This window comes from Leptosomus discolor, chromosome 23, assembly GCF_034619465.1.
Source record: "Leptosomus discolor isolate bLepDis1 chromosome 23, bLepDis1.hap2, whole genome shotgun sequence".
In the NCBI taxonomy this organism is placed as follows: domain Eukaryota; kingdom Metazoa; phylum Chordata; class Aves; order Leptosomiformes; family Leptosomidae; genus Leptosomus; species Leptosomus discolor.
In genome coordinates this window covers 6,889,248-6,953,378 of record NC_141413.1, presented here as the reverse complement: position 1 = coordinate 6,953,378, position 64,131 = coordinate 6,889,248, and the positions used below count along the sequence as shown (strand labels likewise).

At 65.8% G+C, this 64,131-nt stretch overlaps 5 protein-coding genes across 7 annotated transcripts; 4 read left to right on the top strand and 1 right to left on the bottom strand.

Moving 5' to 3' along the window:
* Positions 1 to 6,400: 6,400 nt before the first annotated feature.
* BMP1 (bone morphogenetic protein 1) lies at positions 6,401 to 27,450 on the top strand. Of its 2 annotated transcripts, none has more exons than XM_086477012.1 (20): positions 6,401 to 6,542; positions 15,528 to 15,641; positions 15,734 to 15,886; positions 15,985 to 16,102; positions 16,971 to 17,149; positions 17,267 to 17,372; positions 17,748 to 17,872; positions 19,428 to 19,543; positions 19,871 to 19,973; positions 20,463 to 20,579; positions 20,666 to 20,811; positions 21,132 to 21,327; positions 21,457 to 21,582; positions 21,717 to 21,877; positions 22,003 to 22,183; positions 26,017 to 26,142; positions 26,242 to 26,369; positions 26,472 to 26,685; positions 26,789 to 27,039; positions 27,316 to 27,450. In XM_086477012.1, the coding sequence occupies exons 1-20, from the start codon at positions 6,401 to 6,403 to the stop codon at positions 27,448 to 27,450; spliced, it is 2,937 nt and encodes a 978-aa protein (XP_086333138.1). The 2 variants fall into 2 exon arrangements, with proteins under 2 accessions (XP_086333138.1, XP_086333136.1); XM_086477010.1 differs by having other exon boundaries at positions 15,528 to 15,686.
* Positions 27,451 to 29,930: 2,480 nt separating this feature from the next.
* On the bottom strand, positions 29,931 to 32,089 carry PHYHIP (phytanoyl-CoA 2-hydroxylase interacting protein). Its single transcript, XM_086477183.1, has 4 exons — positions 31,925 to 32,089; positions 30,954 to 31,128; positions 30,613 to 30,730; positions 29,931 to 30,465 (listed from the first exon to the last, which is right to left on the bottom strand). The coding sequence occupies exons 1-4, from the start codon at positions 32,087 to 32,089 to the stop codon at positions 29,931 to 29,933; spliced, it is 993 nt and encodes a 330-aa protein (XP_086333309.1).
* A 2,427-nt stretch (positions 32,090 to 34,516) lies between these two features.
* On the top strand, positions 34,517 to 37,885 carry POLR3D (RNA polymerase III subunit D). Of its 2 annotated transcripts, XM_086477142.1 has the most exons (9): positions 34,517 to 34,536; positions 35,276 to 35,441; positions 35,731 to 35,774; positions 35,925 to 36,076; positions 36,182 to 36,309; positions 36,389 to 36,560; positions 36,748 to 37,001; positions 37,092 to 37,244; positions 37,515 to 37,885. In XM_086477142.1, exons 2-9 carry the CDS (start codon positions 35,277 to 35,279, stop codon positions 37,635 to 37,637), a joined length of 1,191 nt encoding a protein of 396 aa, XP_086333268.1. In that variant the 5' UTR covers positions 34,517 to 34,536; position 35,276; the 3' UTR covers positions 37,638 to 37,885. The 2 variants fall into 2 exon arrangements, with proteins under 2 accessions (XP_086333268.1, XP_086333267.1); XM_086477141.1 differs by lacking the exon at positions 34,517 to 34,536 and having other exon boundaries at positions 35,277 to 35,441.
* A 983-nt stretch (positions 37,886 to 38,868) lies between these two features.
* Positions 38,869 to 48,871, top strand: PIWIL2 (piwi like RNA-mediated gene silencing 2). Its single transcript, XM_086477066.1, has 21 exons — positions 38,869 to 39,094; positions 39,179 to 39,272; positions 39,647 to 39,823; positions 39,918 to 40,028; positions 40,320 to 40,437; positions 40,588 to 40,712; positions 40,821 to 40,901; positions 41,198 to 41,311; positions 42,732 to 42,920; positions 43,059 to 43,143; positions 43,307 to 43,393; positions 43,525 to 43,665; positions 43,762 to 43,875; positions 44,220 to 44,408; positions 45,951 to 46,052; positions 46,156 to 46,275; positions 46,515 to 46,603; positions 46,911 to 47,016; positions 47,713 to 47,966; positions 48,131 to 48,238; positions 48,715 to 48,871. The coding sequence occupies exons 1-21, from the start codon at positions 38,869 to 38,871 to the stop codon at positions 48,869 to 48,871; spliced, it is 2,787 nt and encodes a 928-aa protein (XP_086333192.1).
* Positions 48,872 to 55,502: 6,631 nt separating this feature from the next.
* Positions 55,503 to 61,370, top strand: SLC39A14 (solute carrier family 39 member 14). The gene is made up of 8 exons (XM_086477158.1): positions 55,503 to 55,763; positions 55,866 to 56,052; positions 58,431 to 58,600; positions 59,157 to 59,279; positions 59,406 to 59,591; positions 59,839 to 60,046; positions 60,507 to 60,691; positions 61,224 to 61,370. Exons 1-8 carry the CDS (start codon positions 55,503 to 55,505, stop codon positions 61,368 to 61,370), a joined length of 1,467 nt encoding a protein of 488 aa, XP_086333284.1.
* Positions 61,371 to 64,131: the final 2,761 nt, after the last annotated feature.

Here is a 64,131-nt window from a genome sequence, read left to right as displayed (position 1 = left end):
GGGGTGGGGACAATGCCCCCCTGCACAGCTCACCTGCTCCCCGTCCACACCGTCGTAGCCAGCTTCTCCAGGAGGTCCCTGCAAGGAGGTGACACGGGCTGATGCCAGGTTATATGCCATGGGGTGGAATAGCCAGGTCCTGGCTTTGCCTCGCTTCCCCCCAGGCACCCTGGGCCACCCCACCCCTCCTCCATCCGTCGTGACCGTCTCCCATTCCCCTCCCCAGACCCCTCTCTTCCCTGCCCATCCTCAAGGTCTCCCTGCCGTGGCCAGCTGCCCACGGCCTTGGCCACCATCGGTGCCTGCAGGAGCCACGGGATAAACCACAAGGCAGGACACGTACTTGCTCGCCGGGGTGACCTGTGGAGCCCTGCAAAGAGACAGAGGAGAGCAGCCGGGGAGCGGTGGGCACCCACGCTGCGGGACGGAGCCACGCCAGGCTGCCATGGCCCCTCACCTTCGGTCCACGCTGTCCCGGGCATCCCTGCACCCCTCGACTGCCGTGGAGACCTTGTGGTCCCTGCTCCCCCTGCGCTCGGGAGGGGAGAGGGGACCATCAGAGGCAACACGGTGACGGGGGTCCCCTCGCCCCCGGGGGTCACCGTCTCCCACCCCCAGGGGGTCCCAACGGCCAACTCACGCTGTGTCCATGCTCGCCCTCGTCTCCAGCGCGCCCCTTGCTGCCTGTCACCCCCTAGGACAGAGAGACCCTGGGAGCGGCCACTGCGACCCCCCAGCCCGATGACAGACCCCGAGCTGGGAGCCAGCGCCACTGGGGGGGGGGGGTCCCTTCCCAGCTGGGGGAGGAAGGGCTTGAGTGGGGCAAGGCTTTGAGCCGAGCTGAGCTCCCAGGGCTGAGAGAAGTCCTGGGAAAGGGATCCGGGGAGGGGGGGGTGCAGTGCCCCTGGGGAAGCGTGGGGACCTCCTTGGGCCTCAGTTTCCCCCCAGCTTTGCTCGGCACTCTGGCACCTTGGCAGCAGCATCGAGGCAGGCACGGCCCAGCCTCGAGGTTTGCTCTGGGAACCCGGCTGGGAGAGGGTTGGGAAGGATGGCACCGCTCTGCTGTGGGCATGGTGGGGGGCTCTGGGGGAAACAACCCCTCTGATGGGGAAGGGAAAGGTCTAAGCCCTGCTCCGGGCTGTTTGCAGAGCTGGGCATCCCTCCCGCATCCCCCTGCTCGCCCAGCCCCTTACCTTGCCCCCCCGGGGGCCACCAGGACCTTGTGGACCAGGCAGACCCACGCAGGTGCAGGGACACATCCTGCAGCACCTCCGCTCTGCCAGGGCCAGCTGCGGGGAGAGGGGGGCATCCCCGTTCGGAGCCCGCAGGACCCTCCACCGCCCGTGTCCCCCCCCCCCGCATGGCCCATCCTCACCAGCTCCTGCACCACGTGCCCACCGGCCTCCAGCATGTCCACGGCGAGCTGCTGCCCCCTCCCCAGCCACCGCCCGAACTCCATCTGCTGCAGGTCCCCCAGCCCCGTGGCGTTGTTCACCGCCACCGTCACCAGCAGGTCAGCCTGGTCTGGAGGGGATGGGGTGCCGTGGGGTGTCACGCTGTGCCGGGTGGCCCCCCCCTCCCCCTCCGGTGCCTGCCAGCTTCCCCCACTCACAGGGGCTCCCCCATGTGAGCCCAGCGTGGCCATCGCCGCCCCACCTTGCAGCCACGCCGACGTTGCCGCCTCCTTCATCTTCCCTGCGTCATCATCCAGCCCATCCGTGAACACCAGCAGAGCCTGGGTGATGAAGAGGGGGCGTCCAGTGCTCTGCAGCAGCCCCCCCCCCCCCAGCAGCAGGAGCACCCTGTCCCCCCCAGCCTTGGTGCTGGGCACGGCTGCCCTACCTTGGCATCGGCCGCCTGCCGCGCCAGGGTGCCGAGGAAGCTCTGCAGGGCGGGCTGGTGGAGGTAGGAGCGCTGGAAGGCGTGCGCCCGCGCCAAGCGGGGCAGCACCTCCACCCAGGGCTCCCGCAGCCCCTCCTGGAAGAGGCTCTCCCCGTCCCGCCGCGCGCTCTGCAGGCTGAGGCTCAGGTTCAGGGGGCTGCAGGTGAGGTGGTCCAGCGCGGCCAGGTCCCGCAGGACCCGCTCCAGGCAGGGCTGCAGGTTGGACTGCTGGTAGGCGGTGACATCCAGGGCCACCACCACATGGAGGGCGCACGGTCCTGCGGGGCAGAGCACGGGGAGACCCAGCCGGGCTACGTGGGGTCCCAGCCGCGTGGGGTTTGAGCGTGGCATCGCCCGCGGGGCCACGTGTCCCCCACGGTGGGACGCTCCCCGCGGCGTGGCCGTGCACGGGGATGTCCCCACTCACCCGCCTGCCGGCTCCGGACCCCCGCGGCTGCAAGGATGAGCAGAGCCGCGGAGAAGCAGACCCCACACGGCCCCATGGCTCCGGCGTGGCACGGCTTGGTGGGACACCACGGTCTCCGGCGGGGAATCGGTTCCTCCCGTGTGCCGGGCGGCTGCGAAGGCGTGAAGGCAGGGGCTGCGGCCAGGCAGCCACCGGCGAGAGCCGAGCACCCGCCTCGGCAAGGCGGCGGGCCCGGAGCTGCCTCCAGCTCTCCATCCATCACTGCTGACAGGTCGGCCCGTGGAGCACAGCCCAGCCCAGGGCCACTGTGGCTGTCCGAGCCGAGCCAGCGCTGGCCTCATCCTGCCCGCTCGCAGACAGCACCAGGGGTTTTTTCCTTCGCTCTCCTCCGCTGGGGAGAGCACGGGGGGCGACACTGGGCAGGACACGGGGGTGCTGAGCTCCTGATGGAGCTCAACCGCTCCCGGCAGGGCTTTGGGATGGGTTTGGCTCCCGGTGCTGCTGGGATGCCCGTGCAGAACCACTGCGCTCCCAGCTCAGCCTTTGGGGCTGCGCCTCAGGCAGCACGTGGCGGAGACGCAGCTTTTCCGAGGGCTTTGGGGATGCCCTTCGGAGCTGGCGTGGCAGCCATCCCCCCTGCCATTCACCCAGGAGCCCTGCCGGCCCGTCCTGCCCGCTTTACCGGCGAGCAGGACACAACCCGCCCCACGGCCCGGCCGCGCGGGCGAAGCAAGAGGGGGGAAGGCGGCCGGAGACCCCAGACCCCTTTGGGAACCACCAAACTGAAGGCCCAAAGACCACGACAGGAGCCGAACCTGCGGCATCGCCACAACCCCGCGGTGACTCCTTGGGGACGGGGGAAACCCCCCCTTACCTCTCCCGTGCCTTCGCTGGTGCGGGGGATCCACGGCACGCCGGGACGGGCAGTGCCGGACGGTGCAGCTGACCGCGGGCTGCAGGAGCTGGCCGCCTGCGTGGGAGGATGTGCGTTCGGGGGGTTATTTATCCCAGGGCTCGAGAAAACATCAGATGTCCGACACGTCAGGGGGAGCTGCCTTGCAGCCAGGGAAGAGGCTCCCGGGCTCCGTGGGGCTGGCCCTGCCGGAGCAGGCGGCTGCCCACCGTGGGGCACGGGCCACGGCACGCCACGGCCACCCAACACCTCCTGGGGAGGTGCGAGGATCTCACGGGGCAGGAGACCGTCGTGGGAGGTTGTGGTGCTTGGAAAACCACGGCTGTGAGGGCGCTGGGTCTCAGGGTCGTGAACACCAGCGTGAGAAACCCAGGCTGGTGCGGGGAGGGAGGTGGGGGGAAACCTCCACTGAGAGCGCCGGCTCTGTGAGAAAGGGGCGATAAGAGGGTGGAAACCAGCGGCCAGATCCTGACCTAATGGATTTACATCACCCGGGGACTCGGCCCTCAAACATCCTTCCCAGCAGAGGGATGGAAACAGCGAGTTTGTTTTGCACAGGGGGGGAATCTGTTTGTTTTCTCGGGAGACTGGCTAGAGGTTGGAGACGAATTAAGCAGTTGCTCCCCGCGTTCCCATCCCCATGCAATGGTGTGGGCTGGGGATGGTGTGGGGAAGCAGAACGAGACCGATTTTCAGGGGTTTATTTACTTGCTTGCAGGGGAAAGGTTGATGGGATGTAGGTTTTGCAATGCCGGGCTGACAAGAAAAACACATCCCGAGATGATTTGCTGCTGGGGGAGGAAAAGAACGGCCCGAGATAAGGCGCGAAGGCGATTTCCACCACGATCGGCCGCGCCTGGTGGGAACGAGTCAGGCCCTGAATGCGGGAGGTCCCTGAAAGCAAAAGGGAAAGAGGATTTTTGGGGGCGGGGGGGGGGGGGGGGGGGGTGTTAGTGGGCAGGGGAAGGAGCCGAAGCCGGATGCCTGTGTGCATCCAGCGTGTCCCCGGGGCGGGAGTGGTGTGCGGTAACACCGGACACGTCCAAACTTAAAAAATAATGTTCAGGCAAGTGATGAGGAGGTCGTTAAGTCAGACGATGGGGCTGGGTTTGTCCGGGAGCAGCAAGAGGAGGCTGCGCTGCCCGGGAGGGTGAGGCAGGAGCTGGGGGCTGCTCAGCCCCTCGTCCCTACTGTGGCGCTTCCCAGGAGGGACACTGCAAGGGGACAAAGGGGGCAAGGCAGGAGGACCCCCCCCCCTGCACGGGCAAAGCAAGGCTGAACTCGGAGCTCTATCTAGTGGCGAGCGAGAGGCTGGACCCCATTTCCCTCCCCGGGCTGGGGGCACCCACACCTCAATCAAGGGGAGGGGGGGGGGATGCAGCCACCCCGAGCCCCCACACCAGTTCCCCCAGGGTGGGCAACTGGGAGGGCAGCAAGCGGGGCGGCATCCCTGGGAGCACCGCGGGCACGTCCTGCCCTGTGCCCGTCGCCGCCCCGGCGTGGCCCCCACCCACCCCTGGGTGCCCAGGGTTCCCCGGGCACGGCCCGCTGTGGAGCTTGGGTGGCCCGTGGGGACCTCACGGGTGACGTGCTCTGCTGAAGTGGCAGAGCTTTGACGGCAGGTGTCACTCACAGACCTCGGCGCACACGCGTGCACACGTGTGCACACACGCTTGCACACGCGGCCGCGGGGCCCCGACGGGGCTGCCAGATGCTTCTCCCCTGCCTTCCCCTCTGGGCACCCTCCAGCCACCCTAGGGGTGCTCACTCCGTTCCTGGGGTGCTCACCTTATTCCTGGGGTGCTCACCTCACTCCTGGGGTGCTCACCTCACTCCTGGGGTGCTCGCCCACCCTCCCCAGGGTGCTCGCCCAGCTCCTGGCAGGCCTGTGACCCTGAACCCCTGGGTGCAGGGTTGCCTTGGGGGGGGGGGGGGGGGGGCAGACAGAGCACCCCTCCCCACATTCCCAAGGCGTTCCAGGGTGAGGGGCTCCTGGCTGCACCCCGCTGGGCTGAGCCCCCCCCCCCCTGGGAGGAGGCAGGCTCTCCTGATGCTTCCCTGGGGTCTGGGAAACTCACTGGTGTTTGGGAAGGGTGCGTGGGCTGGGGATGGTGCCTCCTCCTCCTCCAGGAAGGCTTGTGGGGTGCAGGATATGGGGTGCAGGACCAGGGGAGTGGGACCGGGGGCGTCCAGGATCAGGAGGTAGGGGGTGCAGGGCTGGAGAATGCTGTGGGATGCAGGATGGGGGATGCGGGGTGCACGATCAGGACATGGGGGTGTGGGAAGGGGTGCAGGACTGGGGCCATTGGGTACCAGAGCAGAGGTTGCAGGGTGCGGGACTGGGGGCTGTGGATTGGGAGGGGGGTCAAGAGGGGGTGCAGGACTGAGGTTGGGGGATACGGGACAGGACCGGGGGGGCAGGATCGGTGCTGGGGGACACGGGATGGGACGGGAAGGGGGAGGATCGGTGCTGGGGGACACGGGATGGGACCGGGAGGGGGAGGATCGGTACTGGGGGACACGGAATGGGACCAGGGAGGGGACGATCGGTACTGGGGGACACGGGATGGGACCGGGGAGGGGGAGGATCGGTGCTGGGGGACACCGGATGGGACAGGGAGGGGGAGGATCGTTACTGGGGGACACGGGTTGGGACCGGGAGGGGGAGGATCGGTGCTGGGAGATACGGGATGGGACCGAGGGGAGCCGGATTAGTACCGGGCGACATGGGACGGGACCGGGAGGGTGCGGGAAGGGACGGAACGGAGCATGACGAGGTCCAGGGGGTGCGGGGGGGGGGGGGGGGGGGGGCAGGAGCGGGGGCTGCGGGCCGGATCCCCGGCAGCGGCGCAGCCCCGCCGCCCCCCCGGCGCTGGCCCCGCTCCCAGCCCTGCGCCCGGGGCTGCAGGGGCCGAGCTCCGCGCTTGAACCCGCCCCCGCCAGATCTCATTTCCCTAAAAAAAAAAATAAAAAAATAAAAAATAAAAAAAATAAAAACCACACACACAAACCAAAAAAAAAAAAAAAAAAAAAAAAAAGACACAGAGAGAGAGGGAAGGGAAAGGAAAAAAAAAAAAAAAAAGCGAAGAAGGGAAGGAAAGAGGGGAAGAGAGGGAGAAAAAAAAAAAAAAAAAAAAAAAGCCGCCCGCCTCCCCTGCCCGCCCGCTGCCCGCGGAGCCATGGCCGGGCTGCGGACCTGCGGGCTGCTCCTCTGCCTGCTCCTGGCCCGGGCCATGCACTTCCCCGACTACTCCTACGTGCTGGAGGAAGAGGAGGAGGAGGACGCGGAGCCCCTGGACTACAAGGACCCCTGCAAAGCCGGTAGGACCTGGGGGGGGATGCGCGCCGGGGGGCGGCCGGGCAGACAAAGGGGAGCGTAGAAGTGGGGGGGGGGGTGGTGGGGTGTGCGTGTGTTTTGGTGTAAGTGAGGATGAGGAGTGGGAGTGTGCCCAGCACGGCTCCGCACTTCGGGGCTTTGCACGGGGAGGGGGGGAACTTGGCTCCTCTGCCCCGGGCTGGCCCCGGGGGGCTCCCCCGCTGCCCGGGGGTGGGGGGGGGAGCAGCCGCCGGTCCCGCTCGGGGATGCAGCTGGTTGTGCTTAGGGTGGGGAGCGGGCGTTGGGGAGGGGTGTGGGGGGGTGTGTGTGTGTGGGGGGTGCTGGCCCGGAGCCCCGCTTTCTTTCGAGCCAACCTTGGCCGCCCCGGCAGCTGTCAAAAGGCGGTGGGGCAGCCCCCAACCCACCCTACCCCCCCCCACCCCAGCGCCGGGCTGTGCCCCGTGGCTTTCTCCTTCTCTCCCAAACCGCAGCCGGGGAAAACTCGTCCCCCCGGGACCAGCCGGGCTGCAGCCGTCCCGGGACACCCGGGCTAGTCTTAGCCCAAGAGGCGTTGCCCCCCCCCCGGGGTCGGGGTCCCTCTCTGCTGGGTCAAGGGGTTGCTGAGTTGTTCTTCAGCTTTTTGGAAGGGCTGGGAGCAAACTGGGCACAGCGCGGGGGGGAGAGTCTCCATCTTCCAGAGCGGGATAAAGGAGGACGGAAGGTTTGGGGGGGGGGGGGAATGATGGTGGTGGGGGTGGGGAAACTGAGGCACGGGAGGGAGACGCGGGGCTGAAGCACAGAGGCGAGGGTTTGGGTCTGGCGGGGTCCTGGCTGGAGGATCACGTTTCTCTTTAATGGCATTGTCTGCGCTGGAAGGCGGCTGTTGATATAACTCTGTCTACATGAGGGCTTTTTTTCTGGCCAAAAATCCTTCCCTTCCTGCCCTCCCGGGCTGAAACAGCTAGGCTTGCAAAACTGTCCGGGCAGAGCCGGCTGGAGCCTCCGCTCCCGCTTCACCCAGCCGCACACGACAGCTTCGCTCGCTGACGAGCCCAACTCACGAAGGGTGGCTTTGCCAGCAGCCCAGGGACCCCTCCTCACCCTCCTCCCGAGACCCCCATCGCCTCCCCGGGGCCGGCGTGGCGGCTGCTCCCCGCCACCCCCTTCCCCGCCTGCCTTTACGAGCTCCTGATGTGACTAATTTAATTACGGCAGCTCTTCCCCCGGGGTGGCGGGAGGGAGGCGGGGGGGGGGACGGATCAGGCCCTGCCACGCACTGCACGAGCCATGGATTTACCCCCAGTTGGGCTCCACAGGACTGGGATGGCGAGGTCCAGCAGCGGGGGCTGCCCAGCAGCCAGAGCTCCCCCCTCCCCAGCATCCCCCTGACCCATGTGGGGGCTTGTTTTTGTTTTGGGGTGGTGAGTGCCCCCCTCCCGAGCTTCGGGCAGCTCCGGAAACAGCTGAGCACCGAGGCCTCGCTCCCAACGAGGCTACGGGGAGGGGAAGAGGCGGGAGAGGAATTTGGGTTCCTTGGCACAACTCGTGCCAGAGGTACATTGAGGCCACCCGCCCAGGCAGGACGGCTGCCCGCAGCTCGGTGATGCCACCCATCTGCACCGGTGCCAAGGGGCCATCCCCACCGTGGCAGAGGGAAAAAGCCGCCTGTGCCGCTGCAGTCGCTTCCAAGGATGCCAAAACGGGACCGCTGGGAGATCCGGCCCTTGGACCAGCCTCCCAGGGCGGGAGGAATTAGGCCGTGGCCCCAGTTTCCCTTCACCCGGTCAGCAGGATATCCAGGTCTCGGTGCCCAGCGGTGAGGAGAGCAGCCTCCAGGTCGGATCCTGCTTGCATCTCCGGCCGGGAAAAGCAGCCGGCATCGCTCCCACCGCCCCCCCGCTGCGCTGGGGGGAGCAGCTCGGCCGGGGCTGGCTGTGTTTGCAGAGCCTGAGCGAGTTCTAACCAAACATGTCGGGCTTGAGGCTTTGCTTTCAGCTCATCCCAGGGGATGCCGGGGGCCGGGGGGGTTGCTGAGCAATTCGGCCACGGGAGCCGGGACCCCTCGGGTGCCCCCCCGCAGCACCCAGCGAGGGATGCAGCCTGCCTCGCTCCCCACATGCAGCTCCACGGCTACGTTTGGGGGTGCCTGGCTAAACAAGGGGGCTGGCGTGCTTCTGCCACCCACGGCCATGCTGTCACCCTGCTCTCCTCTCGTGGGGAGGGGGACACAGGGGTGCGCAGCTCTGCGGGGCTCATGCAGCCCCGCCGGGGGGAAATCTGCCCTCCTGTGCTATCCGGGGGGGGGGGGGGGGGGGATGTCTCAGCATCTCCTGCCCCCGGGGTGATGGCAGAGCCCTGGGCAGGGGGAACATGGGGTGCATGGATGGGGCTGGGGGCCTGAGCCCCCCTTCCCCGGGCGTACGAGCTTCCCAGCCGTGCCTGGAGCTCTCTGGCTCCGGCTGCCTGGGTTTCACCTAGATTACACTTTCCAGGCGTAGCCAGCGGAGGCTACTGGTTGCAGTCACACTTGTCAAGCTGCCCGAAAATATTTTCCAGCCGTTATATGTCACTTATTCATGCAGGGTAAAAATCCACCCGCGGAGCCGGGGCCGGCGGGAGGCCTGCGGTTCGGGGCTCGGGACAGCACAGAGACCTTGGAAATCTCAGACCGATCCTGGGATCTGCTTTATCTTTGTGTAATCACCCGTTCGGCGAGGCGGCGTGCTCCGGCGGGGGCCGGGTGTGCGACGGCGAGGCCGGGGGGCTTCTCTCGCTCGCCCGCCCCCGTTGCCCTCCCCTTCCCGGTCCCTGGGAAACGCTCCGGCTGCTGATTCACGCCGGCGGGTCGTGGCAAGGGGGGAGATGGCGTTTCCTGAGGCTTTATCCGCCTTCGTGCCGGGGCTGGGAAACACATGGCCGGTGGGACGGGGCAGCCCCGGGGAGCCGTGGCTGGACCCGGGGAGAACAAAGCAACCGGGAGGGATACGGGGGAAGGAGGGAGTATGGCTCACGGGTGGTTTCCCCCCAATTTTTCGTCTTGGCTGCGCCGCAGGGCGTGATTTTGGGGCGAGAACGTGCCCTCCTGGTTGCCTGAGGTCTCCGGCACCACGGTGGGGAGAGAAAACAGCGTCCCACTGCATCCCGCCGAGCTGCGGGGAGCGGGTGTCCCCGTTTTAACCTGGCCAAGGGCTGCAGGAGGGCTGTCGGTCACCGCTGGCCTGTCTACGTGGAGGGGGGCTTTGCATGGCAACTCCCCCTCCGTAGACGTGCAAAAGGCAATGAGAAACCCCCCCACTCATCTCCAGCTGCAGGAGGGTTTAAGCAGCCCGGCCAGGGAGCTGCGAGCAAACTTTGGAAGGAGTTAATCGGTTCCTGGGGAGGGCTGGTGGGGACAGGATTGAGCAATAAAAGCAGGAGGGGGGGGGCATATGTTTGCAGCCAGAGCCCTTGGGCAGATGCACAGAGGTCCGAGAGCCCTTGGGAGCCGGTGCCCCTTGGCAGAGCCGGTGCCGAGCGGCAGGGACGGGCACAGCACCGCTGCCGAGAGCCAGACCTGCCGGGGTGGCCACCCCGTGAGAGCCTGGGTTGCCCCCACGTGTGCTGAGCTGGGTGTCGGGGCGCGTTCCCATCCCCGATGGGCTCCGGTCCCTGTTGGCCTCTGGTCCCCACTCTCGCTCCGCTGCCCCCGGGCTCCCCTCCTCGCAGGGGAACGCGCCGACAACCCCCCTCCCCGCTGCCTCTCTCCCCTTGGCAGAGCAATTTGCAAATATTTTCCTTTCCAGCAGCTCTCCCTTTCACAAAGTGACCGATCATGCTGGCCCGGGCCGTGTTTTCCTCGGCGACCTGGCTTTGGAGAGGGGAGGCAGGGAGAGCCCGCTCTGCACACACAGCTCTGCAGCGCTCCCCCCCCCTCCCTGCTCCTTCCTGGGGGGCTCTGACATGCCTTAGGTTTGGCATCCTCCACGCTTTCTCCTCTGTTTACTGTCACGGAAGAGGAGCAGAAGGAAAATCCTCCCTTGGAGCGATCCAACCATCCCTCCTCCTCCTCCCGACCTGCCCCTGGACATTCATTTGCTGCCCTGTTTATTAGAGCCCAGGCTCCACCGTTGCTTATTTCACGCCGCAACATCGCCCGGCACGGAGCGAGCAAAAGGCTCGGAGCCCCTACCCCAGTGCCCAGGGCTGGGGAGGGAATTTGGCCATGGATACCCAGGGAAGCGGCGGTGGAGATGGGTGCTGGCGGTGGAGACGGGGGCTGCCTCCGCGTGGGATGCGCCTTGCGATGCAGAGGGATGCACAGAGGAGACGGGAGGGGAATTGGGGAGAGGGGTCCTCCCTCTGCCTTCGTGCTGTATTTGAGCGTCTCTGCCTTCCCCTGGGTGCTGCCTTCTGCCCTCACCCTAGGGAGCTGAGGGCAGGGCTGCCGGCGGGAGGGTGCCGGGTGCTGGTACAGCCCTGGCTCTCGCAACGGCACAAGGATGCACCAGCCAGAAAACACCAGGCAGGGGGTCCCGGCTGCCTGCGGGGACAGTGACGGGTAGCAGAGCGGCTGTGTGCCAGGACTGGCTCTTCGCAGTGGGGGGGGGGATCACCTCTTGGTACTGACCGGCTCCGTCCCCCCGTGCCTCAGTTTCCCCACTGGTCACAGAGGGGCCAGGATCTGGCCTGGCTCCCAGCTTGGCCGCCGAAGCTTGAATTCCTGCTTTGTGCCTGCTGCGCTCGTCGGAAGGTGCTTTGGGAAAGCAAATACTCCTCGCTCCGGCGTTTCCAGGCTGGCTGCTCCCTCGCTCCCCGGCTGCCGGCGAGGGGCACCGGCAGAGGGGCTGCACCGCCGCCGGGGGGGGGGGGGGGGGGGGGAGAGGAGGGGGTCCAGCTCTCCGTGTCCCCATCCTGTCCCCGCTGTCCTCGGGCTCTCTGGCAGGCTGTGGGGAGCAGCGGGAGGCCTGGCACCCGGTGGGGACCTCGCAGGAGGCAGCGGGGGGGCTGCTCCCCTTGCCCCGACGGCCCCTGGGATGCTCAGCATCCCTCCGCCTTCGCACCCACGCCTCTGCCCCAGGGGCAGGGCAGACCCTCGAGGTTGGGGGGTTGAGGGGGACACCTCCCCCCCCCCCCCCCCAAGCTCCAGCCGAGCGGGGTGCCCGCTCCTTTCGCCGTGGCCCTGGCGTGTTTTGCCGGGGAGCGGAGCTCGCAGCGGGCGCAGCTGGGCTGGCGTGCGGGGGCGAGGGGGCGGCGCAGGGAGCATTCCTCACATATTTAACGGCTCTGCCGAGCCTGTGCGATGCTGCCCCGGTGACTCCACGGCTTTATGACCCGGCAGCTCGGCTGGAAGCTGGGATGCCCCTATTAAACAGCTCTCCTCCATCCCGCCCCGGCAGATGCCTCCATCCTCGGCCAGGGCAGAGCGGCTCGCTCCCTGCCTCCCTGCACCCTCCAAACCCTCCCCTCGGGTCCCTGCCTCGCACCGGGAGCGATGCTCGTGGCTCGGCATCACACGAGGACTCGCAGCCGCTGGGCTGGAGCTGCTAAGGCGGTGAGGGAAGCCTGGGCTGAGCCTTTGCTCCCGGGCAGGGGATGCTGCCTGCTCTGCCGGAGCCACGGGAGCCCACGGTGCTGCTTCGAGGGTCGGTGGGCGCCGTTCACGGAGGCTCATTTGCCCCAGACTGACCTGGAACATGATCCTGTCCTGTTTATCTGCCGCCCTCCCCTGCCAAGGCTTCCCCGCCGCTCTGTTTGCTTTCCCCTGCTCACCAGAACACCGCGTTCGTGCCCCGGCCTCTTCCCTCGGGTTATTTTTTATTTTTTTAAAATTTTTTTTTTCCTGCCACATGATTCCCAACCTTGGTGGAGTCCGAGGTCAGGCTCATCCCAAAATCCCGGTGATGCTGGAGAGGTCAGGCCCGCAGGTACCCCTCTCCGCTGCTCGCCTCTCCCCGGGGGGTATAAAGGATGCTGAGCAGCTCCTGCATCCCTGGCGTGCCGTGGCAGTGGGGACAGAGGGACCCCGCGGGGACAGCCCCCGAGCCGAGATGCCTGTAGCATCAGGACGGGGTGCTGCAGGGATTGGCCTGGGTCCGCCTAAAAAAACCTTGTTTGTCTAAAGCTTCGGCCCCGGGGGTTACGTCACCGTTCCGAGAACCCGAAAGAAAACACATCGCACAAAAAGTCAAACAACAGCGGAGGGCTGAGCTATCTCCTGGCTTCGGTGTGAGGAAGAGCTCGGTGGGAGCCTCGCCGGCAGGTCCCGAGCCGCTGGTTTGTTTGCTGGGTGGCGGGAGGGACGTGCGTGGCCGGAGACGTGATGCTCCCCTTTTCCCGTTGCTCTCTGGCCGATGGGGAGGATGACGGGGCCATCGTGCCCCTGTGGCCGGTGCCTGCCCTTGGTGCCAGTGCCCCGCTGGCACCGCATCCTCCCCGCTGGCACCGCCGCCGCTCGGACCTTGCCCTCGGTGCCTCAGCGGCCAGCATCGCGCTGAGCAGAGGGCAACCCCTCCCGGGCTGGGGACGGCTTGGGGACACTGGGTCCCCTCTGGGGATGGCTCGGAAGCTGTGCCCCACGGTCTGGGCTTTCTTGGGCACCCAAGTGGCACCATGCCCCGGTGGGGCGAAGGTGCAGGGTGTGGGTGCTGAGAGACGCGACGCCTCGGTGGGCGCTGTCGGCACCCCGGTGAGCACGAAGCCAGGCTGGCATCTCCCTGCTGCAGCCCACCCCGACCTGTGCTCTGCCGAGCCTTGGCAGCCCCTCGCCACCCGCGGCAGGGGGCTGCGACCTCTCCTGCCCCTCGCACGGCACCTCTGCCCCGTGAGGTGTGTGTGTGTCCCCCCCCCCGGCTAGCAGGGGGTCCCCTCCACCTCGGAGGGAGGAGGCTCGCTTGGGCAAGCCGCTGCGGCACGAACTGGGAAGGGACAAGTGGCAGCAGCGTGGCATCGGCACTGACAGAGCCCCCCGCGGGGGTTAACAGAGTCTGGGGGATTTTGGTGAGCAGAGACACACACCCCACCCCACCCCCAAACCACCCCACGTGTCACCGGGGCCGGGGCGCACGGGGAGCCAGCGGGAGGAGGACGGGACCTGAGCCCAAACCAACGTGGAAGTTTCTCAATCCAACGCTTTGGGCTTGTCCCCAGCGTGTCCTTACGGGGATCGCTGGCGGGACACCCCCTCGCCACCACCCCACGGCTCCGATATCCCCTCTGGGAGCAGCCAGTTGCCTTCCCTCCCGGGCTGGGGGTTTTTAGGGGAGCCAAACTGCCTTGCACCGCCTGGGAAACCACCCCCACGTCCCCACGCTCGCCTGCCCGGCTCTCTCACGTATCCCAAATCCCTCACATATGGTTTCTATATCACTTGGCTCTGCCGGCGCTTGCTGGGCTGTAAGCGAGCTTACTTTCCCTTGTCTTTCCATGCAGCTCTTGGCACGGGATGCTCGTCCTTCTCCCTGGTCCTCCCCCGCGCTGCCCGTTCGGACACGTCTCTCCCAGCCCCGGGGAGGGTGCGGGGAGGCCGGGACCGGCTCCTGCCTCTTCTCTGCCCTCAAATTGCAGCCTGGCCGTGCCAGCGGCAGGTCGGTGCCAGGGGAGGTGCCGGCACCAGCTTGTTTGTGCTTCCCTTGGCTTTGCCGCAGGTCTGCTCGCCTCCCCGGGGCTTCCTCTGCTGGGATGTGCCCACCGGCCGGCCGGTGGCGGGGAAAGACCCAAAACGTGGCGTTCTCACCCCAAAACGCTCCACCCCACCGCCGGTGCAGGGTTTGGGCTCAGTGCCATGCAAAGGCACAGGGTCCAGTCAACCTGGGGTGCCCGGGCTGGTCCTCTCGCCCCGTGCCGGTTGTTTTGGACTTGTCGGGGTTATCCTAATTGTCCCGCCTTGCTTCTGTAATTAGTGGCTCTTTGGGGATCCACTTGCTAATTGCTTGGAGCGTGGACTTGGCGCCGCTCTCCATCAACCCCAGGGCTGGTCCAGCCACCCCACTCCCCACCGCTGCCACTTCCCTGCCCTTCCCCAGGGGCTGGCGAGGGTGGAGGGGGGATGCCCAGGACCACCCGTTTGGCTCCAGGTACCCACCAACCCGGCGCGAAACCCAGCTCCACCCCGCGCCGGCCGCATCCAGAGCCTCTGTGCCGGCGCTGGCGTGGCGGCGCGGCATGACCTCAGCCAGCCCTCGTGCTCGGGCCGCGGCGTTTCCGCCAAAGCCGGGTCCCCGGGGGCTCGGCGTCAGCCAAGTGCCGAAGCCGGGAGCCGCGTCCCGCGGCGTTGACTCACGGCGAGGCCGGGAAAGCAGAGAGCATGGCAGGAGGAAGAGGAGGAGGAAGGGTTGCGCGGGGTGACGTCCTCCAGCCCTGTGTCCTCCAGCCCTGTGATTCTGAAGCATCTCTGCACACACACACACACACACCCCCCCCCGGCAGCCATGGCAGAGCGGTGCTGGAGCGGGTCCTGGCCCCGGCAGACGGACGGACAGACGGACGCCCCTCGGCTGGCTCCGTTGCTGCGGGCGCTGGGCGCAGCAGGACCTTCCCGGGCCATATGGCTTCGCTCCGCGGTGGCAGATGACTCAAGAGGTCGTTGGAGCATCCCCGGGGCTGTCGGCGCTTGGGGGGGGGGGCAGGCCGAGGGGGTCCCGAACCCAGCGTTGGGTTTTGCAGAGTGAAAAAAGAAAGCGGTTTTTGCGACACAAATAACCACAGAAACCCTTAAAAAAGTGATGGACCGGGGCTTTATGCGAACCAGATGTCAGCGCGGGGCCGGCTCCAGCTGCGTGGAGAGCCGACACGGTGGCGGGCTGGGGAGCGGGGGGAGCCCGGCCGGCACCACGCTCGCTTTCCCTCCCACCCTCCAGTTGAAGGAAAGAGGGAGGAGGAGGAGGAGGAGGGAGGGCTTGCCTTCCTCTTCAGGCATGGAGGGGCTGGGGTGCAGGGAGCCCAGCCTCAATGGGGTTGGGGGGGTCCCCTGGCAGAGGCGTGAGGGGGCTCACACCTCCTCTTCGCCCCCCCAGCTGCCTTCCTGGGAGACATCGCCCTGGATGAGGAGGACCTGAAGCTCTTCCAGGTGGACCGAGTGGTGGACCTGGCCCGTCACACCGTCACACGCCTGCCCACCAACTCCTCAGGTACCGCCATGGCCCCAACCCTCCCCGTCACCTCCATCCCCGGGGGCTGCCCACACTCATACACACCCCCCCCTCTCCCCACCTCTCCGCAGGCAGCAACGCCACCAGTGCCAACCCACGGCCGGGCCACCAACCGCAGGGCCGGGGCCGGCAACGGGCACGAAGCCGCCGCGCTGCCACGTCCCGGCCGGAGAGAGTGTGGCCGGACGGGGTCATCCCCTACGTGATCAGTGGCAACTTCAGCGGTGAGTGCCGGCGAGCCAGGGGGGGGAAATACTCCACTCCTGGCGTGCCTCGGTTTCCCCACGCCGGGCTGATGGCCCCCTGACACCCCCTCCCGCAGGCAGCCAGCGAGCCATCTTCCGGCAGGCGATGCGGCACTGGGAGAAGCACACTTGTGTCACCTTCCTGGAGCGCAACGACGAGGACAGCTACATCGTTTTCACCTACCGCCCCTGTGGGTAGGTGGGGGGGGGGGGAGGTCCAGGGACCACCCTGCCCCTCGGCTGTGCAAGGAGGGAGCGCGGCGGCTCGTGGCGGGTGCAAATTTGGATGCCTGGCTGTTGTGCCTCGGCGCTGAAATGCCCGCATCGGCGTGCGCGTGGCGCTCACCGCCTGGCCCAGACCCTCTCGGCTTCGTGGAGGGCTGGGGAGCAAAGGGGACCTGGGGTCTGGTCCCTGCAGGTGGTTGTTGGGGGGGGGGGGTGGGTGTCTCGGAGCCACCGAGCTGTGGCGCTTGCCACCACGGGCTGGGGGGGGGGGGGGGGCTGAGGTTGGTGGCGCGGCACCAGCCCGGGCTCGCAGCAGGGCTGAAGCCAAAGGAAACAGGGGTTTGGAAGAGCTCAGCGTCTTCACGCGTCAGGGCACGGCCCCAGCCAAGCAGATGGTGGTTAGGAGGAGGCTTTCCCCTGGAACGGGCTGGGGAAGGCGGGGGTGCTGGTCCGCACCCCCAGGCGGGTGCAAAACCTGAGCACAGGCCGGAGTCCACCCGTGGCGCAGGATGGGCACCCGTGGGAGCAGCAATCCTGGGATGCCGGGGCTGCCTGCGGCCGCGCGGTGCCGTGCCGTGCCAGGCAGCCCAGGGGCAGGAGCCAAGCGCTCCCAGTTTCCCGGCAGAGCTGAGGTGGGAGGCACAGCTCGAGCTCCCCGCGCGGGCAGGGCGGCTGAAGCTCCCAGCCAGCCGAGGCAGCGGGGATGCTTCCCAGATGCTCCACGCCACGCGGGACCGACGCTCCCGGCCTGACTCGGGAAGCACCGGGATGCCCACACCGCGGCGGCATCTCCCCGGAGAGCTGGGGCTCACCCAGGGCCACCCACCTCCCCGCCCAGGTGCTGTTCCTACGTGGGCCGCCGAGGGGGGGGACCCCAGGCCATCTCCATCGGGAAAAACTGTGACAAATTCGGCATCGTGGTGCACGAGCTGGGCCACGTCATTGGGTTTTGGCACGAGCACACGCGCCCCGACCGGGATGACCACGTCTCCATCATCCGGGAGAACATTCAGCCAGGTAGGGAGTAACCTCCTTCCTCCTCTTCCTTCTCTTCCTCCTCTTCCTCCATCCCATGGGATGCTGCCAAAGCCGGGGTCCCCCCTGACGGCGTCCCCGTCCCGCCTGCCTCCACAGGGCAGGAGTACAACTTCTTGAAGATGGAGCCGGAGGAGGTGGAGTCGCTGGGCGAGACGTACGACTTTGACAGCATCATGCACTACGCCAGGAACACCTTCTCCAGGTACGCGGCCGCGGTGGCTCACCCCTGCGTGTCCCCAACCTCCCCCACACCGCCGGGGACAGTGCCGTGGCGTTCCCCAGTGCCGGGGGGGGGACGGGGACGGTGGCATGTTCACAGCTTGGCTCTCACCTCCAGCGGAGCCGCGTCACACGACGTGCCGGGCAGGATGAAGCCCCACAGCGTCCCTTTGCAGGGCAGGGACGGTGCTGTCCCCGCGGTCACCTCCGGCGGGGACACGTCCCCGCTGACTCACCGTCCCGCAGGCTTTAATTAGCCAGGCTGTTTTTAGCATCCTTCCCCTGGCAGCGGGGAGCAGAGCCGGTGCTTTTCCAGCCGCTGCTCAGCCTCATCCCGCTCTCCCCCCCCCCCCCCCAGGGGCATCTTCCTCGACACCATCCTGCCCAAGTACGACGTGAACGGGGTCCGGCCCGCCATCGGCCAGCGCACACGGCTCAGCAAAGGGGACATCGCCCAGGCCCGCAAGCTCTACCGCTGCCCGGGTGAGTGTCACCGGGACGGCGCTGCCGGGGCGGTGTGGCACTGCCGGGGGGGGGGCTGGAGCGGCCGCCGGGGTGGATCAGCCTGGGGTGAGCGAGCACAGGGGGCGTATTTGCCAGGGAACGGCTCTGCCTTCACCCCAAGACTTGACAAAGGAAGCTTGGCGCTGGCTGGATCCGCTGTTTCCAGCGAGAAAACTCTCTTTGGGGTCCCCCTCCCCATCGGCCCCCCCTGCAAGGACGGCGCCAGGTGCTTTTCTGCGTCCAGCGGCGCTTTTCTGGGGTGTTGGTGAGCAGGAGCTGAACGCAAGACCTCTGTGAGCCACGAGGCTCTGCCTGTGTGAGCAAGGGCATCCTCCGCTGCCCTCTCCTCCCACTCTGCCGAGAAAAGAGTGCCCCCCCCAAGAGCAGAGCATCCCCCGAGAGCCTCCTCTGACAGCAGAGCATCCTCCAAGAGCCAAGCATCCTCAGAGACCATCCTCCAAGAGCATCCTCCTGCCCACCCCAACAGCAAGAGGGGTTTGGCTGATGACCACGGTTCCTCCCCGGGGGCCGGTGCAGAGCGAGGGATGCTCAGCACGCGCGTCGGCACCTTGAACGGTGCTGGGGACCACGGCCCGGGAGCGGTGGCGTTGTCCCAGGCGCTGGGGAGGCTGGCATGCGTTCCCCCGGCTGCAGGCACGTGCTCCGGGACTGTACCGGCAACATCTGCAAGGAGTTTGGCTCCCACACGCTCCTGCTTAATTCCAGCAACTAATTAGCAGCCTGGAAGAGGGACGCCTTTGTCAGGGGCCCCAGCAGCCGGTCGTGCTGCGCTCAGGGGCTGCAGGGGAGCAGGGCTGTGAGCACGAGCAGGAAAAGTGATTAGTTTGAAGGAGGAGGGGAAAAAAAAAAAAAAGCCGGAAAAAAGAAGCCAAAAAAAAAAAAACCCCAAGCCCCTCTGCAGCCCAGCTTTCCCTTCCCTTTGTTTCCCCTGTAAAGCAAGGAGGGAAAAAAGGCAGCGAGCCCAGGTTTCAAGCTGCCTTTTTTTTTTTTTTTTTCTTTTTTTTTTAACGTTTCACCTTTCATCTCGTGGTCCTCCCCGAACGGGAGGTGGGGGGGTGGCAGCCTTGGCCCCTCGACAGCCGCAGCCAAGCGCCGTGTGCCGCGGCCGCGGCATCATGTGGCTTCCAGATGGCAACGCTGGGCCGGGTCCAACCACGGCTGCGTCAACCTGCCCGGAGCCCCGGGCGGCAAGCTGGGCCCCCGCGGCGTGGCAAGGCACGGGGGGACACCCGTGGGGTGGCTCGTAGCCCCGGGGCTCGGTGGTCGGGGCGGGGGGGGCGGGGAGGGCACGGTGCTTGCAAGGGGGTAGCAGGGAGCTGGGAGCATCCCCAGCCCCTCTGGTGAGGCTTGGGGCTTTTTGGGGGTGGCCTCCGGGGTTTTTTTGGAGAGCTGGCCTCCGGGTTGGGAATTTGGGTAGTCAAAGTGTGCAGCAGCTGGTCCGAACCCAATGCTGGGGGCTTCCCCGGGGGCAGGGGGGGGGGTCTGACCCTGACTTTCCCCCGCTTCTTCGCAGCCTGCGGGGAGACACTCCAGGACAGCCAGGGCAACTTCTCCTCCCCCGAGTTCCCCAACGGATACTCTGCCCACATGCACTGCGTCTGGAGGATCTCCGTCACCCCCGGAGAGAAGGTATCAGCCGCCGGCGCAGCGCCGAGGGCACCCCCACCTCCTCCCAGACCTCCTCCCCCTCCTTGCCCCATGTTCTCCCCTTTTTTTTTTTTTCGGGGTTGCCCCTAACCCCCCAGCATCCCCCCGCCCGAGTGCCTCGCTGCGGTTCGGGACGGTGCCGGGCATCACCGCAGAGCGGGTCCAGGTGCCATCTGGACCGCTGGCACCCGGCACGGCCGAGCGCCGCGCTCCAGCAGACGGAGACCCCCCCGTGGGGCGCAACGGGGGCTCACCGCACGCTTTTCCACCCCCCGCCCCCCCCCCCCCCCCCCCCCTTCCCAATCTTAGATCATCCTGAACTTCACCACCTTGGACCTCTACCGAAGCCGGCTGTGCTGGTACGACTACGTGGAGGTGAGAGACGGGTTCTGGAGAAAGGCCACGCTGCGAGGTAACCAACCGGGAGCTCTTAGCCCGGCCGGCCGGCACTGCCTGCCCCGCTGCCTGCCTCCTGCCCTCACCTCCTGCCCCCCGGGGGGGCAGGCAGCGGGGTGAGGGGCTCCCCTCTGCCTCTATCCCTGCCCGACTGCCATGCGCCAAAACCCTGGGGCGGGGAGGGGGGGGAGCTGGCCCCAGATGGGTTATTGGGGGGAACGGGGCTCCCAGTTTGCTGGCCCCCACCAGTGAAACCAGCCTGGCTGACCTAGCTGGCCGGCACCTCTCTCCCCAGGGAGACGCCACTATTTTAGTCCCATCCCCGTGAGCTGGATGTTCCCCAAATCCCGGTTGACCCCGCGCTCTGAAATAACCAGTTTCTGTGAAACAGCCAGGAGGGGAGCTGGGGGGGAGAAGCCGCGGGGCGGGGGGACACGCCGGGATGTGGTGGCGAGGAAGAGGAGGGTGCCCAGCCGGCGGCAGCCCAGCACACCTTCATCCCCAGGCAGGTTCTGCGGGAACAAGCTGCCCGAGCCCATCATCTCCACCGACAGCCGCCTCTGGGTTGAGTTTCGGAGCAGCAGCAACTGGGTGGGCAAAGGCTTCTTCGCCGTCTACGAAGGTAGGGGCGGGCGGGGAGGGGGCAGGGGGCTGGCGGGGGGGGTAAGGGGGGGGGGGGGAGCTCAGGCAGCTTCTCCTCCCTTCCAGCCATCTGCGGGGGGGACGTGAAGAAGGACAACGGGCACATCCAGTCCCCCAACTACCCCGATGACTACCGGCCCAGCAAGGTGTGCGTCTGGAAGATCACCGTCTCCGAGGGCTTCCACGTGGGCTTGACCTTCCAGTCCTTCGAGGTGGGCGAGCGGCCCCCGCGCTGTGCCCGTGTCCCCCCCCTTTCCCTGGGGCGTGGGGAAAGGGGAAATCTCCCCGGCAGCCTCCCCCCCGGTCCGACGCACCCCCACGGGACAGGCTTGGGGCTGCAGCGGGGCCGTCGCTGCCCTTGCTCGGCTCCCCACATCCATCTGCGCTGCCTCCGTGCCTCAGTTTCCCCACGCCACAGACTGGCTCCGTTGGCTGGTGGATGCATGGGTGCGAGGGAAGGGGCAGGCAGGGGTGTGGGGGGCGAGGATGGCATCCCCACCCCCCCCTTGCTAATGCACATCTCCCCCCCCAGATCGAGCGGCACGATAGCTGCGCCTACGACTACCTGGAGATCCGGGACGGCAGCAGCGAGTCGAGCAGCCTCATCGGGCGCTACTGCGGCTACGACAAGCCGGACGACATCAAGAGCACCTCCAACAAGCTCTGGATGAAATTCGTCTCCGACGGCTCCATCAACAAGGCGGGTTTCGCCGTCAACTTCTTCAAAGGTAGGAGAAGCGCCGGGACGGGGTGGAGCGGAGTGGGGGGGGGGGGAGACACGACGGGACGCCAGGGGCTTGGGTTTGGGGGGTGCTGGCAGCCCTGCCTGCCCGCTCAGCCCCGCCGCCCCTGCCCAGAGGTGGACGAGTGCTCGCGTCCCAACAACGGCGGCTGCGAGCAGCGCTGCGTCAACACGCTGGGCAGCTACAAGTGCGCCTGCGACCCCGGCTACGAGCTGGCCTCCGACAAGCGCCGCTGTGAGGGTGAGTGGGGGGGGGGTGTGTGTGTGTGTCCCCCGCCATCACCATGTGTCTCCCCCCGCCAGCCCCGTGTGGCATCCCTAACCCCAGGGAGCCCCCGGGGACGTGACGGGCGCTGGGTGCCTCCCACCCTGCAGCCGCCTGCGGAGGTTTCCTCACCAAGCTCAACGGCTCCATCACCAGCCCGGGGTGGCCCAAGGAGTATCCCCCCAACAAGAACTGCATCTGGCAGCTGGTGGCCCCCACCCAGTACCGCATCTCCCTGCAGTTCGACTTCTTCGAGACCGAGGGCAACGACGTGAGTCAGCCGGGGAGCAGCCCCGCGCCGCCGTACGCGCCTCCCCTGGCACCGCGGGCGGCTCGCCGGGCGGCACGGCCGTGCCACCAGCCCCGTGTCGTCCCCCCGCCCCTTGCACCCCGCAGGTCTGCAAGTACGACTTCGTGGAGGTGCGCAGCGGGCTGACCGCCGACTCCAAGCTCCACGGCAAGTTCTGCGGCGCCGAGAAGCCCGACGTCATCACCTCCCAGTACAACAACATGAGGATCGAGTTCAAGTCCGACAACACCGTCTCCAAAAAGGGCTTCAAAGCTCATTTTTTCTCAGGTAGAGCCGCCCGGCCCCGGCACAGGCGTCCCCTGCCCTCCCTCACCGAGCTGACCCTCCCCGCACCCTCGCTAACGCCTGTCCTCGCCCGCGCTTGGGGGTGCAGCCCCCAGTCCCAGCCCGGCGGCAGGGTGATCCTTGGGTCTCTGCCCCGTGGGGTCTGAACTGCCCCCCACCTCCATTTTGCTGCCTCTTGAGGCTCTTCCCCTCTTTTGGGGGAGCGATTGGGTCCGACTTCAGACACAGCGGTGCTCCTGGGGGGTCCCCAAATGGCCCGTGGGTGCTGGGCTCCAGCGGCTGGAGGGCAGGAGATGGGCTCAGCCCTGGAGGGGCCAGCGCTGGGCAGGGGGGGGGAGCAGCTCTATCCCCCCCTCCAAGCCCTGCCGCGGGCCGGGCGCTGCACCCCTCGGGTGATGCTACCGCAGGGAGGGCGGCGATGCCCCGCTCTGCTGCCTGCTGCGCTGCTCTACCCTGCTACGCTGCACGGCCACGGGCTCCCTCCGCTTCCCGGGCAGGGTGCTCCACATCCCGGCCAGCACCGGGACGGCGGGGGGTGTGGGATATCAGCATCCAGCCACCACCACGTCTCAGGTCTCCAGAGTGGTCCCTCCTCCCGAAAAAAAACCCAAAACACAACATTACCTGCTTATCCCTGTGCGTTCTGGGGGTGTCTTTCCTCTCCCGGGCCACCCCGCCGGGAGATGGTGTCATCTTCGGCTGGGTCTTGGTGGGGTGGGCAGGTAGGGATGGGGACACGGAGGCGAAACGCACCGCCGAGCATCACCCGGGGCTGGTCACTGGGCTGGACGCTGCCACGGGACCCTCGTCCAAGAGAGGGTTTCCCCACTCGGCACGGCGCGGTGCCCTGCACATCAGCCCGGCCGCGAGCGACCGACAGCATCTCCTGGGCCAGGCTGGGCTGGACCGGACCAGACCACCGATGCCTTGCACCTCCCGCTGCTTTTTGGCCCTGGCGAGGCCGCTTTCGAGGGGCGGCGTGGCCGCTCGGCTGCGGAGAGCGGCAGGAGCCGGCACCCCCAGGAGCCCTCGGGGTTCCCCGAGGCAGCCCGGCAGCTGGCCGGAGCGGCAGAGACCCGCGGGCCGGGGGTAGAGTATCTTTGCTTTATTTTTTTAATTAAAACGAAGGCAAGTAAGGTGGCCCAGCGGGGCCCAGCCGTCAGGAGCCGGCACCCTCCAGCAAAGCGAGACCTCGGGAAAGCCCAGCGGCCGAGCAGCAGCGGGACCACGGGGCAGCCGGGTGAGTCTCCGCTCGCCACGCTTCGGGGCTCCTTCCCTCTCCCCTTTGCCATCTTCCTCCTCCTCCTGCTGGGATGTGCAGCGGTCCCATGGGAGCTGCCCCTACCCTGGACCACCAAACCTTCTCCTCCGCCTTTCCCCACTCAGGTCTTGGGCTTTCCCGGCAGCAGGACCACGCTGGAGGACTCGGCCACACCGGGGTCCCTCCTCCGGTGTCCCCCCACCCCCACCCCCACCCCCGGGGTCGCTCTCGGCCAGCCCTGGGCGTAGCATCTCCCGTGCGGCTCCTTTTTAGCCGCGGAGGGTCTCTGCGCTCCTTCCCCGCTGCTCCGGACGCAGCCAGCCACCGAGCTCTGCCCCTCGGTGCCACGGGCAGCCTGGCCGCCCAGGCCCCTATTTTCCCCTGGTGAAGATGTGGCCCCTTCCTCTTCCTCCTCCTTCTCCTCCTCCTCCTCCTCCTCCTCCTCCTCGCGGGCCAGGAGGCAGCAGCCGGCTCCGTCGGCTCGCGCGTTAAGGATGCGTTCGCCCGGGGATCTGCCACGGTGTCGGCACCCAGGTATGTGTGTCCCCCCCAACACTCCCCGGCTCTCCCGGTGCTGAGCCCCGGTGCACGGGGCGGGGGGGTGGGGGTGGGGTGTGGGTGTCCGTAGCGGGGTGACAGAGGTGCAGGCGGGGGCTGCGGGGCGGTGAGCAGCCCGGAGCCGTCGGATGCACGCCGGGATAACGGTGAGCGCACGGCCATGCCGGGTGTCGCGGCGAGCAAAGCTGGTTAGAATAAAGGATTGCTAAAGACACCGACCCGGTGGGCTTCTTTCCTCTGCCAACTCTCTCCGCTCTTGTCTCGCCCGCCCAGGCTCCCGCCGTCCTGCCGGCGGGGCGATGCCGCACACGCTCCCCCCCCCCACCCCCCCACCCCCCCGGTGCTGGAGCTGCTCTGAGCCCACCCGGCTCATCCGAAGCCCCTTCCCATCCCCAATCGAGCCTTTCCGCCTCGCTTCCTCTCTCAGACCTAGGAGACGTCAGGTTGAGAGGTGGCCGTGGGGCTTGGGGATGACCCAAGGGGCTGAAGGAGGGGGGGGGGGGGAGGGGGGGCTGGGGCAAGACCCCTCCGCCCCCCTCCCCGTCCTCGCTGCTGCTGCTGGCGCCAGGAGGGATGCTCTTCTCCAGCATCGCTAGGAGCTCGGAGAGGGATGCTCAGGTGGCTGGTGCCCGCTTGCTGCTGGCTTCCCCCTGCTCCCCAAACCGCCGCCCCGTGGGGAGGGGGAGCAAGGAGGGGCGTTGGGCTGGGGAGCAACAATCTGGCCTCCAAGTGGGGGCTTTGGAAGGGGGGGGGGGGGGCGGGGGTCGGCGAGCTCTGGGACGCCGGCGCTAGGGACCTCAGGCAGGTGGTGGGCGTTGGGAGGTAAGTACGGCCAGCCCAGGGGGTCACCTTGCTCCAGGCGAGCCCGAACCCCCTCCACTGCCATTCCCCCCACCTCCCCCAACCTGGACAACCCCCAGGAACCCACCCAAAGCCCATCCTCATCCTCCCGAAGCCAGCCACACCGCCGCCTCCTCCTCCTCCTCCTCCTCCTCTTCTTCTTCCTCCCCACAGAGCCGCTCGCCGCCGAGCCCCGGCTGCACGAGGGGCTCGCGGGGGTCCCCCCTCCACCGCCTGCTTCCCCGGCTGCCGCCCTGCATGCCCCGCCGCCCCCCGCCACCACCGCCCCGCTATCCCATCGCTCCCCCCCTTTTTTCTCCCTCTCTTCTTGCAGAGAAGAAGCAGCAGCTGCAGCCCCCGAAATCTCGCCCTCCTGGCCTGAAGTTTCGCCTGCAGAAGCGGCTGCGGGGTCCCTCCTGAGCTGTGCCGTCCGCTCCACCTTTCTCAGGAACGCCACGGCTCCGAACGCCGTGCGGGAGCACGCCGGGGCTGAGCCGAGCCGAGCCGAGCCGTGCCACCGGCCCCCCGGCAGCCCCTTGCTTGACAGAACTGGTTGTTGGCCTTATTTTTGATTTTTTTTTTTAATAATTTTTATTTTTTCTGCCTTTTTTGGTTTTTTTTTTTGTTTGTTTTTAAGCACCCCCTCCCCATTGTTTTTGTCATTGACCAGCTGACCTTGGTTGGTTGTTTTGTTTTGGTTTGGTTTTTTCCTTTCCCCCCCCCCCCCCCCCCCCAATTTTTACCGTGTCTGTGACATTTCCCTATCGATGAGTAAAGAGGGACTGCCGCGTCCTGGTCTTTCTTGTGCATCTTTGGTTGTCACTGTGTGTTTTTCCGCCTTCCCCGTCCGTCCCGTTAAGCAGGTAATGGTTGTTGTGCCCATGGGAGAGGAGGACCCATCCCCACCACCCGTGGGGGGCTGCCCCGGCTCGGGCGAGGGATGGCGGATCTGCTTGCTGCTGGCCGCGGGCGCTTGCTTGGCTGGGCGCTCCCCAGAGGGCAGCGGCGTGGGGCTGGGCACCGGCACGCACCGGGCAGGATTGTGCCGTGCCGGGATGGCCGGTGATGCGGGGAGGGGAGGGGGGGGGCGGGGGGGGGGGGGCGGGGGGGAACATTCCCACCCCGCTCAGCCGCTGTCCCTCTGCTCTCTCGGCAGACAAGGACGAGTGCTCCAAGAACAACGGGGGCTGCCAGCACGAGTGCCTCAACTCCTTCGGCAGCTACGAGTGCCAGTGCCGCAGCGGCTTCGTGCTGCACGACAACCAGCACGACTGCAAGGAAGGTGGGTCCGCGACCCAGACCACCCCCCTCCACCACATCCCCCCCACCCCCCCCCCACCCCCCCATCCCCAAATCCATGACCTCCCCGTTGTCCCCGCAGCTGGCTGCGACCATAAGGTGACAGCCATCTCGGGGACCATCACCAGCCCTAACTGGCCCGATAAATACCCCAGCAAGAAGGAGTGTACCTGGGCCATCACCACCACGCCAGGGCACCGCGTCAAGCTGGTAGGGATGGCGGGGAAAGGGGAGGGAAGATGACCAGGGGGGTGGGCAGCACTGGGGTCCGAGCCCCGCTGAGCGCCGGCGGCTGGGCCGTCACCTCCGCAGACCTTCTCGGAGCTGGACGTGGAGGCGCAGCAGGAATGTGCCTACGACCACCTGGAGATCTACGACGGCAAAGATGCCAAAGCCCCCGCGCTCGGCCGCTTCTGCGGAGCCAAAGAGCCCGAGCCCCTCCTCTCCTCGGGCAACAAGATGTTCCTCAAGTTCGTCTCCGACAACTCCGTCCAGAAGAAGGGCTTTGAGGCCACCCACACCACAGGTACCACCGTGGGGCTGGGGAAACTTGCTTAGGGTGATGGGGGGGGGGGGATAGTCCGTGGAGGCTCCTAAACCCACCCCCCGCTGCCGGCTTCTCCCCGCAGTGTGCGGGGGCCAGGTCCGGGCCGAGGTGAAGACCAAGGACTTGTATTCGCACGCGCAATTCGGGGATAACAACTACCCGGGGGGCTCGGACTGCGAGTGGGTGATCATGGCCGAGGAGGGCTACGGCGTGGAGCTCATCTTCCGGACCTTCGAGATCGAGGAGGAAGCCGACTGCGGCTACGACTACATGGAGCTCTTCGACGGCTACGACGGGACGGCCCCGCGCCTCGGCCGCTTCTGCGGCTCCGGGGTGAGCTGGGAGCGATGGGGCGGGAGCGGCAGGGTGGGTCAAGGCAAGGGCGGCGGGGGGGAGAGGTGCGAGGCTGCAGGGGCGGTGGGTGAAGCGGAGCCGAGGCGGGAGCGGTGCGGAGAAATCCCCGAGGCGGCGGATTTGGGGTTGTGCGTGGGATTGCAAGGATTTTGCACGCTCCCCCCTTCCCCATCGCAAATCCCACCCCCTCCCACCACGCTCGCGCATCCCGGGGATGCTCGTGGTCCTGAGCTCCCCTCTCCCTCGCCCCGGCAGCCCCCCGAGGAGGTCTACTCGGCCGGAGATTCGGTGATGATCCGCTTCCACTCGGACGACACCATCAACAAGAAGGGTTTCCACCTTCGCTACACCAGCACCAAGTTCCAGGACACGCTGCACACGAGGAAATGAGGGTTGGGGGGTCCCGGCCCCCCACCCAGCGGGCAGGGGAGGAGGAGGAGGAGGAGGAGGAGGAGGAGGAGGAGGAGGAGGAGGAGGAGGAGGAGGAGGAGGAGGAGGAGGAGGAGGGCAGGGAGGAAGCAAGCGGGGAGCGCTGCCCCGCACAGACTGCACGGAGGAGCACACAGCCAACCTCAGCACTCAAAGACACGCTCGCACGGGGCCCCGGGGCTCGGGCGCCCGCGGGCACAAGGGCAGAAAGGGGAGGGGGGGTCCCTTCTGCCAGCAGCTGCCCCCCCCCCACCCCCTGGTGCTGGGGGGGGGGGGGCTGAGAGGGACCCACTCCCCCTTCCTCACCCCGGCCGAGCCAGCCCAGCTCTCTGAATGTACAAACCAGTAACCGGGAAGAGCCCAACACACAGAAGGTGCTGTCTCTCTCTTGTACCCATGAAATAAATACCCTTGTACTTGGAGGGGGGGCAGCCCCAGCCTCTTTGCTTCCACCCCAGCCTCCCCCCCCCGCCCCCTCCAAGGAGAACGGCACCCAAAAACCGGGGCTGGAGCGGGGTGGGGAGAGCACGCCAGCCCCCTGCGGCAGTGTCCCCGCATCGTCCGGGGGGCTCCCGGAGTTCAAGGAGCAGTCGGGTGATTGCAATTCGCTTCTGCCCTGGGGAGGGAGAGGCTGGGTGGTCTCCCAGAGGCTCAGCAGTGGGTGCTGGGCGCTGGGCGCTGGGCGCTGGGCTCTGTCCCTGCAGGGAGACACCTCCTCTCGCCTGGGAGCTCTACTTGGGGCAGCTCCGCAGGTAGGTGCTCACCCCACGCCTCCGTTCGGCGCCGTACCTCAGCCAGAAGAGCATCCCAGCCGAGCCCACGCATCGCCCCGTCGCGAGTCCCCGTCCCCCAGTGGGTGCCACGTGCCGCGGCCACCACGTGCCGCAGCCACCGCCGGCTCCAGCCGCGGCCGTCCGCCCGCGCCCGCCGCAAAACCCGGCGGCAGATGGCCGGTGGGCTGCGGCACGGGGGCCCCCGCGCCCGCCTCGTGCTCCCTCGTGCCTCGGCACCGCGGTGGCTGCGGCTCCTTCATCCCGGGGCCGCTGCGGGTTGTCCCCGATGGGGCGACGGGGGGGGGATGCTCCTCGCTCCCCGTTCGCAGCGGGGAGGCTTTGGGGGGGCGTGCGAGGGTGGCAAAAACACTGCCTGGGCAAGGGCTGGGGTGCACCGGGGTGGGCCGTGCCCAGGCGGGACGGTGATGGGCGCCGTGGTTTCTCATCGAGAAGAGTTTGCAGCCCTGGGGATGGGCGAAGAGGTGGCAAACCCAGGCTTCGGTGGCCGTCGCGGGCCTGGCAAGGGTCGCAGGGCGCCGGTGGCGGTGGTCTCGCTACCGCAGCATCCCGCCGTGCCACCTTGGTGTGTCGTTCCCCCCCCCCACCCTAACCCTGTCCCCCCACCTCCCTGAGCCGGATCAGGGTCTGGATCCACTTCCCCAGGTCCCGGTGGGGACACAGAGGCGCGTGACACGGCCGGTGGCGACCGCACAGAGTTTATTGACACACCGCCAGCACAGCACAGGGATGCTCGGGGAGGGGGGACGGGGGGGGGGGGGCGGGGGGGGGCAGGAGCGGGGGTGGGGGGGGGGTTGTTCTCTTCTACCGTTACAGCGTGCATCGGGTACACAGAGACGGGGAGGGGGCAGCCCACGGGGGCCAGCACGCAAGCGCCATGCTGCCGACGGCTCATGCGGGGGGGGGGGGGGGGGGGGGCGGCGGAGGTGGGGGACAGGGGGTGGGGGTGGGGGGGGTTTTGGCTCCGCTCCCCAACCCTGGCTCCTCCGTCCGCCTTCCTGGGCCACGGGGGGCCGGGGGATTCGGGCGGCACAGCCAGGGCTGGAGCGGAGAGCGGACACGGCACAGCGCTGCACGACACTGGGGGGGGGCACGCCGCGGCGTCCCCCACACCACTGCGGACCGAAGCGGCGCTGGTGGGAGCGGGGGGTCCCTGCCCGAGCACCCCCTCCTTCCCCAGCAGCAAACCCGAGGGGGGGGGGGGGGGGTGCTGTGCTTCCAGCCTCTCCGTCGAACCCCCTGGGGTGACCAGGGAGCCCCAGTCCCGGTTGGTAGGGCCGGGGCTCCCCGGGAGCTGTGCCGCCGGCGGAAGGTTGGGGGGACGCGGGGAGGGGGCCACACCGGAGGGGGAAAGGGGTCCCGCAGCGGCTGCGCGGCAAAGGGCAGAGCGCGGGGCTCACGCCAGCGAGGATGATGCTGGTCGGCCAGTCCAAGAGACGAAGGCTTCCTCCCTCGGGGCGCAGAGGGGCACGATGGGCTCTGCCTCCACGCCGGGCGAGCCTCCCGCCGGCTCCTTCCCACGGGCGACGTCGCTATTTCCACCCGCCGGGTCCCCCGCACCCATCCGGGTCCTCCGCCCAGCAGCGTCCGTGGGAGAAGCCCCCGCGGTGGGCACCCGTCCCCCTCCCCGGCCCTGCCCGCCTCCCGCCCTTAGCGCCCCACGCTGATGTTGCACGTCTTGCAGCTGGGGTCCTTTTTGGCGTTGGCGGTGGAGAGGCTCATCAGCTGGTGCCCGCTGATCTCCCCCAGCACGCCGAGGCTGAGGTCCACCGGCTCGGTGTATATGACCTCCAGGATGCTGTCCTGGGCATGGCGGTACACCAGCTCGCCCTCCTCCACGCAGCACGTCAGGAACTTGTTGGAGGAAATGTCCAGTTGGGGTAGACGCTCCCGGCAGAAGAGGTCCCCCGAGGAACCCTTGGGTGCCAGGACCAGGACGACGTAGTGGTAGGCGGTGTACATGCAGTAGAAGTCCGCGAAGTAGAGGTTGGTGTTGGGGTTGAAGAGGCGCTGGGCCGGGATCTGGAAACGGTAACGACCGTAGGGCGAGTCCTGCGGGGGCTGCCCGGTGTTGAACTCGGTGTTGCAGCTGAAGAAGATGCCGTGCAGCATCCCGCTGGTGGGCGAACCGTGGCTGCCGCTGTTGTCCTTCAGCGACGGCTTCATCACGTTCCCGCAGTGCATCCTGCGTGATGGGGAACCGGGGCGAGGACGAGGAGGAGGACGAGGAGGAGGAGGGACATACACACACACACACGGAGGTAGGGTCAGGGGACGCGGGCCCGGCGAGGACCGGGGTGGCCCCGGGGAGGGGAGTGGTGGACGGGGGTACCTGACGTGCTGGAAATACTCCTTGTGCTGGTTGCGGTAGAAGACGGAGAAGCGCAGCATGCGGCCGGCGATCAGCTCGGCTTTCTCCTGCAGCTGGGCCAGGTGCTCCTTGGCATAGTCTGGGGACAGGGATGGGGACATCAGGGCGTCTCCATCCCCCCCCCCCCGCCTCCCCTTGGCAGCCCATCCCTGCCCGCCGCTCCCGCTCCCCACACCTCCTGCCTCCCACTCAGCAGCTGCCGCTCCAACCGGCCGGGCTTGTGCAAGCTCGACGGCGTCGCCCCCGTCCCTCCCGGTTCCCGGCCACACCGGCTCGGCCACCCCCTCCAAAACCACGCTCACCCCCGGTACAAAACTCCACCGTCTCGCTCCAGCCGGACACCAGGTACTCGCCGTCGCTTTGCTTCACCGCCGTCTGCACCGCCACGCTGTACTCGGTGCGGGGGCTCAGGAACCAGTGGCCCCGCACCGTCATGGGCAGCGGCACCGCCTTGGCCACCAGTTTGGTGGGGACGTCCTGGGCCGAAGGGGTGAGGGTCAGGCAGGGACCGGCATCCCCCCGCCACCGCCCCGCATCGCTGCCCACCCGATGCTGCCGGGTACCGCGCCGGTGCCTCTGCCGGGGTTTGCCTGGCACCGAGACACCCCCAAAGCAGCGTGCTGCCCCCAATTCGCCGGCACCGGCAGCTCTCCCTCCTCCCCGGCTGCTTGCACCGTCCCCAAACACCTCCCAGCAAAGCTGCTGCTGGGATGGGGGCACAGGGTCCTCCCTGGGGGGGGGGGGGGGGGTGTGTCTCTTGGGGACCCCCTGCTCCCGGTGGCATCTCGAGGTGTCAATAGGCCACCGAGCACTGCAGTGCAGAGCCGTTTCTGTGGCAACAGCGGATGCTGAAGTCGGGAGACACAGGGGAAAAAAAAAATAAAAAAATAAAACCCACCCCCCCCCCACCCCCCCTTATTATTGGGGAGGAGAAAAAAAATAATGTTAAACATTAAATAGCATCACCCTGGCAACCGCGCTGCTAAAATCATCCTGAATTAGTGACTCGCATCCAGGGGGAGGGGGAGCGCGAGCGGTTTGCAGCTCCGCTCCCCCACGGGGGCTCGGGGGGAGGTGTCGGTCACACCCCGGTCCCCATCCCGGGTCCCCATCCCGGTCCCCTTCGCCAGCTGCGGCCCGTGGGGAGATTTGACCCCAAATCAGGGCGGGAATGGGCTCTGACCCTGTTTTCCCCCTCCAAAACCCGCTCTTCTCTCCCTGGGCAGGGCAGGGTGGGGGTCCCCCCACCTCTCCCCCCCAATCCCCGGCTCACCCGATGCTTGAACTTGTTGGAGTTCTTGTTCTCCTTCTTGTTGAGGTCGATGAAGTAGTGGGTGACCCTCTCCAGGTCCCCCTTCTCCATGGCCCAGGAGATGCGGAAAGAATCGCAAGTGATGTTGTTGATCTCGATATTTTTGGGGGTGGAAAGTAGCTCCATGGCCGGGGGCGCTGAGCTCCTGCGGGGCAGAGCAAGGGTGGGGTAGGGGGGGTTGCTGAGCCCCGGCGTGGGCACCCACTGCCCACGGCAGCAGTTGCCAGGCGGGCAACCGCCCGCGCCGGTGGGCCCCCCGCGGCGGAGCAGATGGCACCAGGGTGGAAAAGCGGCCGGCAGCCAGGAATAGGCAACGCAGGCAGGAGCAGGCAGCGGGATGCCGGGAACAAGCCCGTTTCGGGGAAAAGCGGCTGCGCGGGAGCACCGGGACGCCGCGGGGCCCCCGGCTCGACGCCAACGGGGTGTTTCGGGGTTTGCTCAACACCGGGGTGGGGAAAAGAAAAACAAGGGGAGCGGAGGGAGTGCTGGGAGAGGGGAGGGCGGCCACGCGGGCGGCTGGCACTGGAAAAGCTGGATCCGCCTTTGCGCTGGCCCACGGCCGCTCCGTGCCTCAGTTTCCCCCCCTCCCATGGAAGCCGCTCTGCGGGGTGGGCGCACGGGGGAGCTTTGCACCCCGGGGTGGGGGGATGCGTGGGCGCAGCGGAGGCCGTCGGTGGTAGCGGGGCGTGGGGTGCGCCGAGGAGGTGGGGAGGGCGCCCCCCGCCCTGGTACGGGGAGCAGCGGTGTGGCGGTGGGCGCCCACCCGAGCCGTGGCACCGTGGGGCTGCCAACTCGCCCGCCGCCCCCCCACCCCACGTGCAGGGGCGTGCGCCCACGGCGGCTCACACACGCGTGCCCACGGCCGCCCACGCCAAGGCTCTCGTCCTCGCCCCCCGCCCCCCCCCCAGCCCCCCCCGCGTGGCATCGCCACCACCGCCACCGGTGCCAGCACCCCTCGGCACCCACGGGCGCACCCGACCCACGCGTGGGCACCCGTGGGCGCGCTCCCACGGCCACCCACGGGCCGCGTGGGACCCCCTCCCCGTGTGCGCCGAGGCGGGGGTGCCCGCATCCCGCAGCGGGGCGCTTCGCTTGCCCCCCCCCCCCCCCCCGCAGCGTCACCCCGCACCCCCAGCCCCGCAGTGGCAGGGACCCCTCCAGCTGGGTGTCACCCCATGTGCGCACCCACATAACACCCACCCCCCCACCCCCCCCCACCCCCGCTGCCACCCTCGGGCAGAGCAGAAGGTCACCGCTTTGGGGACAGCTTTGGGGGCGGCGTGCCAGCCCCCGTGCCCACCGGTGGCGCATGGTGGGGGTCTCGCCCTGCCTCGTCCTGCGCCGGGAGCTTTGCAGGTGGATCGGGATGCTCCGTGTCCCCATGTCCCCATGCACCCCATGTCCCCCCCTCCCCAAGCAAGCCTTGCCAGGGCTCGAGCGATGGCACCGGGAGGTCGCGGGCTTTCGGGGTGCCGGTAGCACGACGCCGGTGAGGCCCTTACCTGGCCGTGGCGGGGGGGCTGGCGGGGTGCGGTGGGATGCTGGTGGGGTGTCAGGGGAAGGCAAGGCAAGGCAAAGCAGGGCAGGCAGCCCCGGTGGGAAGGGCAGAGGATGCCGGTGAGAAGGCGGCGATGGTACCCGGCGATGCCGCGCTGGTGCCTGCGGCTGCTGCGACTGGGATCCTCCCAGCCAGCTCGGAAATAGCAAAAACACCCTCCAGAGGAGGGAGAAAAAAAAAAAAAAAAAAAAAGAGGGGGGGTGGGGGGAAAAAAAAGGGAAAAATAGATATCTAAGCAGCTTGGAGCAGGAGGGGGGGGTGGTGGTGGTGGAAAAAACCCTCCTTGTTCTGCCAATCGGGTGGTGGGTTGTGTGCGGCGTCAGGTGATGGAGGAAGGCTCCTGCCTGCTGCTGCCGGCGAGGCGAGAGGGCGGCTGGGGGTGCGGGTGGTGGGTGGGGTGGTGGGCAGGCTCCTGCCTGACATCTCCCCCCCCCCCCCCCGTTTTGGGGGCCTCCACCCCCCCCCCGTGGGAAAAATGTGGGTGCACAAGCTAGGAATGGGGGGGGGGGAGTGTCTTGCTGGTGGTGATGTGGGGGATGCCCTTGATTGCGGGTGGGCAGTTTTTTGGGGGTGCTCGCACCCAAAAAACCTCGTTGTCCCCCCAAATCCCGTTTACGTTCCCCCCCCGTGAGGGTGTAGCCTGGTTGCGCCCCCTCCCTGGGCTGCAGGGGATACGGGGCGGGGGGGGGGGGGGGGGGGGCGGTTGCAGGTCAGGCAGCCGGAGAGTTCAAATTAAGGGGTGACGCCCCCCACCCCATTCCAGTGTCGTCGTCGTCGTCCCCCCCCCCCGCGCTGCCCACTATTCCCAGTCCCAAGGGCCGGGCACTGCCCGCCACAAAGATGGCGCCGCCACCTTCCGCATAGGGTCGGGCAGTGCCAAGCACAAAGATGGCGGCTCATTGGCGGACCCCGCGCGCCCTCAATAAAAATGGCGGCAGAGGCGTCTCTCCGGGAAGGTTCGGTCGCACTGCACGCATGCGCAGTCGCGTGGCGAGCCCGTGGTGGCCCGGGCAGGGTAAGGGGCGGCGTGGCGCGGTGTGGGGGCACGGGGGGAGCAGCGGAGGGTGCAAGGGGGGCTGGGCACCCTGGGGAGGGGGGTGCGAGTGAGTTCTAGGGGGGGGTTGACCCCCTTGGGGAGGTGGGTGCGAGTGCGGCCTGTTTGGGGGTGTATGGGGGGGGGGTGAGGACCCTGGGGAGGGGGATGCAAGTGAGTCCTGGGGATGCAGGATGGGGGGGGCTGAGCCCCCTGGGGGAGAGGGAGCGAGTGCGCCCTGTTTGGGGGTGTATGGGGAGGGTGAGGACGCTGGGGAGAGGGTTGCAAGTGGGTCCTGGGGGTACAGAATAAGGGGGGCTGAGCCCCCTGGGGAGGGGGTGCAAGTGCGCCCTGTTTGGGGGTGAACAGGGGGATGAGGACGCTGGGGAGGGGGATGCAAGTGGCTCGTGGGGGTGCAGGATAGGGGGGGCTGAGCCCCCGGGGGGAGGGGGTGCGAATGCGCCCTGTTTGGAGGGGCGTGAGACCTCTGGGGAGGGGGGTGTGAGTGGGTCCCGGGGGTTGCTGAGCCCCCTGGGATGGGGGTGCAAGTATGCCCTGTTTGGGGGTGTATGGGGGGGGGTGAACCCCCTGGGGAGGGGGGCGCGAGGGGCTCGTGGGAGTGCAGGAGAGGGGGGGCTGAGCGCCCTGTGCAGGGTGCTGTGCGGGGTGCTCCTGACCGACCCCCCCCACGACCACCACCCCCCTGCAGGGCCAGGCCGAGGATGGCGGAGGGGGGCTCGGGCGACACCGGCTCCCCGAGTGGCCTGCGGCCGGGGCTCCCCGGGGCACGGGGGCTGCTCGGGAGGCGCCCCGCCGCCCCCCCCCTCACCCCTGGCCGCCTGCCCTCCATCCGCTCCCGAGACCTCACCCTGGGTGGCGTGAAGAAGGTGAGTACACTGGGGGGGGGGGGGCAAAACCGACCCTTTTGGGGTCACCCTGCCTCCTGCCCCACTGCTTGGGGAGTAGGCACTTGGGGATCCCCGTGGCGCAGGTGGGGTGCGAGGAAGGGCCCCAGGAGCAGCAGCCTGGGGGGGGTTTTGGGGTGCTCTGGGGGGAGCTGGTCCGTGCAGGACGTGGCCGGGTCCCCAGCCACCTCCTCCAGCCCCGCAGCCGGTTTGGTTTCTGTTGCTTATCTCCGCTCGTGCCGTGACTTGTCCCTTTTGCTCTCGTTTGCAGAAAACCTTCACCCCCAACATAATTAGCAGGAAGATCAAGGAAGAGTAAGTGGCCTCGTAAGCGTTTCCCTGGGGTGTGGAGGCGGTTTTGCCAGCGGGGTCCCTGCACGGCGGGGTCTCGATGGGCAAAACGTGCCCTGAGAGGGGATCCTGCTGCCGGGGTGGGGGGTGACAGGACACCTTCCGTCTCCCCAGGCCCAGAGAGGATGTGTCCGTCAAGAAGGAGAAGAAGGAACGGGATCGGGAGCGGCAACGTGACGGGCACGGCCGGGGCCGGGGCCGGCCCGAGGTTATCCAGTCCCACTCCATCTTCGAGCAGGGTCCTGCTGAAATGATGAAGAAGAAGGGTAAGGGGAGCTGCACCCCATCCCGGGGGATGGGGGGGGCGGATCTTGGGGCCATCCCACCCAGCTCGGGGCTCACCCCGGGGGGGGCTGCTCCCTTCTCCCCAGCGGGTTCCTGGGACAAGACGGTGGACATGTCCGACTTTGGCCCTTCCCACATCATCAACATCAAGAAGGAGAAGAGGGAGACGGACGAGGAGACGAAGCAGATCCTGCGGATGCTGCAGAAGGACGATGTGAGCGGGGCCAGGCCGGGGAGGGGGCGGCTTTCGGGTGCCCCCGTGGCCGGTGCTGAGCGTCCCCGTCCCCCCGCAGTTCCTCGACGATCCGGGGCTGAAGAACGACATCCGTAACAAGCCGGTGCAGCTGCCGCTGGCCCACTCGGGCTGGCTCTTCAAGGAGGAGGCAACGGAGCAGGAGGAGGCCCAGCCCTGGCTGCCCAGCCCCAAGGAGGAGAAGATGGAGTTGGACCCTCCGGTGGTGAAAGGTGCGCTGGGGGTGGGGGATCCCAGTGGGCTGGGGGGGGGGGGGGGGGGTGCTGCCACCTCTCCCCGTGCCCACCCACCGTCTCCCATCTCTCGCTTGGGGGGGGAATCCCAGCGGGCAGGGGCTGGGTGGGGGGGTGCTGCCGCCTCTCCTCATGCCCACCCACCGTCTCTGGCTTCTGGTGCCAGTGAAAGAAGAGCCGTGCGATGAAGACCCCCTGTCCCAGCCGGCGCAAACCAAGGGACCCCCCGGTTTCCCCGGGGATGTCTCGGTGGCCGAGCTGCTGCAGCAGCTGAGCTTGTCCCCCGAGGAGGAGCTGCTCTTCCTGCAGCTGCCCGACACCCTGCCCGGCCAGCCCCCCACCCAGGACACCAAACCCATCAAGACGGAGCTGCAAAATGAGGAAGGGCAAGTGGTGGTGGTGAAGCAGGAGAAGAGCCAGGTACGGGCGAGAGGCGGTGGGGTGAGATATGGGGGGGGGGGCGGGGGGCAGTGTGGCGATGTCCCCCATCCCCTGGGTGTCCCTCGGCAGGAGGCGAGGCAGGCGGAGAATACCTGCACCCTGGCCGACCTCCCCGAGGGGCAGGTGGGGAAACTGCTCGTCCGCAAGTCGGGGAAGGTGCAGCTGGTGCTGGGCAAGGTGACCTTGGATGTGACCATGGGGACCCCCTGCTCCTTCCTGCAGGTATGAGGGGGGGGCTGGGGGACTCAATTGGTGGGGCTGCACCTCAAGATAGTCCCTCAGGGGTCCCTGGTGACTTGTGGGCAAGCCTGTCCCTGTGACAGCGGTGGGGAAGGGTCCTGCTCTTGTGCCCCTCTGCTACCCCGCACCCAGGGGACGTCTCCTCCAGGCTTAGCCCCCCCCCCCCACTGGGCAGGGACCCCCAGCCCTTCTCCCAGCCGCGGTTTCCCATGGGAGTGGGCCGCTCACGAGCGTTTCTCCCCTCTGGAAAAGGAGCTGGTGTCCGTCGGCATCGGGGATAACCGGACGGGCGAGATGATCGTCCTGGGCCACGTGAAGCACAAGCTGGTGTGTTCCCCGGACTTTGAGGCTCTGCTGGAGTACCGGCACCGGTAGCCCAGGGGGCACCCAGCCCCACAGCCCGTGGGGGCAGTCCCTGCGCAGTTCGGGGACCCTGCAGCGCCCCGGCTCTGCCCTCCACCCTTGCCTTGGGGACACGGAGAGGTGTCATCTGCAGGCGTGGGCGCAGGGCTGGCTCCTACCTCCTCTTCTCCGCCCTGCAGTGGAGCAGCGCCGGGGCTGGGGTCTCTGGCTTTGTCCCCCAGACCTTGTGCAAAACAGGCCGGGCCCGTGGCCGCCCCCATCTTGACAGGTTTCTGGATGTGTGGGACTGGGGGGTGCCCCCATCCTGGCTCTCCAGCGCCTGTGGACACACTGGGGAAGAAATGCAGAATAAAAACCTCTTTTTTTCCCCCCGCTGCATGGGGCTGCTCAGTCTCCTCCTGCCTCCTCCACCCCCTGCCTGACCAGTTGCCACCAGCCTGTCAGGCACTGGCCCCAGCGTGGCCATGTCTTCGTCACTTACTCACCCAGGAGAGCTGGGGGGGGGGGTCCTCTGCTCTGTGCCGGGGCTCGGCAGGCAGCACCCCGACCTCTCCAGTGCCCCCCATCCCCCAGGCCTGTGCTGGCGGGGGGCTGTCTAGGCAGGGACGGGTGGCTGGGGGGCATCTCCCTGCACCACCCAGGGTGTGTAGGACCACCCTTGGCCCACGCTGCAATGCAGGAGGCGGGGGGGGGGGGCTAATGAGTGGCCACCAGTGGGGGGGGGAGCAGGAGGCTGGGTGTCTTTGGGGGGGGGGACACAACACGCAGCCATGACATCACGGAACCAAATCCCCCCCTGGGTGCCCCTGGTGGGTGGGGAAGCACCCGGTGCCTCTGCAGAGTGGGGCTGGGGCTGCCCTTGCCCCTCCGCTGTTCATATTCGCCCCCCCCCCCCCCATCGTGCCCCCAGCCCCGTCCCTTGTTGCCCCTCTGGTGCTGCCCACGCTCTGGCCCCGCCCCTGGCTCCGCCCCCATCTTGCCCCCAGCCCACTCCTTTCTTGCCCCTCCGGCACCGCCCACCCTCTGGCTCCGCCCCACCCCTGGCTCCGCCTCCTCCCCCCCACCCCCCCCGCGCCGGGCGCTGTCCGTCGTGCTGAAGCCCCTCCCTGACGGCCGCACCTTCCCCGCGAGGGGCGTGGCCAGCGAGCTGACCAATAAGAGGTGTGAAGCGGGCGGGGGCGCGCCTGCGCAGTGAGGAAGCGGCGGCGGCGGCGGGGCGCGGGTGGACTTCGACGGGGCGGCCATGGAGCCTCCGCGCTCTTTCCGCCTGCCCGGCCCCCGGCCCGGCCCGGCCCCCGCTCCCCCGGGCGGGCTGCGAGGGCTCCTGGGCCGAGCCCATCGCCTGCCGCAGCCGGGCCTGCCCGCGGCCCGCTCCCAGCCCGACCTGGTGCCGCTCTCCACCTTGCTGTGCGGCCTGGGCCTGGGCGAGCGGCCTTGCCCCGCGCTGGAGGCGGCGGCCTGGCCCCTCGGTAGGTGGTTGTGCCACGGGGTGAGCTGAGGGGGAGCCGGGGAGGCCCCGCCAGGCCCTTCACCGTGTTGTCTCCTTCCCGCAGGCCGTGGCGGCGCTGGGGGTGTGGAGGCTCTGGTGCGGCCCAGCCCGGTGGTGGAGGATGATGAGGCGGTGGCAGCGCTCCCCACACGCGGGCGGTGAGTCCCCCGCCCTGTTCCCCCTCTTCACTTGGCCCTGAGTCCTTCCAAATTTAATCACCAGCCCCGGTAGCTTGGGGGACGCTCCACGAGTGACACCACTGGTGTGACCGGCTCGCGCTGCCTCCAGCTCGGTGGCGTGGTGCCGCGGCTGGCTCGGTGGCCCGCCACCAAAACTCAGTATTTTGGGCATCTCCAGGCAGGGACCACCCGCCACGTGCGGGGCACGAGCAAGGGGACTCGGCTGTCGGAGCAGGGGCATTGCAGGGGGGTTGCACCGGGGGGGGGGGGGGGGGGCATCACGGGGGGGTTGCCGCCAGGACGCTGCCAGCGTGCCAGGGCTCACCTCTGCCCACGCCGGGGGGGTTATGTAGGTTCCTGTGGCAAGGCAGAGGGGACCCGCTGCCCGCCCCCCCCGGGAAAGAGGCCGCTGTTCCAGCCCACCCAGGGAAGCCCTGCACCGCCGCTGCGCCCACCGTGCGCCCACCGGGACCCCGGCCTTCCCTGCTGCCTGCGCCCGCCCCAGGGACCCCCCCGGCTGCTGGCAGACCGTAAGTGAAGCGTCGGTGAGCGCCAGCCCCACGGTTTTGGGGTCAGAGCACCAGGTGGGGTCACGGAGGGGCTGCTCTGCCTCGTCTTTCCTAGGGCGTCAGGGGTGAAGCCGACGGTGAAGGGAACCCCCTTGGCCGTGGGGCTGAACTCGGTTAAAATCCACTGCCAGAACGAAGCCGTTTACCAGTACCACGTTACCTTCAGGTATCAGAGCGGGCACGGGCTCCCCCCCCCGCAGCCTCTCGAAGGGGGGGGTGCCCCTGGGGCAGAGCCCTCCGCGTCTCTCTCCCTCCCTCTGTCCCAGTAGCCACTAGATGGAGCGGCCGGCCCGCCGGCAAAGCTGCCGCAGGGGCAGCAAAGCAAAACGAGACCCGGCTTTCCCCCCTCCCACCCCCTTTGGGGGGGGGGGGTTTGGGGGGTCCTGAGCGGGGACTCACTGGGGGGGGGCTGAGGATTTCCCAGCGGTGACAGGCAGTGCCTCCTCGTCTCCGCCAGCCCCGAGGTGGAGTGCAAGAGCGTGCGCTTCGCCATGCTGAAGGAGCACCGGGCCGTGACGGGGGACGTGACGGCATTTGACGGCTCCATCCTCTACCTGCCCCTCCTGCTCCCCCAGGTAAGGGGGGGGGGGCGAGGCGATCTGTGCCGGGGGGAGGTTGTTCTGGCTCATTTTGGGGGCGCGGGGGATGCCCCACTCCGCATCTCCAGCCCACGGGGTGGGTAGGAGAGCGTCCCTCCTGCCCCTGGCTACCGTCTCGCCCCGCAGCCCGTCAGCCTGAAGGTTCAGAGGAGGAGCGACGGGGAGGAGGTCACCATCACCATCCAAAAAACTAAAGTCCTCGAGCCCAGCTCGGATCTCTGCATCCCCTTTTACAACATGGTTTTCCGGAGGTGAGGGACAGCAGAGACCCACCCCAGGCTCTGGGGAAGAGACCCTCCTCCTGCTCCTCCTCCTCCTCCTCCCTCTGAGCCAGTTCTGCTTGTATTTTTCTTTCCTAGGGTGATGAGAATCTTAAATATGAACCTTGTGGGGAGAAATTTCTTTGAACCTGCCCAGGCCACCGTGTTACAGCACTACAGGTGGGTGCTGGACGCTGTTACCTCCCGCTGCTGCCCAGGCGTGAGGTGGGGACGTCCCTGTCGTCCCCCCCCGGCAGTAGGATGAGGAGGCTGGAAATTCGGGTCGACTCTCTCGGTTAGCCTGACCTCCCAGCACCCCTTTTCTGCAGTGCAATTCTGGGGTTATGGGCTGAAAGCTCATGGGAAATAAATCCCCGTGTGTTTTGAGCGAGCGGGATGGCTGCCCAGCTCCTCCGGCGGCGCCGGGTTTAACCCCCGGTGCCGTTGGGCATCTCCCCCCCCCCCACTGCCCCCAGGCTGCAGATTTGGCCGGGGTACTCGGTCAGCATCCGGAAGAAGGACGGCGGCCTCTTCCTCCTGGTCGACGCCATCCACAAAGTCATCCGCAGCGATTCCGTCCTGGATTTCATGTAAGAGGAAGGGGAAAAAGAAAACCAAACCCCGAAACGGGAAAACCGACCCAAACCCAAACCCCGAAACGGGAAAACCGACCCAAACCCAAACCCCGAAACGGGAAAACCGACCCAAACCCAAACCCCGAAAACGGGAAAACCGACCCAAACCCAAAAACGGGAAAACCAACCCAAACCCGAACCCCAAAAATGGGAAAACCGACCCAAACCCAAACCCCGAAAACGGGAAAACCGACCCAAACCCAAACCCCGAAACGGGAAAACCGACCCAAACCCGAACCCCAAAAATGGGAAAACCGACCCAAACCCAAACCCCGAAAACGGGAAAACCGACCTAAACCCCGAAAACGGGAAAACCGACCCAAACCCGAACCCCAAAAACGGGAAAACCGACCCAAACCCAAACCCCGAAAACGGGAAAACCGACCCAAACCCGAACCCCAAAAATGGGAAAACCGACCCAAACCCCGAAAACGGGAAAACCGACCCAAACCCGAACCCCAAAAATGGGAAAACCGACCCAAACCCCGAAAACGGGAAAACCGACCCAAACCCCGAAAACGGGAAAACCGACCCAAACCCGAACCCCAAAAACGGGAAAACCGACCCAAACCCGAACCCCGAAACGGGAAAACCGACCCAAACCCAAACCCAAAAACGGGAAAACCGACCCAAACCCAAACCCCGAAACGGGAAAACCGACCCAAACCCAAACCCCAAAACGGGAAAACCGACCCAAACCCAAACCCCAAAACGGGAAAACCGACCCAAACCCAAACCCCAAAACGGGAAAACTGACCCAAACCCAAACCCAAAAATGGGAAAACCGACCCAAACCCAAAAATGGGAAAACCGACCCAAACCCAAAACTGGGAAAAACAAACCCCCAAAACTGGGAAAAACAACCCCCAACCCCAAAACTGGAAAAACAAAACCAAAAACCAAACCCAAGCCCAAACTGCAAAAACAACCCCAAACCCAAGCCCAAACTGCAAAAACAACCCCAAACCCAAGCCCAAAAACTGGAAAACCGACCCGAAACCAAGCCCAAAAACTGCAAAAACTGGAAAACCGACCCGAAACCAAGCCCAACACCTGGAAAACCGACCCGAAACCAAGCCCAACACCTGGAAAACCGACCCGAAACCAAGCCCAACACCTGGAAAACCCGCCCGAAACCAAGCCCAACACCTGGAAAACCCGCCCGAAACCAAGCCCAACACCTGGAAAACCCGCCCAAACCCGGGCTTTGGGGGCTGAGGGTGGATTCCAGCAGCTGCGTACCCAGCCAGCCCCGCTCACCGGGCCGCCGGTGCCGGTTGGCCAAAGGTGTTTCCTTTTTGGGGTGTCACGGGCAGGGAGCGTCCCCCTGAGCCTCTCCTCCTGCTGTGTGTCCCCCCCCCCGGCTCCGCCGCAGGCACAGCATCTACAAGCAAAGCCTCAGCGCCTTCCAGGATGAGTGCACCAAGCAGCTGGTGGGCAGCGTGGTCATCACCCGCTACAACAACCGCACCTACCGCGTCGACGACATCGACTGGAGCAAGACGCCGAGGGACAGCTTCACCCTGGCCAGCGGCGAGGAGATCACCTTCCTGGATTACTACAGGTAGGGACCTGACCGGAGCATCCCTTGGGATCGGCGCCTGTCCGTGGGGAAGGGCTTGACGCCCGGCTCCGCCCCCGAGGCGGGTGGGCAGGAGCAGGAATGTCTCACCCGGTGCCGTCTCCCTGGTGTTTTTTCCAGCAAAACGTACGGGATCACCATCAGGGAGCGGGACCAGCCGCTGCTCATCCACAGGCCCAAGGAAAAACAGACGCCGGAGGGGAAGGTGAGCCGGGCACGGAGACCTGGGGAGGGCAAGTTGAGACCCAAAGTCTTGTCTCAGCCCCTCCAGCCCCTGTCCTGCATGTTACTGGGGGGGTGCAGGGGCGTGCAGCCCCCTGGGGGCAGGGGGGGGGCGTTGCTGATGGTGCCTGTCCCCCTCCCTGCAGCGCCAGCTGGACATGGTCCTGCTCGTGCCGGAGCTCACCTTCATGACCGGGATCCCCACCATGAGGAAGGACGGTCGGATGGTGAAGGTCGGAGATGGGAGAGCAGAGCCCCTGGGGGGTGGGGGGGGATCTCAGAGCCTCCCCCCTCATCGCACCATGGTGGAGGGGGGGGTGGGGGGGGTGTTCCCCAACCTGCCCCCCTCCCCCGCCCGCTGCAGGAGGTGATGCGGGAGATGCTGCAGTCCCCGGCGCAGCACTACGCGCGGCTCACCGGCCTCCTGCGCCGCATCCAGGACAGCCCGGAGGCCTTGCAGGAGCTGATGCGCTGGGGGCTCCGGCTGGACCCCGACATCCACAGGGTAGGGGGCTGCAGGGGTGGGGGGAGAGGGCGCTGGGCTCTTGAGTTTTCCCCTCCAGGAACGGGGCCAGCCCCCAGGATTTGGGCTCGGTTTCAGACCCAGGGCCGAGTCCTGCCGGCGGAGAGGGTCAACCTGCGGCACAGCTCCTTCGTGCCCGCCGAGGACCTGAGCTGGAGCAAGGAGGTGACGCGAGGAGCCTCCATCTCGGCGGTGAGCCCGCGGCTCGGCCCTTGCAACAACGTCCCCTTGTCTGGAAACTGGGATGGGTTTTCCTTAGCGCTGGCCTGCTCCCGTCCGAGCTAAAACCCCTTATTTACACTGGCTCTGTGCTTCAGCCTGGTTTTCCTAAGGAGGTTAGAGGGACGTGGCCGCGGTGTCTGCTTTCCCACCTCCTCCTGGAGCAGCTGAAGGCTTCCAGCCTGCAGGAATGGGATGTTGCGAGCCCCTGAAGCTCCTCTCGGGCCGCTTTCCCAAATTTCCCTCGGGGCTGCGGGGCTGGGAGCGGCAGGGTTTGGCGGCCCCGAGGGCAAGGGCTGTGCTCGCCTCTCTCCCAGATCGACATGAACTACTGGGTGCTGGTTTACCCCAAGCGCCTGCAGGACCTGGCGCGGGATCTGGTGGCCGCCTTGGAGAGCGCCGGCGGCCCCGTCGGCATGCACGTCCGCCGGCCCGCCTTGGTGGAGCTGAAGGATGAGCGCCTCGAGACCTACGGCAAGACCATCCGGAGCGTCTTGGGGAGCGAGGTGAGGGGGGGGGATTCATGGAGTAGAGGGGGGGATAGCACAGGTCAGCCCAAGGCTCACATGATGCTGGGGAGGGCTGCACAGCTGGAGCAGGGGAGGGCTTAGGGTTAGGAGAAGCCAGTTGGTTTCCCTAGGGTTGGGAGAAGCCAGTTGGTTTCCTTAGGGTTGGGAGAAGCCAGTTGGTTTCCTTAGGGTTGGGAGAAGCCAGTTGGTTTCCCTAGGGTTAGGAGAAGTTGGTTTCCTTAGGGTTGGGAGAAGCCAGTTGGTTTCCCTAGGGTTAGGAGAAGCCAGTTGGTTTCCCTGGGGTTAGGAGAAGCCAGTTGGTTTCCCTAGGGTTAGGAGAAGCCAGTTGGTTTCCCTGGGGTTGGGAGAAGCCAGTTGGTTTCCCTAGGGTTGGGAGAAGCCAGCTGGTTTCCCTAGGGTTGGGAGAAGCCAGTTGGTTTCCTTAGGGTTGGGAGAAGCCAGTTGGTTTTCCTAGGGTTGGGAGAAGCCAGTTGGTTTCCCTGGGGTTGGGAGAAGCCAGTTGGTTTCCCTGGGGTTGGGAGAAGCCAGTTGGTTTCCCTGGGGTTGGGAGAAGCCAGTTGGTTTCCCTGGGGTTGGGAGAAGCCAGTTGGTTTCCTTAGGGTTGGGAGAAGCCAGTTGATTTCCCTAGGGTTAGGAGAAGTTGGTTTCCTTAGGGTTGGGAGAAGCCAGTTGATTTCCCTAGGGTTAGGAGAAGTTGGTTTCCTTAGGGTTGGGAGAAGCCAGTTGGTTTCCTTAGGGTTGGGAGAAGCCAGTTGGTTTCCCTGGGGTTGGGAGAAGCCAGTTGGTTTTCCTGGGGTTGGGAGAAGCCAGTTGGTTTTCCTGGGGTTGGGAGAAGCCAGTTGGTTTCCCTGGGGTTGGGAGAAGCCAGTTGGTTTCCTTAGGGTTGGGAGAAGCCAGTTGATTTCCCTAGGGTTAGGAGAAGTTGGTTTCCTTAGGGTTGGGAGAAGCCAGTTGATTTCCCTAGGGTTAGGAGAAGTTGGTTTCCTTAGGGTTGGGAGAAGCCAGTTGGTTTCCTTAGGGTTGGGAGAAGCCAGTTGGTTTCCCTGGGGTTGGGAGAAGCCAGTTGGTTTTCCTGGGGTTGGGAGAAGCCAGTTGGTTTTCCTGGGGTTGGGAGAAGAAATCTGACATAATCTCACTTTTTCCAACAGAAACTGTGAAAGCATTTTTTAGAATAGCGTGTAGTAAATTCCAGTGGTTTGAAAATCGCTTAAGGGATTGTCTAGAGCCTCTAAAACTAGCGAATATCCAAAGAAAAGAAATAATAGAAAGTAGAGGTTAAGCTGTTTTTCTTCCCTCACTCATGTGCTGTACGGCTCCTAAGGAAGCTTCTCTTTATGTCAGAGAAGGTAAAGAGTATTGGTGACGTCAGGTAGTGACCTCATTTAGGTGACCAACAGGAGGAGGACACTACTGTCTCTGAAAGAGCCGGCAGTAGTCAGTACGATGAACAAATGACCTCCTAGGAGTCGGGAGGGCTCCCGGAGCATCCGATGACTCCTCCGTCCCCCTTCCCCGCAGGACAAGGTGCAGCTGCTCTTGTGCCTCATCTCCAGCCACCGGGAGGACTTGTACGCCGCCATCAAGAAGCTCTGCTGCCTCCAGTCCCCCGTGCCCTCCCAGGTGGGCTCGCTGGGAGGGGGCTACGGGCGCGGGGAAGCCCTGGGCATCTCCAGCCTCGCTTTTTGCTCCCCCCCTTCCCTGGCTTTTCCCTCCCCCCTGGCAGGTCATCAACGCGCAGACCCTCGGGGGCCAGGCGGGCAGGATGAGGAGCGTGGTGCAGAAGGTCCTGCTGCAGATGAACTGCAAGCTGGGCGGCGAGCTCTGGGGGGTCGACATCCCCCTGGTAAGGCGGGCGAAACCCCTCGGCACGCGTTCCCAAGAGCTGCTGGGGTGGAAAACGGGCGTGGGCGTGAGCTTCCCGCTGGGAAAACGCGTGAAACCACCTGGAGAACCGGGGTTGGCGCCTCCTGTTTTGTCCTTCGCCGCTGGAGGGATCCAGGCAGGGCAGCCTGGAGGGGCCTGGCTTATCCCTAACTCCCCCCTGCCCCTTTTTTTTTTTATTTTGGTGATGTTCCCCCTCAGAAACAGCTGATGGTTATCGGCATGGACGTCTACCACTGCCACAGCAAAGGGACGCGCTCCGTCATCGGCTTCGTGGCCAGTATGAACCAGTACGTGGTGCCCCGGTGGAATGGGGAGAAGGTTTTCCTCCCTCTCCGCCCTGGGGGGGGGGGGGGGTGTCTCTTTTTGCCGGGAAAGGGGTGAAGCCGATGCTTTTCCCCCACCGCTGCGCTCGGCAGAGCCTCCACCAGCGTGTTTGCGGGGGGCAGCGATGGCCTTGGCGGTGCCGTAGCGCCGGGAAAGGCGCCGCCAGCGCCGAGCCGGGGGCGGTTTCGGTTGCACAACTGGACTTTTGACTGGCGAGGGTGGGGGGGAGGGCAGGGACGCCTTGATGCTCGCCCCCTTCTCCATCCCCAGGGTCCTCACCAAGTGGTACTCCAGGGTGGTCTTCCAGATGCCCCACCAGGAGATCGCCGACAGCCTCCGGCTCTGCCTGGCCGATGCCCTCCAGCGCTTCCACGAGGTGAGGCTAAACCCCCCCCTTCCCCTTCCCCTGGTTGGAGGGGGGAGTGTTTCCCCACGGCGGAGGGGAAAACGTGGCACTTCCCCCAGTTTCCCCGTGGGAAAACCACCCCAAACCCATCGCCCCCCCAGCGCGTGCCAGCGAGCGAACGCCCTCGGTAGCCTTTGGACTGGAGGTGGCCCCCGCGGCTCCGAGGAGGCTCAGCCTTATCTGGGGAACGTGCAAACCCCGCCTCGAGGGTTAGTTTGCGCTGGGGGAAGTGCCACGTCCCACCTCGTATCGCTGTCGAGCTGCTGAGCCCTGTCCTCTTGTCCCCAGTTTGGGCCAGGGACCCCCTCGTGGGATTTTCCCATCCTGGGGAAAATGGAGGAAAAAACCCAAACAACTGAAAACTGGAAGTTTGCTGGTCACTGAACGGGCAGGATTAGTGCCAATGCTGCTTCCCTCTGCCCTGCCAGGCTCTCTGAAACCTGTTTTGAAATGTATTTTCTAGGGGTGGGTGTAAAATTGGGGGCTTTTCTGCGAAGCTGGGGGCGTTCTGCAGAGCTGGAGGGTCGATGTGTTGAATTCGCAGGCTGTGAGAGCGCTGGATGAGACCCGGTGGGCATCTGGCACCCAGCTTCTTGCCAGCCTATCCTCTGTGTGGTGGTGGTGGGGGAAAAAAACCTGAGGTTTTTCTAATTTCTGCTTGCCCAGATGAACCACTTCTTGCCCAAGAAGATAGTCCTGTACCGGGACGGCGTGTCCGACAGCCAGCTCGACACCGTGCTCAAGTACGAGATCCCGCAGATGCAGAAGTGCTTCCGCACCTTTGAGAACTACCAGCCCAGCGTGGTGGTCGTGGTGGTGCAGAAACAAATCAGCACCAACTTCTACACCCTCGGGGAGGAGCAGTTCGTGTCCCCTCCTCCCGGCACGGTCATCGACCACACGGTCACCAGTTCGGACTGGTGAGTGGCTCGGAAAGCTGCGTGGGGCACAAAAAAACCCCTCATGTGCCCCCCCCCAAAAAAAAAAAAGAAAGGGTGCAGAAAAAAATGGGGTGCAAAAAAAACCCAAACCCTGTGGTGCTAAAAAACCCCCCCCCAACCCCTCGCCCTTCCCTCCCTCTCAGGCAGGATTTCTTTTTGTTGGCCCATCGCTCTCGCCAGGGCTGCAGCGTCCCCACGCGCTACGTCTGCCTGCTGAACACGGCCAACCTCAGCTGCGAGCACCTGCAGAGGTGAGGGCGGGAGTTCTGCAGCCCCCCGTGTCCCCCAGAGGGGAGGGCGGGAGTTCTGCGGCCCCCCCGTGTCCCCCAGAGGTCAGGGCGGGAGTTCTGCAGCCCCCCCGGGTCCCCCAGAGGTCAGGGCAGGAGTTCTGCAGCCCCCCATGTCCCCCAGAGGTAAAGGCGGGAGTTCTGCAGCCCCCCGTGTCCCTCAGAGGTCAGGGCGGGACTTCTGCAGCCCCCCCGTGTCCCCCAGAGGTCAGGGCGGGTTTTCTGCAGCCCACCCCCCCCCCCGTGTCCCCCAGCGCTGGCCTCGCAGCGGAGCTGCTGGGGGGGTTTCAGCGGGGCTGGGGGCCAGAACCCCCCCCCCGGGAGCAGCTCTGACCTCGCAGCTCCCCACTTGGGGAGCAGAACCCCTCCCTGAAGCGGCGCTGGGGTGCACTGACCCCCCCCCCCCCCCCACCACCCCCGTCTCCCCTCGCTGTCCCCAGGTTGACGTTCAAGCTCTGTCACCTCTACTGGAACTGGCCGGGGACCATCCGCGTCCCGGCCCCCTGCAAGTACGCCCACAAGCTGGCCTTCCTCTCGGGCCACATCCTGCACCGCGAGCCCAGCGCCCAGCTCTGCGACAGGCTCTTCTTCCTCTAGTGGGGGTGCTGGGCGCTGGGGGGGGGTCGCGTTGGGGTTCGGCTCCCCCAGCTGCTGCTCAGGGGACTGGTTTTCCTTAAAATGTGGTTTGTTTGGGTTTTTTTTTTTCCCCCCCTCAATTTATTTCTGCGCCGGGTTTGTTGGGTTCTGTGTTCTCGTTGGTTTAGGGTGCTCAGGAGCCCCCCCCCCCGACGTGGCGGCAGGGCGCCGGAGCCGGGAGCTCTTGGGATTTCTCTCCATGGGAGTGAAACCAGAGCAAAAACCCCCCAAAAAGCCAGCCTCACCCACTGGTTTCCAGTCCTCCCAGCAAAGGGGTTTGAGGCAATGAGCCCCCCCAGGGGGATGCTGCTCCCGCCGCAGCTCATCCCTGCCCCGTGCAGGCGCTGGGTGCAAAAAACCAAAGATTTCTGGTATTTTTCTGGTGCAAAAACCCCAAAGATTTCTGGTATTTTTCTGGTGCAAAACCCCAAGGATTTCTGGTATTTTTCTCGTGCAAAACCCCAAGGATTTCTGGTATTTTTCTCGTGCAAAAAACCCAAGGATTTCTGGTATTTTTCTCGTGCAAAAACCCAAGGATTTCTGGTATTTTTCTCGTGCAAAAAACCCAAGGATTTCTGGTATTTTTCTCGTGCAAAAAACCCAAGGATTTCTGGTATTTTTCTGGTGCAAAAACCCAAGGATTTCTGGTATTTTTCTCGTGCAAAAACCCAAGGATTTCTGGTATTTTTCTGGTGCAAAAAACCCAAGGATTTCTGGTATTTTTCTGGTGCAAAAAACCCAAGGATTTCTGGTATTTTTCTGGTGCAAAAAACCCAAGGATTTCTGGTATTTTTCTGGTGCAAAAAACCCAAGGATTTCTGGTATTTTTCTGGTGCAAAAAACCCAAGGATTTCTGGTATTTTTCTGGTGCAAAAACCCAAGGATTTCTGGTATTTTTCTGGTGCAAAAACCCAAGGATTTCTGGTATTTTTCTCGTGCAAAAAACCCAAGGATTTCTGGTATTTTTCTGGTGCAAAAACCCAAGGATTTCTGGTATTTTTCTGGTGCAAAAACCCAAGGATTTCTGGTATTTTTCTCGTGCAAAAAACCCAAAGATTTCTGGTATTTTTCTCCCCCCCTCCCCGCCCTGAATCGCTTGCAGATTGTTTAAAAGTTTAAAATTTTGGTTTTTTTTTCAAGCTCCTGCGTACCAAACCCAGCTGCAGTTTGTCCTTACGAAGTCACTGGTTTTCCAAGGAGAAATCTTTATTATTTTTATTATTATTACTATTCTCTCGTCAGGTCGAGAGCCCAAGGGAAAAGCGGGTGTTTTGAGTTTTCAGCGGTTTTTAGGTGTTTCTTTTGCCATGGTCAGGAGAGGGTTGAGACCTTGGAGTCTTTTGAGAGGGAGGGAGCTGCAAGAGCATCCCCAAAATCACCTGGGTTTTGCCTTTTGCAGGGGTGGGGGTACCGCAGGAACCTCCCCCCACCCTCCCAGCCTCTCCTCTCCTGTTGTATGCAAAAAAAAAAAGTTGAAAATACTTGATTTTTATGGTGATTATTTTTGCTGTAACTGAAGTTTTCTGTTAACTTTAATAAAAGCATTGCTGGCAGCTGCTCCCTTGAGGCTGGGGACATCCTCACCCCTCTTTTTTCATGGGGGGGGGTCGCAGGATGGAGGGGAGGGGGACACCCCGCGGGCCTGGCAGGCAGGAGCAGAGCCCGTCACCCCGTCCCTTGCGCCCCGGGTTAATCATTCACCGTCCCCCCTCGCCCACGGCGGCTTTTAGCCCCTTTTATCTGCCGCCCCGGCGGACTTTGGCAGCCTTGGCCCAGCGCAGGCGGAGGTTTCGGCACCGGTTTGGCCCCCCCTGAGCGCCCGGTGAGGTGCTGGGGCCAAAATAGGGGTGATGACCCCCCCCCCCCCCCCCCCCCCCCCCCCAGCCGGCTCCTTGGCACAGGGAGGGGAGCCGGGACGGCCTCTGGCTGCCAGGCTGGTGGGCTCAGCACCCCCAGGAGCCCCTCTGGTGCCTTTTAGGGGGTCCCTGGGGGGCTGTGTCCCCTCAGGTGGGGGCTGTTTGGTAACTCTGTCCCCTTGGGAAGGGTCTCAGGGGTGCTCTGTGCCCCCAAGGGGTGTTTGGGGGGGGTCTGAGGGATGCTCCGTGCCCCCAAGGGGTGCTTGGGGTGGGTCCATGGGGTGCCAAATGTCTGCAAGGGGTGCTTGGGGGGCTCTGTGGGGTGCCCTGTGCCTCCAAGGGGTGCTTGGGGGGATCTGTGGGGTGCCCTATGCCCCCAAAGATTGCTTGGGGGGGTCCATGGGGTGCCCTATGCCCCCAAGGGGTGCTTGGGGGGCTCTGTGGGGTGCCCTATGCCCCCAAAGAGTACTTGGGGGGGGTCCATGGGGTGCCCCATGTCTCCATGGGGTGCTTGGGGGGCTCTGTGGGGTACCCCGTGCCCCCACGGGGGGCGTGGGGAGGGTCTGCGTGGGGTCTGCTCAGTGCACATACCCGGGGGGGGGGCTCTAGGGGGTGCTCCGTCCCCCTGGGAGGGCTCCGTGGGGTGTCCCGTGTCCCCAGGAAGGGTCCGTGGGGTGTCCGGTCCGCCCCCCCCCCCCCCCCCCCGGTCCCACCGGCCATTCCCCGGTGCTCGGCGCTGCACAGCGGCGGGGGGGGAGGGCGGGGCCGCGGCAGGCGAAGGCGGGACCCCGCCGTGACGTTGACCAATGGGAGCGCTCCCCGTGCCGCTGGCCGAGCGTGCGCCCTGGGCGGCCGGGACCGAGCGGACCGGGCGGCGGCGGCGGCGGCGGCGGCGGCGGCGGCGGGAGCGGGAGGAGGTAGGACCGGGCCGGAGCGGGCCGAACCGAACCGAACCGAACCGGGCTGAGCTGGGCCGGGCCGGGCCAGGGAGCGAGCGGGGAACCGGCTGCAGGGACGGAGCACCGCGGGGAGGGCGGCGGGGGAGCGGGCCCGGGGATGGGGATGGGGGAGAGGATGCAGGGACGGATGCAGGGACCGGCTGCGGGGTTTAGGACCGGCTGCGGGGGTCTCGGACCGCGCCTAGGACCCGTCTTAGGGCCTGGGGGAAGCTATGGGGCTCGTTTGGGGGCTGCCCGTGGGGTCTGGGGCCAGGGGAGGGTGCAGGCGGTGGTGGGCTGTGGGGCGGGGATGGACCCGGCTGTGGGGCGGGGATGGACCCGGCTGTGGGGCGGGGATGGACCCGGCTGTGGGGCGGGGGAGGACCCGGCTATGGGGCAGGGGACCCGGCTTTGGGGTCTGGCAGCACCGGTGCAAGGCTCTGGAGCGGGGCCGGGCCTGGGGACAAAGGGGCCAGGGAGCAGCTGTGGGATGGGGGCTGGTGTTGGGATGGGGGCTGGTGTTGGGATGGGGCAGGGGATTGGGGGTGGGGGGCAGCGGGCAGGTCCAGCACGGTGTGGGGGACCACGGGGTAGGACTTGAGGGGGGTGGGACGCGACACCCGTGTGGGGTGGGAGAGCCAAGGTAGCTCCTGGGCAGCCACTTGTGCTGCCTGCACCAGGGGTCTGGGGGGAAATTAAGGGCCAAGCCCCTAATTGGTGGCAACCCCGGGGGAGGCGGTGGCCCGGCTGCTGGCCCTGCAGGGCACGGACGTGCCCCAGGGCATGGAAACCCTCCCTGACAGCGGGCAGGTCCTGCCTTCGCTGCCAGACACGTGGAGCGGGTTTTTTGCTCCGGAAGGAGGCCGGATCCGCTGGCTGCAAACCGCCCTGGCAGCGGGGAGCAAGGGCGTGCAGAGCTCGGGGGGTTTTGGGACACCCCACTGCCTTCCCTCTTCCCCCTCCCTGCCCCCTCCAGGTTGGCCACAGCCAGTTGTCCCTGCGCGGGATTTCGGGAAGCATCTGGCACCGAGCTGACGCCGTGTTCCCGGCGTCACCTTCCCGGTGGGAGGGATGGTGGTGGTGGGGAGGGTGGTTGGTTGGAACCGGGATCGATGAGCTCTGGGAAGTGAACCCAAAGGCCACTGGGAAGAAGAGGGGGCTTTACCCGGCCTTGGCAGCTCCTTGGTGCGGGCGTCGCTCCCGGCACCATCCCGTGGGATTCCCTCCTGGGCCTCCATCCCGTCCCCGTGGCGGAGGTTGGTTCCCTCTGCCCCGTCCCGGCGCGGCGGCGAGCGATAAAGTAGGTCAGGCGCTGGGCCGTGCGCGGCACCGCGGCTCCCCGGGCCCGTGGCCGGCCAGAGGACGACCTTGAAGGTAGCAGGAGGCTTGGGGGGGGGGGGGGGGGGGATTTGCGGGGGGATCTCCGCTCAGCCAGCGGTGGGGATGGAGAGAACCGCAGCGGGGGGGGGGGTGGGGTGTTGTGTCCCCTGGGGTGTTTTGCTGCAGCCCCCCTTTTGCCCCTTGGATGCGGGGAGTGAGGGGGCTTGGATGTGTTTGGCGCCCTCCTGCCATGCCCTGGGCTCCCTGCGGTGTTCGGGGGCGTTGGAGACCCCCAGGCTGTTCCTCTTTGAGGTCTTCTTTTCCCAAGGGGCGGCTCTTCCACCTCGTTTCTGCCCTAAAACGGCAGCAAGCCCGTGCAATTCAAACCCCTGCCCGGCGCTGCCTGCAAACCTCTCCCTGCCTTTTGTTTGGCAGCTGGGGAAAAGTTTGAAGTCCGGTTTTCCACCCTGGGTGCGCCCGGTTGAGCCTGGAGTTTGGGAGAAAACCCCAGAGGCGACGTTGGCGCCGGAGAGGACTGCGTGCCTTGGCACGGGCGGGCGGTCGTGGCCGCGCTCCGGGCAGGAGGGCTCCCGACGGGACCAGGGGTGCGGGGAGCGCTCGCCTGGCGTGGGGAGGGAAAGGCAGCCCACCTCCCCGTCCCGGGATGCGGTGCCACCGGGATGGGCCTTTGCCACCGTGGGCTACGTGCCAGCGCCTGTGTACCTTGTGGGAGTCACCGGCCGCCCAGGTGGCCACCGTGGCCACCGGGGCATTGCCCAGGGAGGAGCTGTCGGGAAGAGTGGATTTGGGTGGGGGGGGGGAGGCAGAGGAGGGTGTCCAGCTCTTGCTGGGGGATGCTGAAGAGGGGGAGGTCCCTCGGGTACCCCCACCAAGAAGGGCGTTACCATCGCCAGCACCTCGCCGGTGGAGCTCGCTCGCTCCCCCGTTTTGGGAGGAGAGGGGTTAAGCCAAAGCATCCCAGCTAAGCCCTGGCAGGAGGAGGCTAAAACCTCCAAGGCCTGCGTTCTCCTGGAGAACAAAGCTGGCCAAGCGGTGGTAAGCTTGTAAAACCTGCGGGAATGGGGTCCCGGAGGGGGGGGGAACGGGGGGTCCTGCGGGGCTTGGCCTCGCCATCCCGGGCAGCACCGCCATCCCGGGCAGCACCGTGCCTCCTGGCAAACCCGGCCCCGGGTTATTTTCAGAACAATTGTTTGGCCGGGCTTCAAAAATGTCTTGAGGCTGGTTTTTGGAGGAGACCGAAATCAGTGAGCCACGGGATGAGGGCGGCCGGGTGAGTGGCTTGGCTGGGGTGGCAGGTCCCGTGCCAGGGCAGAGCTGGGCTGGATGGGGCCCCGTCTCCAGCGGTGCAGGGAACCGTCCCCGGGGCTGCAAACCGCTTCCCGTGAGAAGCCCCCCGGGAAGGGGAAACCACCAGGGCAACGTGTGCCCGAGCCCCCGGGGCTGGGAACGGGCCGGCTGCTGGGCTTACGGAGGTGGTGGAGAGCGAATTATTTTCCATGGATCCCATATTTGCCGTCCGCTTTCCCAGGAAGGCCGCCTGGGCCCCGCTCCAGGCTCTCGGGTGCTGCCCAAGGTGGACGTGCAGGTCGTGCTTGGCCTCCCCCCCCCTCTCTCTGAGCCCTTTCCTTTGCACCCAACACGTGCTGGTGGGTGAACCCCGGCTCCCCCCCCGGTCTCTGCCGCCCTGTTTTTATTGATTCCCGGCGTATATGAAAGGAGCGGCGAGGGCAAGGATTGAGTCTAGGCAAATACTATAAAGGCATCTACGGCTGCAGCCGGGAAGGACGTGGTTTATTGTAATTATTGTAGTTAAAATATAACCTAATGAAAATGCCCCCTCTGGCCCCTTGGCTCCCGTGTCCTCCCAACGCCGGCGTGGGTGGCCAGAGGTCCCCGAGGGGTGCGTGTCCCGGCCCTGGTGGCACGAGGAGGACCCGAGACGTGGTGTTAGCGTGCGACTCCCTCGCCCCACGGAGAGCCCCATTCGGGAGGCACGCCTGTGGGATCCCCCCCTCCACCCCGGCCTGCACGCTCCTGCCTGCTTTCTGACCGCTGCCTGCTCTTCCCCCCAGGGATCCCGAGGTGCTGCGGAGCTGGAGAGCCCCCAGGAGCTGTGTCCCGGCAGCCCCCCTACCCCTGGGCGCGCGGCTGCGGTGAGCGGGGTGCTCGGGGAGTGCCGGGGCGGGGCGGGGGGGGAGCGGGTTTGGCTCAGGGTGGAGGAGAAGCGCCCGGTCTCGTGTCGCTTGTGCAAAGAGGGGGGGTTCCCTCTCGGGATCCCTCTGGGCGCTGCGCAAAGCTGCCGCCGTCCCCCAGCCCGGGGCTCCCCGCGGGAAGAAATCCGCCGTCTCCCGACGGAGCCGTGGGGTGGAGAAGCAGCAGTGGGAGCTGCAGGGGGGGGGATGGACGCCTAAAGCGAACGGCGGCACGTGGCTTCTCTTCCAGCATCCCTGAAGCACCATGATCCCCAGCACGGGCCCCCGGGGCTGCTGCCTGCTCCTGCTGCTCTGCCTTCTCCCCTGCCCGCGGGTCCGGGCGGGCAAGGATGCCACGGGCCCGGAGCTCTCCGCAGCCTCCTTCCTGCAGGATCTCCTCCAGCGGTACGGCGAGAGCGAAACCCTCAGCCTGAAGCAGCTCAAGGCCCTGCTGAACCGCCTGGACGTGGGAGTGGGGCACGGCAACGTCTCCCGGCTGCCGCAGCAGCGGGTGAACCTCTCCCGGGTAAGGCAGGGGCTCCGCAGACACCCCCCCCCCCCCCCCCTAAAACCTCTCTGCGGAGCTGCAGGAGTCTCAAGCCGTGTGCCTGTCTCTTCCCTTCCCCAGTGCTTCAGCTCCGTGGAGCTTTTCGCCATCCACAACCTGAGCAAGGGCTCTGCCGTGGGGCACCGGGAGTTCAAGGAGTTTTGCCCCACCATCCTGCAGCAGCTGGAATCGGGGGCGTGCGCCTCCGAGAACCTGGAAAACGAGGAAAACGAGCAGACGGAGGAGAGCAGACCCAGCTCGGCTGAAGGTAAGCGGGGAACCGGGGGGAGACACGAGCGCTGCCCGGCCTTGGGCACGGAGCTCGGGGACGTGAGACACCCCGGGAGCTGCGGGACAGCCAGTTCCCCTTCACGGCTCCGGGGTACAGGCAGAGACGAGAGGAGGCAGCTTGCCTACAGCAGCCGGGAGTCCTGACGGGTTTTCCTCGGTGTGGTTTGGGCCGTGGGCTCGCAGCGTGGTTTTGCCCCCGACGGCACGCGCCTCCAGCACAGCTCTCCGGGAGAGCTGGATGGTGGGGACCTTGCTGCGAGTCCCCAGGGGTGGCACGGGGTGGCTTGGCACGTTTAGGGACCTGCTGGCCACCAGCCACCACCAGAGCTTCCGCGCATCCGGGTCCTGACGATGCCCGAGGCCTTGGACCGGCCGCCCTGAGCCCAGCACCGGCTTCTCCCACGCCGTGAGGCCGGGGCTGACTCGGGAAAGCCTCTTCCAAGTAACCCAGTGGCTTCGTTTCCACCTGTCCCGCCACCAAAAAATGACGGTTTGTGTCGCAGTTGAAGCTTCTGGAGCCCAGGGAGAGATGCTCCGGTGCCGAGAGGCCCGTCCCGGCGCGGGGGCGTAGAGCCGGAGCCTTTTCCACCCGCCCCGGATCCAGGGTCTCGGGGGTTCTCCCCACGCCGAGAGCCTCGGTAATGTCTGGCCCTCGTTTCTTCTCGTTCCGCAGTGTGGGGCTTTGGTTTTCTCAGTGTGTCGATGATTAACGTGGCCTCCCTGCTCGGAGTCTTCATCGTACCGTGTACCGAGAAGGCCTTTTTCAGCCGGGTCCTCACGTTTTTCATCGCGCTCTCCATCGGCACGCTGCTCTCTAACGCGCTCTTCCAGCTCATCCCAGAGGTGCGGTAGAAAAGTCCCTGCCTCTCTCCCGTCTCCGAGGGCAGCTCTCCGGGCACCCTCTCTTGCCTCCACCCTGCCGAATCGAACCGCTCCCTCCGTCACCCGAGGCTCAGGGCTTGTCTCCGGGGCTCCGCAGGGCTTTTCTCACCCCTCCGAGCACCAGGAAACCCTCTGGAGGGTGCGGGCAAGCGCGGGGAGGCGGCGTCCTCCGGCCCTGCTGGGTCCTCGCGATGTTGCTGGCCAGTTTCTGAGGGCTGGGAAAAGCTGTTTGCTCCTGCCCCGTGGGCTGTGTCCTGCTCCAGGAGGGAGTTCATCCCTTGGAGGGATGTGCTTTGTGCAGAGCCGCCCAGCTCCGAAGCCGCTGAGATGCGGCAGCGCTGGTGGCGTGAGCCGGATGGGAAGACCTGCGAGGCGGAGGAAATAGGGGTGTGAAAGCAGAGGGAACAGCCAGGAGAAGCACCAGCTGCTTCTCGAGTCGGCCAACGTTTTAATTGCCTTTCCCCCCCCCCGCCTTGATTTACACGGCTGATGCCCCCACGTGAGGTTTCCTGGTGCTCCGACGGGACCGACAGACGCATCGCAAATTAATTGTGTGGTAATTGCCCAGTTCCGGAGTTGGACAAATACCCCCCCCCGTGCTCTCAGGCTGGACACCTTCGAGACACGCGCGCGCTTCCTCGGCCGTCCCGGGCCAGGGGGCTTCGCGGAGCCTTTGTGGCTCCTGGGTAGAGGACGAGCTGGATCCGAGCTGCTGCGCATCCAGCCTTAAAACGCTGCGTTTAAGGTGCTTTGCTCTCGGGCAGCGAACGCGCCTCGTTCTGTGTTGGCGGGGCGGGGGGGGGGGGGGGTGGGGTGGGTGTTCTTTCGAGACTCCTTTTCAACTCCAGAACTGCGAGGTTTATTGGCTGAACGTGAAAACCCAGCGCCTGTACGTTCCTGATCTGCCGGGAGCTGAGGTGCCTTGCGTACGCTCCAGCCTCGCCGTCGCGCGGAGCATCCCGTGGCTCGCGGGCGACGGGGGCTGCGGGACGAGGATGGAGCGTACGAGGTGCTCGGGGTGGGGGTGGGGGGGGGAAACCTCGGTGCTCCGTGGCCCTGGAACAGCCGCCCCATGTCCCACGGCGGGTGCGGGGAGCAGAGCTGGGGTGCTGCCTCTGAAACGGCCTGGCTGCCAAACCTCTCCGCTTACAAGAGAGCGGCTCGCTCCGAGGGTTGGCTCCTCTCCCGGTCGTTTGGGGCGAGCTCCGCAGCGGGGGCGTCCCTCCGCCCCTTCCCCAAAAGCTGTTTCCAAAGCCGCTCAGCACCAGGTTCGCCCCTCTCGAACCAGATGAACAAGCAATCACTAATGAATGTCCTCTTCTCTCCCCCCACCCCATCTCCCTCCCTCCTCTCTCTTTCCTCTCGGCGTGGATTCCTTCCCCTCCCTCCCCTTCCCCACGTTGATCTCCTTTCCCTCCGACAACCTCTCCTTCGTCCGATTTTTTTCCCCCCCTGGGGTGGGTTTGGCACCAGTCTGGGGTTACGGTTTCCTCTGCGTGACCGTCATCTCCCTCTGCTCGCTGGTGGGAGCCAGCGTGGTGCCCTTCATGAAGAAGACCTTTTACAAGCGGCTGCTCCTCTACTTCATAGCTCTGGCGATTGGAACTCTCTACTCCAACGCCCTCTTCCAGCTCATTCCCGAGGTAGGGCGAGGACCATCGGGTCTGTCCTTTTCTTCTCTCTCGGGGGCTGTTTCTCTCTCTGTCTCTCTCTCTCTGGGCGCTCGCTGGCTGGAGAAGGGGAAGGCGGCGTCGGAGGGGAGCCGAGAGTGAGGTAGGGAGGCTGGAAGCCCCTCGGGACCGCAGTCGGAGCCGGCGTTTCGCCCCTCTTTGGAAGGGAAGCGCTCCGGGGAGAGCTCTGGTCTGCTTCAAGCAGAGCAGCGCTATTTTTACGGCCCTTTCTAGCCCTGCAGGCAAGTGCAGAGACAGCAGAGGCTGCCTGAGCCTGCTTGGAGCAGCCCTGCCCCGCTGCAGGGTGGTGGAGCCAACGCCTTGGGGCGCAGCCAGCTTGGCTGGGAGAGTGAGGGAGATTAAAAGGTGCCCAAAGGTGTTTTCTGAGCTTGGCCCCAAAGCAGCTGCTGCTTAGAGAGAGGTCAGAAAGCGGCAGCGCTGTCCCAGAGGTGCCAAGGGCAAAGGCGGACGAAAAGGCGCCGCTGGAGACCCTTCCTCAGCCCTGTCACTTGTCACCTTTTGCCCACAGGCGTTTGGATTCAACCCTCAAGAGGATTATTACGTTTCCAAATCCGCCGTGGTGTTCGGGGGCTTCTACCTCTTCTTCTTCACGGAGAAGATCCTGAAGATGCTCCTGAAGCAGAAGGACCAGGTGAGGCTGCTCAGGGGCTGCTCAGGTGGGCAGGGGTGGCAGGAATGGCAGGAATGGCAGGGGTGGCAGGAATGGCAGGGGTGGCAGGAATGGCAGGGGTGGCTGACACCCCACCCTGTCCCGCAGCACCACCACGGGCACAGCCACTACGGCCCGGAGGCTCTGCCGTCCAAGAAGGACCAGGAGGAGGGGGTCACCGAGAAGCTGCAGAACGGGGACCTGGACCGAATGATCCCGCACATCCCCAGCGAGCTGGAGTGCAAGGCGCCCTCCGGGGATGAGAAGGTTGTGGTGGGCTCCCTCTCCGTCCAGGTTAGTGCCTTCTCCCGTGGGGTTGCGGGTGGGCGCGTGGAGAAGAACCTGCCTTTCAACGAAAGAGAGGAGTTTTGAGGCCTCCCTGACAAAATCCTCGGTGGGTGGTGGAAAGCGGACGGCTCCGGTCAAGCCTTGCGTGGATTTAATGTGGGGAGGGGTGGGTTTCCCCCGGCTGGTGGAGGGAGCGGTGACCCCCCCCACCCCCAGGGTGCTGACCCCCCTCGCCGTCGGGGTGCCGTGGCAGGACCTGCAGGCCTCGCAGAGCGCGTGTTACTGGCTGAAGGAGGTGCGGTACTCCGACATCGGCACGCTGGCGTGGATGATCACCCTCAGCGACGGGCTCCACAACTTCATCGACGGGTTGGCCATCGGGGCCTCCTTCACCGTCTCCGTCTTCCAAGGGATCAGCACCTCCGTGGCCATCCTCTGCGAGGAGTTCCCGCACGAGCTGGGTACGGGAGTCCTCAGGGCGGGGGGGGAAAGGTGCTGCGAGGGCTCCCGGGTCTGCCCTTCTTTAACCCCGCCGCTTTCCTGGTCTTGCCTGTTGTTTTTCGAGAGAAAGGCAAATGTGGGGTGGAATAAACAGAGTAACGGTGTGGGGAGCGGGAAGGCAAGGCTGTAAACTACACTGAGTAATCACAGCTCTAAAAATAACGAGGTAATATGATGTCTGAGATTTAAATTTAGAGGGAGACATCTGAAGGGAAAAAAAGAAAAAGCACCTCGTTGGTTTGGGAGGGGGGAGGAGGGCAGCGGTTTGGGTTGGAATGTCTGAATTTCTGCGCGGGGAGCTCGGCGCTCGACCTCGGGCAGAAGCAGGCGCTGAACACAAGCACCTCGGTGCTCTCCCGGGTGCTGCTGCCCCCGCCCAGGGGCAGCCTCCTCATCCTCCCCGTCCTCTTCTCCCACCAGGGGACTTTGTCATCCTGCTGAACGCCGGCATGACCATCCGCCAGGCTCTCTTCTTCAACTTCATCTCCGCTTGCTGCTGCTACGTGGGGTTGGCCTTCGGTATTGTGGCCGGCAGCCACTTCTCTGCCAACTGGATCTTCGCTCTGGCTGGAGGGATGTTTCTGTACATCGCCCTGGCTGACATGGTAAAAAAGGAGGAGCCCTGGGGGCTGCTGGGTGTGTGGTTGGGACCTTGCCAGGGTGGGGTTTTTTGGCCTGGCGAGGAAGAGCTCTGGCTTGCCCTCAGCCTGGAGGCAAGGCGGGCACGGAGAGCACAGGCCAGGGTTTGCTCTGTCTCCCCGGCCAAGGCAGCTGCTGTCTGTAGCAGCCAGCGTTGGGCTCGGCTTTGCCAGCGTTGGGCTCGGCTTTGCCAGCGTTGGGCTCGGCTTTGCCAGCGTTGGGCTCGGCTTTGCCAGCGTTGGGCTCGGCTTTGCCAGCGTTGGGCTCGGCTTTGCCAGCGTTGGGCTCGGCTTTGCCAGCGTTGGGCTCGGCTTTGCCCCCGCGGGGCTGGCGAGGCGGTGACCCGGCTGAGCGCGCCGCGGTGGACGTTTGCCGGGATGGTGGCAAGGGGGTGGGAAGCAGCGGGGAAGGACGGAGCCGCTCCTGTCGCTGAGCCCTGCCATCGCGCTCTCTTATCTTATTTAATTTTATTTTATTTTTTTATCCCGCTCTTGCCAGTTCCCCGAGATGAACGAGGTGAGCCAGGAGGACGAGCAGAACGGCAGCACGCTGATCACCTTCGCCATCCAGAACGCGGGGCTGCTGACGGGGTTCACCATCATGGTGCTGCTCACCATGTACTCTGGCCAGATCCAGATAGGGTAGGACCAGCCCGACTCGCAGCCCTGTTCCAGTCTTTCTGGTTTTTGGGGTTGTTGGGGTTTTTTTTTGGGTGGGGGGAGGGGAAGGGGTATTTCTTTTTTTTTTTTTTTTTTTTTTTTTTCTTTTTTCCTTTCCTTTTCCTGCTGCAAGAATATGACGGTACCTGTGCGGGCACTGACATCACACTACAGAAGAAGAGGCATTGCTTTTCAAGCTCTTCCCCAGACTGCTTTTTATTTTGGTTTAAGGCTGAGGGGAGCTTCATCCCCTTTGCCATCAGACCGAACTGACCGGAGGATCTCTTCCCAATCTCATATCCTTTCTCTCCTCACCTCTCCTGGGAAGGATGGAGTTGGGAGACAGGAAGCTCCTCTCGCAGTGTCGCTCCCCTCCTCGTGCTCGGAGTGGTGCGATGGGACTTGACGCTCTCCTGACCCCGTTGTGGGGGGGGGGGGGGTGGTGTGGTGTACGTGATGGGGACAGCCTAGGACAGACCCTTCTCGGAGAGTTCCCTCCCAGCCCCTCCTCAGAGCTGTGCTCTCCCAAGCACGGAGGGCTGCCGAGGAAGAGGAGGCTCGAGGAGCACGGCTCGTGAGTTGAGCATCACCCTTGCTGTCTTCAGAAAACGTGTCTCTGGAGCCACGTCTGGTTTTGCTCCCGTTCTGCCTCGGCAGCCCAGACGATGCCCTGGGAAGAGCAGGGTGAAGAGGGTTTGGTTTTAGTTTTATTATTATTTTATTTTTATTAAAGCACATTCTGGGCGCCAGCGCTCGGAGCAGAGGACACCTCGGTGCAGGGCGGACCGCCGCGTGGGCAGCGGCTGGGAGACGGCGAGCCCTGACCTCCCTTACGTCCCCGCTGCTGTATGGGGGGTCGGTGGGGAAGTCCTCTCCTTCTGTGAGGGCAGCCGGGTGGCCAGGCTGGTGAGAAGGGCACGGGCAGAGCCAGGACGGCGAGTCCCTGCCCGGCCCCAGGCTCCCCCAGCCCGGGGGGTCGGTCCTTAGACTGTGACCAAGCTCGTGCCGACAACCTGGGGAGCGGACGCCGGTGTTTAAACACTGATGCTGCTGAGGTTCGGGGTGGGGTGGGGTGGGGTAGGGGGCGTTTTAAAACAAAAAAAAAAAACAAACAAAAACTAACAGACTATGAACCTCTTTAGGTTGTGTGTTTCCAGCCTTAGGGAGTAGCCAGAGAAGGGTGTTAACAGGCACTTCACAGCTCTGCTTCTGGGCTGGCTTTCCCCAGATTCACTACGTGAATTGACTTATTATCATATTGATAAGGTTGCCCACCCCACCCGTGTCGCTTGAGGTGCCCTTGCACCCCCTTCTCCCCCCCCCCCCAAACCTTCTCCCGCACCCAGGAGCGGCGAGTTTGTGGCCGCGCCGATCAGCACGAGCCCGTTTCGGCACTGACCCTCGTGGGTACGGCGCTGGGTTGGGGTGGAGGAGCGGTGCGAGTGGCTTTGAGAGGTGCTGTGGTGGCCGTGCCCGGGGCTGGCTCGTCGCTGAGCGTCTTCCTTCGCTGGCTGTGGGGGTGTGTGACGGGGGTGACGGCCATCCTGCCACCTCGGCTCCGTGCTGCTGGAGCTGAGGCTCTCCCCGCACCTTCCCTTCCTGCGGGGAAGCAAAGCAGAGGGTGTGCTGGGCATTTTTCCCGCCTGTCACAAGAGGGACAAGGGACTTTGGCATAGCCTGGGGCAGGCTCAGCACCAGCCGGTAGCGTTGTGCCCTGCTCGGATCGCTGGCTCCTGGTACCTCCCTGTAGCTCCCAATTTGCCTTAGGTACCAGCTGGGTGATGTTCCTCTCGGGCTCCTAACCGTTGTCACCGAGTCCCCAGGTCTCTCCCTGTTGAGATGTGGCGCTGCCAGCATCCTCGTGGATCAGCAGCTCCTTGGCTGAGCCAGGCATTGACTTTGTCCCCTTGGGCCCCCAGGGGGCTGTTGGCTTTGCCCCGCACCCAGAAGGTTAAATATCATCATGTCAAGGAGCAGGGAGCCTTCTTGGGAGCACCCTTCAACCCAGAGGTACCCGCCACGGTCCTTGGGCCGCCTCCTGCTGTCGGTGCTGCCTTCGAGGAGAGACGGGCTCTGCTTTACCCCGTGCAGTGTCTCTTGTTCGTGTGGACGGTCCTCATAAGTCACTCGTCCCCTCTGTGGCTGGGCCAGGGGATAGAGCCACCTCGCAGCAGCTGGCTCGGGCACCCAGCCGCTCTTCTGCAGCCCCTCACGGTCGCTCCCCGTGCCGCCGGTTTCTCGGTAGCTGTGTTGGAAACTCCCTTTTCCTTGCTTGAGAGAGCTGCAGCGCCGTCTGACCGACTCGATGTGGAAAAACTGAGTCCCCCGAATGGCCCAGGTGCCCTCTCTTCCCTCTCAAGGAAGTGTTTGGAAAACACCGTACGGCTGGCGGCTTTCCACAGGGCAGAGGGCAGCCGGAGCGCTGCCAGGGCCGAGTCGTGGCCGGCGGGAGCAGTTGGGTGGCTCATCTGGGTGGAAAAGCCTCTGCCTTGGAGGCAAAGCGGGGGAGATCTTGTTGTCTGTCCCCTGGGGACCGTGAGGCGCTCGCAGAGCGGCTGGGAGGTCCTCTGGGTCCCCAAGAGCTGGAAACGTGGCAAGGACTGACGCTTGGCTTCCTCGGAGCCGGGACGGGCCCCGCGGTGGGGATCGTGAGTCCGTCGTCGTCTTGTTTCGAGTTTAACCCTGTTTCTTGCCAACTGAGTTGACTTGGAGGAATCAAACCCAGAGATTTGGGGGGTGGGGGGGTG

Bases quoted from the DNA above. Each gene is read 5' to 3' on its own strand.
- BMP1 (XM_086477010.1), top strand. From the start codon at position 6,401: ATGGCCGGGCTGCGGACCTGCGGGCTGCTCCTCTGCCTGCTCCTGGCC. The intron at 20,580-20,665 runs GTAGGGGCGGGC...CCTCCCTTCCAG, and splicing joins CTTCTTCGCCGTCTACGAAG to CCATCTGCGGGGGGGACGTG. The intron at 21,583-21,716 runs GTGAGTGGGGGG...CCCACCCTGCAG, and splicing joins CGACAAGCGCCGCTGTGAGG to CCGCCTGCGGAGGTTTCCTC.
- PHYHIP (XM_086477183.1), bottom strand. From the start codon at position 32,089: ATGGAGCTACTTTCCACCCCCAAAAATATCGAGATCAACAACATCACT. The intron at 31,129-31,924 runs GTGAGCCGGGGA...CCTTCGGCCCAG, and splicing joins CCAACAAGTTCAAGCATCGG to GACGTCCCCACCAAACTGGT. The intron at 30,466-30,612 runs GTACCCCCGTCC...CCCATCACGCAG, and splicing joins GAGTATTTCCAGCACGTCAG to GATGCACTGCGGGAACGTGA.
- POLR3D (XM_086477142.1), top strand. From the start codon at position 35,277: ATGGCGGAGGGGGGCTCGGGCGACACCGGCTCCCCGAGTGGCCTGCGG. The intron at 36,077-36,181 runs GTAAGGGGAGCT...CCTTCTCCCCAG, and splicing joins TGAAATGATGAAGAAGAAGG to CGGGTTCCTGGGACAAGACG. The intron at 37,245-37,514 runs GTATGAGGGGGG...CCTCTGGAAAAG, and splicing joins CCCCCTGCTCCTTCCTGCAG to GAGCTGGTGTCCGTCGGCAT.
- PIWIL2 (XM_086477066.1), top strand. From the start codon at position 38,869: ATGGAGCCTCCGCGCTCTTTCCGCCTGCCCGGCCCCCGGCCCGGCCCG. The intron at 39,095-39,178 runs GTAGGTGGTTGT...TCCTTCCCGCAG, and splicing joins GGCGGCGGCCTGGCCCCTCG to GCCGTGGCGGCGCTGGGGGT. The intron at 40,438-40,587 runs GTAAGGGGGGGG...CTCGCCCCGCAG, and splicing joins TGCCCCTCCTGCTCCCCCAG to CCCGTCAGCCTGAAGGTTCA.
- SLC39A14 (XM_086477158.1), top strand. From the start codon at position 55,503: ATGATCCCCAGCACGGGCCCCCGGGGCTGCTGCCTGCTCCTGCTGCTC. The intron at 58,601-59,156 runs GTAGGGCGAGGA...TTTTGCCCACAG, and splicing joins TCTTCCAGCTCATTCCCGAG to GCGTTTGGATTCAACCCTCA. The intron at 60,047-60,506 runs GTACGGGAGTCC...TTCTCCCACCAG, and splicing joins GGAGTTCCCGCACGAGCTGG to GGGACTTTGTCATCCTGCTG.